The sequence below is a fragment of the Echeneis naucrates genome, chromosome 18, assembly GCF_900963305.1.
Source record: "Echeneis naucrates chromosome 18, fEcheNa1.1, whole genome shotgun sequence".
In the NCBI taxonomy this organism is placed as follows: domain Eukaryota; kingdom Metazoa; phylum Chordata; class Actinopteri; order Carangiformes; family Echeneidae; genus Echeneis; species Echeneis naucrates.
This window is the reverse complement of record NC_042528.1, coordinates 14,699,477-14,771,565: the sequence shown is the minus strand read 5'-3', so window position 1 is coordinate 14,771,565 and position 72,089 is coordinate 14,699,477. Positions and strand designations below refer to the sequence as shown.

General features: G+C 41.6%; 4 protein-coding genes across 4 annotated transcripts; 3 read left to right on the top strand and 1 right to left on the bottom strand.

Annotated features, from left to right (window-relative positions):
- Positions 1-16,382: 16,382 nt before the first annotated feature.
- Positions 16,383-19,584, bottom strand: LOC115059314 (uncharacterized protein K02A2.6-like). The gene is given in 3 exon segments (XM_029526969.1): positions 16,383-17,404; positions 17,407-18,995; positions 19,205-19,584. Coding segments are annotated over 3 exon segments (2,991 nt in total).
- A 16,168-nt stretch (positions 19,585-35,752) lies between these two features.
- Positions 35,753-51,133, top strand: ache (acetylcholinesterase (Yt blood group)). The gene is made up of 9 exons (XM_029526790.1): positions 35,753-35,897; positions 44,163-44,686; positions 45,072-45,295; positions 45,383-45,643; positions 46,105-46,327; positions 46,432-46,671; positions 47,033-47,225; positions 48,000-48,178; positions 48,793-51,133. The coding sequence occupies exons 2-9, from the start codon at positions 44,254-44,256 to the stop codon at positions 48,912-48,914; spliced, it is 1,875 nt and encodes a 624-aa protein (XP_029382650.1). The 5' UTR covers positions 35,753-35,897; positions 44,163-44,253; the 3' UTR covers positions 48,915-51,133.
- A 6,998-nt stretch (positions 51,134-58,131) lies between these two features.
- On the top strand, positions 58,132-64,252 carry LOC115058950 (schwannomin-interacting protein 1). Its single transcript, XM_029526519.1, has 7 exons — positions 58,132-58,409; positions 59,466-59,711; positions 59,973-60,097; positions 61,696-61,801; positions 61,965-62,099; positions 62,206-62,323; positions 62,421-64,252. The coding sequence occupies exons 2-7, from the start codon at positions 59,466-59,468 to the stop codon at positions 62,519-62,521; spliced, it is 831 nt and encodes a 276-aa protein (XP_029382379.1). The 5' UTR covers positions 58,132-58,409; the 3' UTR covers positions 62,522-64,252.
- Positions 64,253-64,992: 740 nt separating this feature from the next.
- Positions 64,993-69,719, top strand: LOC115059021 (P2Y purinoceptor 3). The gene is made up of 2 exons (XM_029526610.1): positions 64,993-65,149; positions 67,600-69,719. The coding sequence occupies exon 2, from the start codon at positions 67,742-67,744 to the stop codon at positions 69,197-69,199; it is 1,458 nt and encodes a 485-aa protein (XP_029382470.1). The 5' UTR covers positions 64,993-65,149; positions 67,600-67,741; the 3' UTR covers positions 69,200-69,719.
- The last annotated feature ends 2,370 nt before the right edge of the window (positions 69,720-72,089 follow it).

Here is a 72,089-nt window from a genome sequence, read left to right as displayed (position 1 = left end):
GTTTCAGTCAGGATTTAGAGCCCATCATAGCACAGAAACAGCGCTGGTTAAAGTCTCCAATGACATTCTAATGGTCTCAGACAATGGATCAGCCTCCATACTTCTCCTTCTAGATCTTAGTGCTCCATTCGACACCATAGATCATAATATTTTACTACAGAGACTGGAACATGAAATTGGAATTAAAGGAACTCTGCTTCCTCTTGGCAACATTATCAGGAAACACAGAGTCAATTTCCACTGCTACGCAGACGATACTCAGCTGTACCTATCAATGAAGCCAAATGAAGTCACTCAGATAGTCAGACTGCAGGCATGTCTTGAAGACATAAAAGTCTGAATGACTGGAAATTTTTTACTTCTCAACTCTGACAAAACAGAAGTTATTGTACTCGGTCCTAAGCACCTCAGAAAAATACTATCTAATCATCTCATCAGTCTGGACGGCATTACTTTGGCTTCCAGCTCCACTGTAAGAAACCTTGGAGTAATTTTTGACCAGGACATGTCCCTTGTCCCTCACATAAAACAAGTTAGTCGGGCAGCTTTCTTCCACCTGAGAAACATTAGGAAAATCAGAAACATCCTTTCTCAGGATGATGCAGAAAAACTAGTCCATGCATTTGTAACTTCTAGGCTGGACTACTGTAACTCATTACTATCTGGATGTCCAAACAAATCTCTAAAAGGCCTTCAGTTAATTCAGAACGCTGCTGCACGAATATTAACAGGAACTAGGAAAAGAGATCACATCTCTCCCGTGTTAGATGCTCTTCATTGGCTGCCAGTAAAATATAGAGTAGAATTCAAAATCCTTCTTTTAACGTATAAAGCTCTTAATGGCCAAGCTCCATCGTATCTCAGAGAGCTCATAGTTCCTTACTGTCCTAGCAGGCCACTCCGCTCTCTAGATGGAGGTTTATTTGTGGTTCCTAGAGTCTCCAAGAGTAAATCTGGAGGCAGATCGTTCAGTTATCAGGCTCCTCTTCTATGGAACCAACTCCCAGCCCCCCGGTCTGGGGGGTGGACTCTTTAGTAACTTTCAAGACCAGGCTTAAAACTTTCCTGTATGACAGAGCGTACAGTTAAAAAGTCCTCTACTCTTTAGGTATGCTGCTATAGGCCTAGGCTGCTGGGGGAAGGACTGAGCTTCTCTCTCTCTCTCTCTCTCTCTCTGTCTCTCCCTGTCACCCTCTCTCCCCCTCTCCCTCTTTCTCTCTCCCTCCCTCCTTGCATGCGCTGATAAAAACCATCCTTCTTAAAAAAAAAAACAAAAAAAAAAAAACAACAGTTTCACCCAGTTCTAAGCAATTATACTGCATTTACTAACCATGTTCTGCCAAAGTCTCTGTCTCTCCCAGTTCCTCTCCTCTCTCTCCCTGTCCAGGTGGTGACTCATCGCCATCCCATGTTCCTGCAACACCTGCTGGTCCCATATAGCATGAATTCTGTATTACAGCTCAACTCCATGAACTTCATGTAACAACATGTTCCTGCCTATACCCCCCCCCTCCAATGCCTGTGTCTCTCTCTCCCTCTCCACTCTCAACCCAACCGGTTGAGGCAGATGGCCGCCCCCCCTGAGCCCGGTTCTGCTCGAGGTTTCTGCCTCTTAAAGGAAGTTTTTCCTTGCCACTGTTGCCAAGTGCTTGCTCATCGGGGGCTCTGTTGGGTCTCTTTAAATAAATTTATAAAGAGTTTGGTCTAGACCTGCTCTATATGTAAAGTAACTTTGTTATGATTTGGCGGTATACAAATAAATCTGATTTGATTTGATGTTAAAGCAACAGGGTGCAGGTCATTAAGTTCCTTAGGTTTATTGTTTTTTGGAATTGGCATGAGCAAAGATTTTTTCCATATACAGGGAACTACACCAGTGTCAATGGATAGCTGGAACAACCTTTGAAAGGGCTGTACCAGCTGATCTGCACAAACGTTTAATGTCCTGCTGCTAATGTCATCAGGTCCACTAGCTTTACGGGGATTCACATGTCTGAGCTGAAGTTTTAACATCATCTATAGAAATGTTAATGTCCACACATTTCATTTTTTTTTATATTTCTTTATGCAACAAGACCTGTTCAGCTGAAAAATCGTGTGTATCAAATCTACAGTAAAAATCATTCAAGTCATTGGCAATTTCGAGTTTATTATCCACAGCCATAAGTCTGTCTGGGAGTGTTTTTCATGTTGATTACTGAGGGCTGGGGATTGACTGAGTTTTTTAGTGTTAACTTCTTGATTTCTTTTGTGTTTTCTTCACTGCCCCTGGTTTTCTTGGTGGCGTTAAGTGCACCAAAAAATGCAAAATTTAAGTGCCACATTTTAAACTTCTTGGTATGTGAGGGTAAACTGGCGATATGTCTGACTTGCAGAGACAGACTGCAGGCTGAGCCCATGTGTGATGTTGTGACCCTGTGGAATGTTAAAACCAGGTTGGAGTTCTGCTCCTACAGGGTCACAAAGAACATAGAAGCTTTTATTCAGCAGTGGGGATGTGATGAGTGTCTGTGTGCTGTCTGATCAGAGAGAGCTGAAGCTGGCAGATTGTCTAGGATAGGAACCTGTCTGTCTTTAATTAAGTCATGTGTTGTGCCAATGTTGTGAATAAAGTATTTTGTAAAAGTCAAAAAAATCTCCCTCCCTCTCCTTTTTATATTTTACATTATGTTTGTTTATTTTCTTTTCTTTTCTTTTTTTTTCTTTTTTTTTATTGCAGCCCAGCAGGGGGAGTTAGGCCATCATTCGCTGGTAGTAACACCCAGGCCTCATGTTCCCAGTCGTACTATAGAGTAGACCACATCAGCTCTGAGATGAGAGAGAAAAGATGAGGGGGAAACTCTTCTCTCCATTCTCCACACTTCTTACTTTTGTTTATTTGTTTCTGTTTCCACCTTACAATGCACCACTCACCACATTCACACTAATGCATACTGCTAACATTACTGACTTACTGATTGCCACACCTCATACTATTTTCTGGATGTGTTGGATTAGTTTAAATAAATTATGATTTCCTGTGTCACGTCCCATTATTTGTCATGGTTCGAGCCGACCGTGACAGAACCATCTCTGCTCCATGTTCCCATTCAGTACCTGCTGCTGCAAGAGTTACCTTTAGTTATTAGACACTACAACTCAATTCCTATTGTAATATAATTTCTTCCCTAGTAATATTTATTTGTCCACATTTAGAACTATCAGGTTGCAATCATTGTATGTTTTCTGTGTTTTGTTTGTATTTTCCTTGGCATTTTCTGTTCTTGTTCTCTCTCCATTCCTATACCGAGTCCGCCCCATCCTCTCCTTCACGCTTGCTTTTACTGTGTTATATGTCTGGCAGCCAGGCCATAGACGTTGCCTATCCACATGGCTGAAGAACTACAATGAAATGGTTTCACTACACTTTGAATGGAAGGCCACAAAAATGCATTAATCTCTGGTGATTTCATTGGCTGCTAAAAATGTCTGTGTGACTCAGAGGCAGGCAAATGAAGCTGGTCTTTTTAAACCATTGGTTATTTCGCTATTTTATTTTGGTTCCAAAGAATTATATTCATGTCAACACACCACTGAGATTTTAGCCTGATTTTACATATCAGTACATTTTGTCCTGTTAACATGAATCAAATTAACAAAACAGGGCAACAATACAACAGGAACATCATAAAAACACCAGTGAAAGATGAGTTTAAATTCAGCAGTTTGAAACACATTAAACATTAAATAACAATAGTAAACATTCTTTTGCCAGTCTTTCAACTTTTGCTTATTTATAAAAAATGAAAAAAAGATTGATATCATCCAAATTAACAAAGACGAGATGATTTTGCATATTATTGCACACTTGAAGAAAGCACAGCTCTCAACAGCATTCTGGGAAGGGTTTAACATTTATTCTGATAAGTTATTAAAGAAAATCCAAAATGGGGGGTTATCCCACACTTTCCCCTGCTTAACTAAATGTCGTCCCAACATTTTCGGTCTCAGTTCAGTCCGTTTTTAACAGTTTGATTACCTAGGTTAGAGTCCACTGTTCAAGACTATAATCTGATGACAGATTTCACATTACACATACATGTCTCTACGTTAGGCATTAACCTTCCGTTCATTTCTAAAATAAGAATAAGAATAATAAAATAAGAAGTTGCAAACCAATTATATTACAATCTACATAGGAGTGGCTTGTTGGAAGAGTTTCAGTCAGAATTTAGAGTTCATCACAGCACAGAAACAGAGCTGATAAAAGTTTCCAATGATATTTTAATGGCTTCAGACAATGGATCAGCCTCCATACTTCTCCTCTTAGTATCTTAGTGCTGCATGGCACCATTGACCATAATATTTTATTGCAGAGACTGGAACATGAAATTGGCATGAAAGGAACTGCACTAAGGTGGTTAAATCCTATTTATCAGATAGACATTAGTTTGCTCATGTAAGCAATAGATCCTCCTCATGTACTATAGCCAGTTTGCCAGCAACATTGTCAGGAAGTACAGCATCAATTTTCACTGTTATGTAGACAAAACTCAGTTGTATTTATCAATGAAGGCAAATTAAATTAGTCAGATCGTCAGTCTTGTATTGTACTATTGTACCCAAAGCGCCTCAAAGAAACTCTATCTGATCATCTAATCAGTCTGGACAGCATTACTTTGGCTTCCACTGTAAGAAATTTTGACACCACTTTTGACCAGGACATGTCCTTTGTCTCTCACATAAAACAAGTCTGTAATTTAAGCTTTCTTCCACCTGAGAAACATTAGGAAAATCAGAAACATGCTCTCTCAACAGAATGCAGAAAAATTAGTCCATGCATTTGTAACTTCTCAGCTGGACTACTGTAACTCATTACTAGCTGGATGTCCAAACAAATCTCTGAAAGGCCTTCAGTTGATTCAGAATAGCTGAATTTTCAGCTTAGCTTCTTTTCATTGGCTGCCGGTAAAATTCCAAATAGAATTTAAAATCCTTCTGTTAACGTATAAAGCTCTGAAAGTGGAGCGGAATCATTGGACAGTATGTATGTGGTTCTTTTGATTTGTATCTTGGGTAAGCCATGATCCTAGAATCAAATGTGAAATTCACCCTATTTTCCTGAAAACTCTAACTAAATTGCTCTGTTTGGCCATCGAGCGCTGCCATACTGTAACAAGCTAGGCAGTGACGTCACGTCAACTGTTGGGGAGGGGATGGTGGAGATTTCATATACAAGAAGTATATATATATATAATTTTTAAAGCTTCTTTAAAAGACACAAGTTTATACTTACATCTGATGTAGGCACTTGTGTCCTGGGGGTGACCCCAGGATGCCCTCAACCTCTGTTAGATGACAGAGGCCTGAAAAACAAGTGGAGCCACCACCACTGCCTCTTTCTGTTGGCGAAGCAGAATTTAAATGTTAATCTCTTTTTTTAAATTTGTAGATTTTATTTCGTTTGTGTACACATCGTCATTTTTTTAATTACTAATTTAAAAATGGGCTGTTAAATGAGATGATGTTAAAACATTTTGTTAGGGGTTTAAATTAAGACTTACTTTAAAAGCTTAAGTCAATAAAAAAAAAAAAATTAAAATCAAAGTGAGGTACAATCATAGCCCAGACAAATATCCGTGACCTTTTTGAATGATGTTTTCATATTTAATTTTTAACTGCTTCGAAGTACGCTTCTCTCCTGATGGACTGCACCTAAATGAAAATCTGATTTTATTCCCCTTTATATTTATTCCTGTAAACTATGATCTCTTACGGTTAAATATAAACTCAATCCAACAGTACATCCCAACTTATGTGTTGACTCTGGTAGTAGCGGTGTTACATTTACAGTGAAACATGTTCATCCTCTCCATAGGCCTGCATGAAGACCTCCAACTCCATTTGGTTGAAATATGTGGATCTTTTTTTTTTTCTTCTCCGTTGTCATGGTGACTCATGGTATCGGGGCTCCATTGATGATGGCTTTTTATAGAGATTGTGCACACGCGCAACTCAAGGTGAACATACTCAGAGTTGACTGAACCAACTCAGATCAGCTGTTCTGGAACTGGATACTCAGATTTTCCCATCTCAGAATAAGTCAACTTAGAGTTCAGGGACACTCAGAGTTTGTTGAACCTCCTACCTGGAATGCCCCTCCTGGTTACACAGCCTGTTACCATGGAGGATGTCGTCAGTGATAAAAAATTATGCACCAACTGAAAAACAAAACAGAGGAGGATCATTTTGTATCGCCAAGATACTTAAATAAATATTACAAAGTGAAAGACCATGGGAAGGTGGTCAAATGTCACCAACTTCCAATGAGTCTCTCAAGTTGCTACACTGCTGGCGAGCTGCACTCAAACACAAAGATCCACCTGTAGGACCTGGACAGTGAGTCTGCAGCGACAACTTCATTCCTTCAAATTGCTGAGGGAGCATTTGAAGAGGATGGGAGGTTTGTTGAGAGGACCACTATTGGCTGAAGCATGGCGCAGTCCCATCAGTTTTCAGTTTCAGTGTCTACAGTGCAGGGAAAGCAGATAGACCAGGAATTTAAGATTTCATTTATAGAGAAAATTAATACACATTTGATAATTCCACTGTTTTATGTATCCATGTTGCATTTGTGTTCATTGCAAGTCTTATAAATGCATGTGAAAGTAGTAAGGGCATGATTGAAGGGAACATATAAAACGATTTATTATTTTTTATCAGTAATTGCAATATTCAAATCCACAATATTGCTCAGATGGGAAGGCATTCTTGATGGCATTAACCAACCTCCAGGACATCTCTCTCTTGACACAGCCTTTTAAAGGTTTGGCATCTTGTTATACAGTTGTTCTTGTATGAGATGCTCCAGGTTAGCCATATGCTCATATTGGCAGCACAAGCTTTCCACCGAAGTCTCCATTGTGATAAAAAAAAAAACGCACTGGCACCAAGCAGTATTCCCAGCACAACCATCATTTTCAGCAAGTGCTCGCTGTCGTCCTCAACCAACTCGAAAGTAGTGTGTCTTACTGCTGTGGCTCGAACTGATTCAAACACATAGGCTAATGGGTTTCTGACATCGTCTGTGGGTCTGTCCACCTCATCTAAACTGTCAAAATCCTTTGTACAGCACACAACCTGTGATATTTTGTTTGCTTTCCAGCCAAAGACAGACATTACCGCTGACCATTCCTGTCTGTCATCGCCTAACATAGAGACATGGCGTTGCACCATTGACATATATACGTAGATGCCACATGGAGTGTGTTTGGCCGCTTCTGCGATATGTCAGTGTCAAGGTTGCGTTGTAAACTAATAGAAGTAAATGGATTTAATTTCATAAAGCGCCTTTCTACAAATAAATTTGCGTGAATGCCATTCACTTACTCATTCCCACATGCACTACTACATTTGACAGTTATGGACCAAAAACAATCTATTTAATATTTTCAGGTGACTAAAATAAGAACTTTATTGATACACAGGCTATTTACTATATAAACATATATTTTTTATTTTTTTGGAATCACACTAAAACCCTTTAAAAATAGTTTTTCTTATTTTTTCCTTGTGTTGCCACTCTGTAATTGAAGTGTGTTGAATTTAGTTATGTGGTGCAGACTTAATTTGTTGAACACAGAAACAATGATGGTTGTCGATTCCACATTGTGTTTCCTGAATGTGCACAACAACACCAAACACATCCTCAGCACCATTGTCAGCCATACAAACTGACTGATTAGCAACACCTTGACACCTTGCCCAGACACTGATTGGCGAATAATCCGGAGAGCTACTCTCCTACGTTTCCTCCTGTGGCTATCTTTAGGAAACCTATGTAGTATGACAATTCAATTGTCAGGAATTCCAAGTCTTAGCTTGTTTACATTTGGTTTTGTTTTCATGTCAATAACTCTCCTGTGATTTCAGATCCTGCCCCCTTCTCTACCCAGGCAATCTGCCCAATAACTGCACCTGGTTTTCCCAGCCCATCTCCACACCTGTGGCTCATCCTCCCATTTGCCCTTCAGTATATATACTAGTCCCTTTTCCCCAGCCCTCTGCCAGATTGTCTTGTGTTCCTGCCAAGCTATCCAGCGGGTTTTCCTCCTGTTCTGCCTGACTACCTGATTCTTGACCCTGTCTGCCTGTCTTGGATTCCGGATTCCCTGCCTGCCCTTTGTCAGATTTGTTTGCTGGTTTGCCTCATTGTCTGGTTGTCTACTAAGCCCGAACGCTTAAGTAAAGAGAACTTTTCCTGCTATCTGATTGTCTCAGTGTCGTGCGTTTGGGTTCAAATCTGTGCTGGTGATTCTCACAGTGCAATCTGGCCAACATGAACCCAGCCGACTCTGGTACACTCCAGGAGGAGTTGTTGGCCCAGGCCAATGCCCTTAAGCACCATGAGGAGCAACTTACCTCCATGTCAAGTGGTCTGCGGGAGCTGGCTACACGCCACGAGAGGAATATGGGCTTCATTCAGGAACATCTCGAGAGGGAGAAGCAATCCTCCATCTGCTCATCAGTCAAGTTGTTCTCTGATGAGCTACGAAAGATTTTTTTGACCATGTCCCCCCCAGCAGAGAGGTCGCTTGAGGTTTGTTCAACCTGAAGCAAGGAGGGAGGTCCGTGTCTGATTATTCTATCGGATTCCACACCAAGGCAGCTGAGAGTAATTGTAACGCTGCATCGCTCTTTGATGTCTTCTACAATGGACTCTCAGACAACATCAAAGATGAATTGGCAGCCCGAGATCTTCCTGCTGATCTTGATGCATTGGTCGCCCTCTCAATCCACATTGACAGCTGTCTGCGGGAACAGAGAAGACAGAGGGTTCTATCTGCCATACCACAGGTACCATCAACCTATCCACCAGGGCCCTCATCTGAACCAGTCTCTGGCATCCCGTGTGACACCTCCAAGTCTATGCAGCTAGGACAGACTCAACTTTCCACAGCTGAATGACAGCGGCATCTGCGGGAGAACAGATGTATGTATTGTGGCCAGGACAGCCATTTTGTCTCATCCTGTCATCTGTCCGGCTCACCAGTAATCCGGAGTGTGCTGGTGAGCCGGACTATGATCTTTGAAACGCCCTCTCGGCTTTTGACTCAAGCTCAGCTGTTTTTGTTCAGGGAGTAATCACACGGTCTCGGTCCTCATTGACTCTGGCGCTGACACCAACCTTTTGGACCTGACCCTTGCCTCTCAGCTGGGTATTGGTTGGGAGACTCTCTGGGAGCCTATCTCTGCTACTGCGCTAGATGGCAGCCTCCTCTGCAGGGTCACTCATCAGTCAGTGCCTCTTAAAATGAACATGTCAGGTAATCACAGCGAAAAACTCACATTTCACCTGTTTCATGCACCCCCAACAACCTGTCATTCTGGGTTATCCATGGCTAAGAAGACATAATCGACCGAGACCGTGTGATTAATCCACACATAGACTGGGTTTCGGGGAACCATACTTCAATGGCGTGGTCACTGTCATGCTGTGTGTTTGAGATCTGCAGTACCACCTGCTCCTGGTCTGCCTGTTATCCCTGAGTCTCCAGATCTTTCCAGAGTTCCTAAGGAGTATTTGGATCTGGATCTGGACCTGCTCAATGTTTGTGTTTTTGTTTATTTGGATGACATTCTCATCTTTTCCAAATCCAGACAGGAGCATGTAGTGCATGTACGTCAAGTCCTTCAGAGGCTGCTGGAGAATCAGCTCTTTGTGAAGGCCGAAAAATGTGAATTTTACGTCTCAGAGGTTTCCTTTCTGGGTTTTGTCATCAGCGCTGGTAAGATCCAAATGGATCCAGACAAGACCAAGGCAGTTACGGACTGGCTCCTTCTACACATAAGGAACTTCAATGCTTTCTGGGTTTTGCAAACTTCTAGAGAAGATTTATTAGAAACTACAGTTCAGTGGCAGCCCACCTCACCGTTGAAGTTGAAGTCACGTTTCATCTCTGCTCTCGTTCTCATATTCCCTGATCCTGCTTCCCAGTTTATTGTGGAGGTGGATGCGTCAGACACTGGTGTTGGGGCGGTCCTGTCTCAGCGGTCTGATAAAGATCAAAAGGTTCACCCATGTGCCTTTTCCCCCGAAAGCTGTCCCAGCAGAAAAGAATTATGACATTGGGAACCAGGAGCTGTTGGCTGTGAAGCTTGCTCTGGAAGAATGGAGACACTGGTTGGAGGGGGTGGAGCAGCCATTTGTGGTTTAGACAGATCACAAGAATCTGGAATACATTCACTCAGCCAAGCGGCTGAACTCTCGTCAAGCTAGGTGGGCCCTCTTCTCTAACGTTTTGATTTCTCCCTCTCATACAGACCAGGCTCTAAAAACCTCAATCCTGACGCTCTGTCTAGGCAATATCAGCCAGTGGACGCTCCATCTGACCCTGAAGGCATCCTCCCATCTACATGTGTCATTGCCACAGTAACCTGGGAGGTGGAAGAAAATGTAAAACGCTCCCATGCTGAACACCCTGCTCCCAGTGCTTGTCCAGATAATCGGTTATTTGCTATGGATGCAATGGATGTGTAAACTGAATTGTTCAATTATTAACTGTGTGTATATATACAGTACAGGCCAAATGTTTGGATACACTTTCCTATTCATTTGAATGAGAAGGTGTGTCCAAACTTTTGGTCTGTTCTGTTTTTTGATGAAAATATATACTACCATGAGCAGAATAAATCAAAATGAATGAATGAATGAATGAATGAATGAATGTGCAGGAATTCCATAGTGTTTTCCGCAACATCAGCAAATTATGGTGAAACTGTTAGAAAGGCCAAATAATGCAGTATATGGGCCATCACTATTAAAAGTAATTGTTAAGTCTTACCTGTGAAAGGTAATTCCCTCATATTTGATTTGGGGGTGTAGAACAGTTGCGACAACTCCACGCAGATATGAGGCATCTTTTCTGCTCCGATGCTTGACTCAATATGGTGGTATTGTTGACTTTCAGTTATCAGGCTCCTCTTCTATGAAACCAGCTTCCAGTATCAGTCTGGAGGGCAGACTCTTTAGCAGTTTTCAGGACGAGACTTAAAACTTTTTTGTATGACAGAGCTTATAGTTAAAAGTCTATGTGCTAAAGGCTTAGGCTCTGGGAGGAAACACTGAGCACATCTCTCTCTCTGAGTGTGCTGACGGTGGTCAGAGCAATATATTTGTTGGTTGTTTGGTGTTTTTGTGTGTTTTGGGGCCATTTGCCAGTCAGGCTTTGTCTGGCCGGTGGCGTCCCTGCAGCATGGTGGGGAACGCTGCTGACTTCTCCCGGCTGTTGTGGAAGCACAGCATTAAGGTGCCCAGCTGTGTCCACACAGCATGGAGGAGGTGGCCGTGGCTGTGGGCGAATGGAGCAGTGGCTGGAGACCTCCGCCAAGAAGGTAATCATTAGTAACATCCCCCTTCATTAAAAATGAGGGCAGATGGTCAGGCCTATAAGAATAGTGCCTTTGGGCAGTAAGTCCCTGAAGTTGCGGCACGTGATCTGCCACAGGAGACAGGTCCACATGATCCTGAGAGACACTGAGTCCCCCCTCAACCTGACCCCGACCTTCAAGGCAGCAGGTTTTAATTATATGATTTTTGTCCTTCTGAAACAATGAAGTGTTTTGGTTGTGAAGCTGAGGGACACTTGCTGCAGGTGTGAGAATCACCAGTACAGATTTGAACCCAAACGCACAACACTTAGACAATCAGGTAGCAGGAAAAGTTCTCTTTACTTAAGCGTTCAGGCTTAGTAGACAACCAGAAAATGAGGCAAACCAGCAAACAAATCTGACAAGGGGCAGGCAGGGAATCCGAAGTCCAAGACAGGCAGACAGGGTCAAGAATTAGGCAGTCAGGCAGAACAGGAGAAATAACGCTGGATAGCTTGGCAGGAACACAAGACAATCTGGCAGAGGGCTGGGGAAAAGGGACTAGTATATATACTGAAGGCCAAATGGGAGGATGAGCCACAGGTGTGGAGATGGGCTGGGAGAGAAGGGGGTGGGATCTGAAATCACAGGAGAGTTATTGACATGAAAACAAAACCAAATGTAAACAAACTAAGAGTTGGAATTCCTGACAGCGGGTTCGTCCTGAGGCCAGGAGAGTGACCGGGTGTCTGGGATTGGATCTGTCTAGTCCGCTTAATTTCTGTTGCCTCTTCCAGTCAACAGCAGCAGCATCATTCATATTTTCTATTAGCGACTAATCAATCACTTCTAGATCATCCAGGTGAGCTTTCAGCAGCATTTTAATATTGTCACTCAGTAGCCCTGTGCTGACTGATTTAAGAAAATTCTTCTGAATGGTATCTGGGCTATACTGTACATCTGTGCTGTCATCCTTTGCAGCTGCCATTAGCCTCTCTTTGAGTTCAATAGCATGAAAAAGAAAATTCTGAAGGGATTCTTTTGCATCTTGACTTATGTAAACAAGTCTGTGGAACATGTCTGTAATTCATTACATGATATTTTATTATTATTATATCATTACATTATTCATTACATTATAATATTAGTGTATTTGAAATGTAATGCATTACACTACTTTTGCATTACTTTTAAGTTACTCTCACCAAAATAACTGGAAATATGGATTTGGACCCTAAATGTAACTCATTATGCTCAATTAGCTCATCAAACAGCCAGTGGAAGGTGATGTGGTATCTCATTGGGCTAGACTTAAGGCCAAAAACTGTACAATATAATAACAATATAATAGCCACAGTAATTTAAAATTACTCGAGAAGTGGATAGATCTTTAGGTTTCACACACAAACCAACCTCCAACCAATCAAATAATTAATAATTAATAAGTCCTGTTCTGTTCAATGGTGGTGGTGTGTGAGTGCTGGTTCTGGTATTGGACGGGGGGGGGGGGGGGGGGGGCTGACAGGGAATTCAGCTGACATGGTTTCTGTAAGCAGAGGGGGAGGAGTTGCAGAGCAGCTTCCTGACAGCCTGGTAAATGAAGCTGTTCTTCAGTCTGCTGCTCAGTCTTGGTCCAGAGGCTCTGCAGTAGACTGAAGCAGACTGAAAAAGCTGTGGGATGGGTGGGTGAGGCAGGCGTGGTAGATGTCCTGGAGGGAGTGGAGAAAGACACCAATCAATAGAGGGATGTGCGGTGTTATCCTTCCCTCTACAAAAAAGTCAGCCCTACCAGGAGAAGATAAGGGTCTGCAGCTAGAGACTCACTGTCCACACAACATAACAGTGTCCACATAATTGTCCATAGCCCTCTATCAGGAAGGAAAAGTTAAAGAAATGACTTGAGGGTAGTGGACCAACAGGGAACAATTTAACGGCATTTGGATTTTGGACTCAGAAGCGTACACATAGCAGGTCGTGAATGTAAAAAGTTAGTTTTTTGTGCAAAAACATTTGTGAAATATGCTGGTGAGGCAGGCAGGTACATCAGCAGGGTGGGGATTTTTAGTTAAGAGGCTGGGTGGCAGAACATTACCACTGAATTGGTGGAATTATCTGGTAATGAGTAGGAGAAACGTTGCAGTTCTTGTACCGCAGTTGATCGTGATGATTCAAATCAAATCAAATCAAATCAGATTTATTTGTATAGCGCCAAATCATAACAAAGTTACATCAAGGCACTTTACATATAGAGCAGGTCTAGACCAAACTCTTTATAAATTTATTTAAAGAGACCCAACAGATCCCCCGATGAGCAAGCACTTGGCAACAGTGGCAAGGAAAAACTTCCTTTAAGAGGCAGAAACCTCGAGCAGAACCAGGCTCAGGGGGGGCGGCCATCTGCCTCGACTTGCAGGCAAGTGTGGACAATCAATCCCTATGTTCTTACACATGATCTAATACATCCCACATTGTATCACAATTGTATCACAATTCTATCCTGTCAAGATCAGTAACCTGATTGACTGAAAGACTGTAATTTCATGCCAACTCACCTGCTGATCAGCTTCCTTATTACAAGGAACCTACCCACTGACCCAACACAGCGCCTTACTCAACTACAGAGAGTAATATGAACACCTTCTCATCAAACTTGACAGGTCCTTTTGTCAGACTCTGTTTTCGTTGTCTTGTACACTTCCTGCTTTATTTTGAAAATCTTGTGTTCCATGTTGTTGTTTGCCGTTTACTTCCCCTCTTTGTTCTTTTTCCCGCCATGAGTTGATTCCTAATTTGTTTCACCTGTGTTGGTTCCTGTGTATTTAAACCCCGCCCCATTCCCCATGTCTCTGCCAGATTGTCTTTGTTACCTCCCGTGTGCTAAGCTCTCTCGCATACCCAGTTGTTTGCTCCCAGCGTATGACCGGACTGTTTTTTTATGTTTGATTTTCCTGCCTACTCCTTGCCTGTTTTGTCTGCCTGATCCTGCCAGCGTTTTTGTGTATGACCCCTGTGTATAACGACATTCACAGGAGATTTGAATAGCAGGCCAGGGGTCAGGTTCATCTTCGTTTTTTTCCACAAGTGGCTTACATCATGGGCATAAAGCCGGGAGAATGGATCAAGTTTGAGTTGAGGATGGCTCCTTATCCAGTGGATATAAAGTTGGGGATGTATCACCTCTACACAGACGTGGTACAACATCAGGTGGTGGGCAACACTTACGCACCTCTCTTGAGAATCGTCAATGGACAAGGAACATACGGGGACATGATCACACAATATTTCAACCTCGCTTACTATCTGTCCGTGGCCAAGAACCACATTGAAAACATTCGCACAGAGATTAAATCGGATCAAAACCTACCCGTTGATTTCATCTTTGGCCAGATGGTGTTGAAATTACATTTCAGACCCGTCAAAACTCTTTCTGCCATATAGACCCCCACCATTTTGTAAGTTATTATGAAAACCAATTAGGAGGAGCATTTCCCGGCTGTTACAGGTCCCCTATAATGTACAAGAGAGGTATAGGCTCTGTATTTAGCAAGTTATTTCGTTTTGTAGCACCTTTGGTGAGAAAGGGCTTTGCCGTCGCTAAACCTCATATCAAAAACGGCTGCCAAAAGCATAGCCTCCAAAGTGTTTACCCACACTGTGGGTAAATTAGCCGGCAGCAGCGGGCAAGAGAACCCAGGATCTCAAGAGTGGGCCGGAGGTATCATGGTTTTGGCCAGAAGACCTAGGAAGAGACCTCCCAGGGAGCGTGTTGTTTCGGAAGGAACCACAGTGAAAAATGCAGAGGAGGAGTCAAGAAGAAGAAGGCGTTAGTCGAAAGAAATCGTGCTAAAGGGAGGAACTCGTGCTCCGGAGGTATATTTCTTTAATAAATGGCCTTATGACATCACAAACCAAATGCAGTATGGTGGAGCTGGATTTATTTTCGGCACCCATGACCCAGCTGTCTATCAACGAAAAACTCTATACAGAGGTCTTGCCTTTATTCACGATTATGGATGGCGTAGAGTTTTTTATACCGGGAGACGGTGACAAATATCTAGATCTGAACGACACCTTGCTGTGTCCCCCTGCGGTGAAAATCACCAACGCAGATGGTTCGAACCTGGCCAACGACGCCCGTGTGAGCCTGATCAATTATCCTCTGAATACAATTTTCAGTCAACGTTATTCTGGGAGACAAATTGATATCGCAATCCAGCGCCACTCACCCGTACAGGGCCATGATAGAAACATTACTCAACTTTTCAGAAGATGCCTTAAAAAGTTAGTTCAGTGCCAGGCTATTCTACAAAGACACGGCGGGAGCTAAGGACTCTCTGGTCGTCACCAACGGACCCAACAAAGGCCTGTGCGAAAGAGCCACTTCCACCTCGAGTCCAAAGAGCTTCACCTGCTGGGACATCTTCTACATTTTTTTCAGTGAGAGGCTTCTTTTGAATGCAGTGGATTTGAGAGTCAAGCTGACCAGAGCCAGCGAGGCCCCCGCAATGCATTTAGGACATGCGGCAGCCTAACAAAGGGCAACGCTCTCTACCCTTTGGCCCGGATGAATGTGAAAACTTATTCCATCCCAGGTGTGGTGTATTCACGAGAGGGAGGCCGACATGCTGCTCATGGCTTGTTTATTCCGCCATCAGGCTTCACTGAACACTGCGCATGCGCGCTCACCTTGACCTGGTTACACACAGATCTGGCTAACGTAGATCGGGAACATAGTACCATACATTACCTAGCAGGTAAATTAACAGGTGGTGATTCAATACACCACATTATCTCTCCTTTTAGCTGAGAATAACCATGGGAATATTAACATCAATTTTTCTTTTCAGTTATTAAACACTTATTGTCAGGTGACAAGTAACATGAAATGGCTACAATAGAACTCCAATAATGCTTAATAACATTATGTAGCATTTTAGATATTATCATTTCTGATTCACATTATACAGTATAAGTACTGCAGGCAATTTGGCAACAACCAATCATGACCATTTAGACAGTGTAGACATACAGTCTCATTGCATAAATCTTTTGGGTGGTTTAGTAACTCGTGTGGAGCGCCTCAGAGCCACAGGTTCAGGCTCCAGGGGCTCCGGTGACTGCACAGTGGAGTCAGCAATGTCCTGTGAACTACTACAGTCCTTGCCAACTAGCTGTTCAACACGAGGGTCAGTTAACACTGGATCAGGTTTAGCCGTGGCCCGAGCTCTGAGCTGGTCACCATGGCGTCTGTGTACTGTGTTAGAATCTCGCTCTCTGACCTCATATGACACAGGGCCAGTCTGTCTCACCACCGACCCCGGAATCCACTTGGGGTCTCCTCCCATAGTGCTACGCAGGTACACAGCATCATCCATGCAAAATGATCGGTCTGCAGCACTGCGGTCATGGCGGTCTTTCTGTTGATACTGTTTTTTGCGCACTGTCTCTTTTGTGCAAGGCTTCAGGAAATCCAGCCTTGTACGGACATGTCTGTGTAAAAACAGATCAACTGGGGACTGCCCTGTTGTGCAGTTTGGCGTCGTCCGATATTGCAACAGAAACAGGGACAGTCTGTCATCAATGTTCATGGTTGTGTTGGCAAGTATTTTCATACCTGTTTTAAACGTCTGGACGTACCTCTCCGCCAGACCATTTGTAGCAGGATGTCCTGGGGCGCTTGTTGTGTGCAGAATCCCATTCTGCTTGACAAAGGTCTGAAACTCATCAGACGTGAAAGTGGTGGCTTTGTCTGTAGCAATTTGCTCCGGCAGTCCATAGGAGGCGAACAGTCTCCTCAGCCTCGTCACAGTAGCCTGCGAAGTGATTTGTGACATCCGAAACACTTCCAACCACTTAGTATAAGCATCCACAACAATCAAAAACATGCTGTTCAGAAAAGGTCCGGCAAAGTCTAAATGAAGTCTTTTCCAGGACTCACCTGGGAATTCCCACAGGTTTAGTGGGACGTTTTGAGGCCTCTTTTGCTCCAGTTGACATGTTTCACATTCTTTGCACATTTTCTCCACATCAGAGTCAAGGTTTGGCCACCATGCAAACGAGCAAGCGCTTTAGTCTTCACAATACCTTGATGCCCTGAGTGAATTTCCTGTAACACCGCTTTTCTCATTTTTGAGGGTACAATGACTCTGGTCCCCCAAAGTACACAACCTTGCCCTGTAGATAACTCATTTCTCTTGGTGAAAAACACTTTCAATGTGTCTCCTACTTTGTCCGGCCAGCCTTCCATGACATATTTGTAGACACGGGCTAGCTCACTGTCAGTGCGTGTCATCTGGGCTACTGAAGCGGCTTTGAGCGGTGCCGTTTGTAGATGTTCTGCAAGCAGTGAGTGGACAGTAGCCGATGCTACTGTGGTTCCTGTGTCGCTGGTCTCAGGTAAAGGGCAACGGGAGAGTCCATCAGCATTACTGTGCTCTTCCGACTTACGATAGACAATGTTATAGTCATAAGCTGACAGTATAATTGCCCACCGCTGAATGTGTGCAGCGGCCAATGTGGGCAGACTCTTGTGCTCGCCAAAAAGTGTCAACAGGGGGTGATGGTCTGTAACTAAAGTAAAATGTCTGCCCCACAAATACTGGTGGAATTTCTTTACACCATAAATCAGTCCAAGAGCTTCCTTGTCTATTTGAGAATACTTTTTCTCTGCCGGAGACAAGGTGCGGGAAGCATAAGCGATTGGTCGCTCCTCTCCATTTGCCATGGTGTGTTGGATCACAGCTCCGATGCCATATGCCGAGACATCGCATGCTAGAGTGAGAGGGAGACTGGGATCATAGTGTGCTAAAACCTGGTTGCTCGTCAACAAGTCTTTGCACTTCACAAAAGCAGACTGTTCTGCCTCAGTCCATTTCCAAACAACATTTCCTCTCAACAGTGTGTACAGAGGTGCCAACACTGTGCTCTGTTGGGGCAAAAATCTCCTGTAATAGTTAACCAGTCCCAAAAAGGCTTGTAGCTCCTTAACATTGGTAGGTGCAGGAGCCTCATGTATTGCTCTCACTTTTTCCTCTGAAGGGTGAATGCCACGCTCGTCCAGTACGTGGCCCAAATACTCGAGCTGAGTTTTCCCAAACTCACACTTTGAGCTCTTTACTCATAGTCCATTGTCCTGTAGGCGTTGCAGAACTCTTTGAAGGTTGTGGAGGTGATCTTCCTCTGAGCGTCCCATAATGAGAAGATCATCAAGGAAGACAACCACCGGTAAGTCTTTCATTATGTTTTCCATAATCTGCTGGAAGATTGAGGGAGCGGAACTGATTCCGAAAGGAAGCCTGTTGTACACAAACAGCCCCCTGTGGGTGTTGATGGTAGTGTATTTCTTTGAGTCGTCATCCAACAGAACTTGCTGATAAGCTGCTGCTAAGTCAATCTTAGAGAAAATCTTACCTCCACTAAGGGTAGCTAAAGGCTCTTCCAGCCTAGGTAAGGGGTAAGTGTCTGTTTCAAGTGCCTGATTAACTGACACCTTATAATCACCACACAGGCGAAGTGACTGATCCTTTTTAACCAGAAGAACTATCGGTGCTGCCCAATCACTATGCTTAACCGGAGAAATAATGTTAGCTTCCTCCAGCCTTTTGAGTTCACTCTCTACTCTTTCCTTCATTGCAAAAGGGAGGGGCCTGTGTTTGCAGAATTTAGGAGTCACATCTGGTTTGACATTGATTGTGGCTTTAATGTCTTTGAGAGTCCCTAACTCCTCATTAAACACTTGTCAGCTGTCTCCATGTTTAGGGCGATCTCAAACGCTCTGGCAAACGTGAGGTTATCCTTGGAGAGTAACCTCCGCTGGCAGGCGTCGTTCCTTATTCCACTGACGAACCAATCTCACAGTGATGCATCCAGGTTTGCGCCAAACTCACAGTTGGCGGCACATTGCTTCAGCTCCGCTACGTACTGCGCAACCAGCTGAGCAGCTTTCTGATTGCACCGGTTGAAGCGGAATCTCTCAGCCACCAAAAACGGCTTTAGCTCAAAATGTTCTTTTAAAACAGTCACAATCTCATCATATGTCTTCTCTTTGGGCTTGAGGGGCTGAACTAGATTTCTCAAAAGTCCGTATGTAGTTGCGCCCATTACACTCAATAGCATGGCAACATGCTTATCGGTCTCAATGTGGTTAGCTTCGAAAAACTGTTCCAGCCGTTCAATATAGGCCGACCACGGCTCGTTTTCCAGCCGAAACTCATCAATTCTTCCGAACAGGGCCATTGTACTCACTAGTACCGACACCGTGTGTCTTTCCTTCCCCGCGAAGAAAACAAACTTTTATCCTCGTCGCCAATGTGGTGTATTCACGAGAGGGAGGCCGACATGCTGCTCATGGCTTGTTTATTCCGCCATCAGGCTTCACTGAACACTGCGCATGCGCGCTCACCTTGACCTGGTTACACACAGATCTGGCTAACTTAGATCGGGAACATAGTACCATACATTAACTGGCAGGTAAATTAACAGGTGGTGATTCAATACACCACACCGGGGGATTCTCGAATATGTAACCAAGAGAATCTGTTTCTGGGGACCATGTCCAAATACATTGTTTTGGCTATGGTGCACCACAAAGCTTTCACGGGTAGAAGAGACTTGTCTCCTTTCAGTTTTATCAACAACGATGTGAGCTTTTCAACCTCAATTTAACTGAGGGGTGTCCGTCAGAGAGTTTTACAGCATGTTTACCGCCACTGGGAGACACTTGAAAGATTTACCTCTGAGCATCAACATTTGAGCAAGGCTACTCTCTGTTTGTCTTTAACCTCAACGCCGCTGAAGACGCTGATGCCTTGTCCCCCGTTTCCAACAGAAATTTAAGGCTGGAAATGAGATTCAGGGTACCTCATATCACCACCCTGATCGTTTGCACTTGCTACAAATCTATTTTGAAAATCAACTCCAAACGACAAGTACTGGAGGATTACAACTAAAGTCAAACACACACACACACAAAATGAAACCTGAAACCAGTTGCCTTTACTGACATCATCTTTCAGAATTCCGGCCTACAAGATTGTGAACACACATCTGGGACAGGAGCCCGGAGAACATTGGCTGGCTCTTAGTCTGGAAGAAGATGGAACGTGGATTTTTTTCGACTCTTGGATTCTCACCCAATTTTGTATACTCCCCTAAAGACATTTTAACTTTTTTAGAAAAACGTTGCAAAACCTTGTTATATCATGGCAGACAGCTGCAACACACCCTGTCTACGGCCTGCGGTACATACAAAAAATCTTCTCCTCTTTTTCAAAACCTCCTCATCCGACATTTTATCTACACTTGTTTTCCCTCCGCTGCAACGATTGTGAATCAACTGCACCAATAATTTAAGACCACCGTCCATCATAAGAGACATGTTGGACTGCACCAGTTCGTCTAGGAGATTCTGAAGGGTGGAGAGACCCCCGTCAGTGCTCTCTGCTCTTAACAGGACACGCTCTTAATCAGCCTGTCCTCTCTCAGCTCCATCTGTACAATGTCACGAGGCTGTGCTTGTGAGAAGACTCTTTCAGACAGCTCATGAGCGGCTCCCATCACACCCCCGTAAAATTCTCCATAATCGGCTATGACCGATGGAGTTGGGAAATGTAAAATTTGTCCTATTTCTATGTTGTTGAATGCATCTCAAATCACTTCCCTTGGAGATCCTACATCCCCATCCTCTCCCTCTCTCTCCCCCTCCCCCTCTACCTCTCGCCCTCTGTCCCCCCCCTCCCCCTCCCTCTCCTCCTCTGCCCCTGAAACTACACCAACATTTCCCCCATCCTGAGTATGAACATCCAACAGTTGTATGGCCCTGTCATGGCTCCTCTGTAGGGTGATTGGGTTCTGTAGGGCGATCTGCCTCTTTTGGATGTTGAGCTGCATCTTCTGGACGGTGATCTGGGTCTTTTGGACGTTGATCTGCGTCTTCTGGATGTTGATCTGGGTCTGTAGGATGATCTGGGTCTTTTGCTGATCTACCTCTTCTTTCGCACAAATTCCTCCTCTTCTCCTTCCTGTAGTCTGAAAAATATTACAAGACACATCCGTTTATGCCAATAATTTTTTACATTTTTTAATTTTTATTTTATTTCCCTCTGAGCCATACACGAGTGAAGCAACGATGGATATGACGTCAGCTTTGCTCTGTTTCGCCAGGGCGATTAATGCAGGTACACAGTTTGAAGTAATGGCGGATGTTTTTTAGAGTTGAAAACAACCAGAGTTAAAAAGATACTTACAACTAGGAAAACAAACACTGTTGCTGGTACTTCTGTTGGTGGAGGAAGAAGAAGAAGAAGAAGAACTGCCTGAAGATTTGTAGGATCTTTTCCTGGATTCTTCTCCAGTTTCTGATCAACGTTCCTCCAGGTCCTGAAATGATTTTTTACCCTTGTTCGGACCTGCTTCTTCAGCCATGGGTTTCTGGAAGCCTTCAACCTCTGGTATGGTCTCTGGTACAGCCTCTGGTATGGGCTCAGCTGCTGTGTAAGAACTTTCTCTGAAAACTCTCTCAATTTCATCCAGATTTCATCCAGCTCCCTTTCCGGCAGGGAAAAATATGGTAAGAAATAACATGAAAAAATATTGTCATGAATATAAATCTTGAGATAAAGACGCAACACTTTCCTTCAGGAAAATCATCAAACGTAAGAAACTTGAAGTCACCCTCTACAAGACCGTCTGTAAAAACAAGTCTTTTAAAAAAATATATACATCACAAAAACATTTCAGAAACATTCAATTAAGTGCGTTATCTTAGAATTACTTACTGTTCTTCTTTTTTCTTTTTTTTTTTTTTTTTCTTCCACCGGGTCCAAGAGTGGTCAGCTGATCACAACTTGTCAATTGTCCGCTGGGTCCGTGTCATCAACTGATCACAACTTGTCGTTCGAATGTTTTCTGGACACATTAGAGTCCAACATCTTGTCCCTCAAGACTCACCCTAACACTTTTTTTTTACCCTTCATAGATAAAAAAAACTTTTGACCAAGTGTAATAAAACATGTCAGAGTCAGGGTCTTGTCCTTTCTTGGAATGAGAAGACAGACTCACTGGTCATTTCATCCTGACTTGTTCTTTGTAAACTTCATGGAGAGAGAAACACAAGTTTCAGATTATGTAACACACTCTGTCTACCTTTTAATGTGAAGACAGACTCACCGGTCATTTGGTCCTGACTGGTACTTTGTAAACTTCATGGAGAGAGAAACACAAGTTTCAGATTAGTCTAAATGCTTATATTTAACACTCTCTGTCTACCTTGTAATGTGAATATCATTGGTTTAAAAACACTTTACTTTCATCTTGACTGGTTCTCTGTAAACTTCATAGAAAGAGAAACACAACTTTCAGATTATTTAACACTATCTGTCTACCTTGTAATGTGAATATCATGGGTTTTTAAAAACATACTCTATTTGCTTTCAACACTTTGTGGTTTCCTCTCCTTTCACTACAGCAGAGGATTATGTCCTACCTCTTCTCCAGTCAACCTGTAAATGACTTTGGCACTCTTCTTCTAATACCAGCCCTTGAACGATCTGATTGGTTGCGACCTCATCACTAGGGGAGTGGTTAAGGGGTGGGTAAATGCTGTCATTGGTCGACTAGGGCGGGGTCAAAAGGTCAACTAAGATCAAGAAGGTGTTCATATTACTCTCTATAACTACTGTCAGCCTCTCTCACCAGCCTGACAGCTCATGCTTCTCCATTACTCTGTCAATTCATCTTGATTTTCATTGTTCAAAATTGTATCATCTGGCAATAGCTTCAAACTCTTCAAACTCTTGCAAATTGTACAATGATAAGTTTTTTTTCTCTTTTTTTTGGGGGGGGGGTGTGTCATTTTCTATAGAAGATGGGACAGAAATATAATTAGATTTAGAAAAGAATAATGCTAAAGAAAAGAGATCAAATTGTTAGTTCACAGGAACAAGATGACCTGTGTAGTTATAGATGAAATGAGTCCAGTTTTAACAGAAAACCTAAGCTGTCTGTGCAAAGCTGTACCGAACTGTCACAGCAGTTGAATATGACAACAGTTCAAGGGAAGGTCTGTCCTTCAAAGATAAAATTAAACATGAAATATGTCCATCTGCCTATGATGAAAATATTGTATAAAAAGCATGGCTTCAAGAAGAAAAGATATGTCAACTTTGCAAAAAGAGTAGAGAGAGAGTATCTGAGTAGCAGTGAGTGATGGATGCAGGAAAAACAAATGACACTACAGTTTTGGGAATCAAGGAAAGGGAGAGGGAGAGGGTGGGGGGGTTGATTGATGTGTTATGCTCAGTCTGTTGTTGCTGCAGAAGCAATTAGATAATAGGGCTGGATCAGCAGCACACAGCTTGTTCCAACACCATTAGAGATTAGCTTGAGAGAGCTGTTTCACTGCCTGCTGGATGTAGACCTGTGCTGTCTTTATAGATTAGCCCCAAGAAGCACCCCTCAGTTCTTTTAGACACTTCGTAAGTACCCTGTATCCACATACCCATTAGTTCCTGCCCCCACCCTTTTCAACTTAGTCCTCCAATTCCTTTGTGACTGCACTGACCTCAACACATTTAAATCACTGCTCAAGGCTTATCTTTTAAAATCTGCTTTTAATATTTGATTGTCTTGATATTTTCTTTATAATGTTATGGTCATGGGCAGTGCTGTTGCCCCACAATAAGAAGGTTGCAGGTTCAGTTCCTGACCTGGGTCCTTTCTGTGCAGAGTTTGCATTTTCTCCGGGTTTCTCCAGGTACTCTTGTTTCCTCTCACTGTCCAAAGACATGCATATCTAGGTTAAATGGTGTGTGTTGGCCCTGTGATGGACTGGCGACCTGTCCAGGTTGTACCCCCCCACCACCTTTCCCAGAACGTTGCCTGGGATTGGCTTCAGAACTCTGCAACCCAGAAATGGAAAAGTGGTAGAAGATGGATGGTTATTATGGTTTTTTTCTCTTCTCTAAAATGTTTCTAATGTGGTTTAATTTATTGTATTGTATGATTTTACTGCTGTATTGACTGTTCCTGTAAACAGTCTTTGAGCATTGTTCAAAGCGCTCTATAAATAAAATGTATTGTTAATTACCCTTGGATCATCTGGTGTTTCACTCCCATCAGTAAAGCAATCATGCAAAGATGAGTCTCTCTATCCAATCTAGGCCATCTACTTCGGCTGCTTCTCATGTGAACCTGCCCCTGGAGGATATCCCTCAATGAAGTTTCTGCACCCGTGACCTGGAAATGAAAAAGCGGTCGAGGACGGATGGATGGAAGTTTCTGCATCATTGCATTCCAATGAAAGCCCCTCCTTTCACATATGATGATGAGTCTCACTTGTCTTTCATGGTTTAGATTTCTTGAAATCATATATTTATTTATTCTTTTAATACACCTGATGGCTACTCAAGGACATCATTCGTGATGTCACTTTGGGTCATCCAAGTCGTAACTCTTCTCTTGGTATAAGATGACTGTGAAATACTCAAAATAAATAATAATTTCACAATAAATAATTGTGAAAGTCCTTGTAAATAGGGTCACACCCCAGTTGGACAACTATTTGTTAGTATCATTTGTTGCTCCTAACTAGAGGGACAGAAAGGTGAACGGGCTAACACAGAGAAGGGCAGAAGTGAACCGGATCCTGAAAACAACAGCCTTAAGGAGTTTTGACCAGGTCTGGCCTGCTTTAAAAATAAATCCCATGTCCATACTATCCTTCTTCCCTAGGTATGGGCAGGGCTTACTGGAAAAATAAATATTGTATTGAATCCACATAATGAGTGTCACTTTTTGAACTGAATTACTGAAGTAAATAAAGGTTTTGACGATAGTCTTATGAAAATTGTTAAAATGCATCTTAAAATGCATTTTCTGCGAATATGTCTGACATATTTTGCATTTGATCTCTGCTAAACTGGCAAAAGACATGGTGAGGATAATTGACTAGAAATCACAATCAAGTTTGGAATCATATCCTTGCATTTTGCCCAATCACTATTGTTCTTGAACATGGAGGAACTTCAACAGTGGAAGAGGAGGCATAAATTTGCTTCGTGGTAGGAAGGAAGATGAAGAAGGCAAAGATTAAGTCCCTGATGTAATCAGAGCCACACTGGTGGATCATGTTATAAACAATGGAACTTCAATTGAAGCAAGTTAAAGAGTATTGTCGAATATAAGATTAAATATAAATTAATAATTGCAACTGGGAAAAGTCAATTATTTATGTAATATACAACAGTGGTGCTGCAGTGACTCCTTAATTCTTTTGGTGCTGTTCACCATTATGCTGAGACAGACACTGTAATGGAATGAAGGGAGAGTGGTGGTGGCAGTGAGGAGGGGCAGAGGGGAAGTTGGATAGAATGAAATTCATTAAAAAGAGGAGGGGTAACTGGTATGTTGTAAATTGACTGCAGGGCGCCAGGAGGACTGATGAAGGGGAAAAAGAATATTTTAAATCGCTGATGCATTTATCCAAAGACATAAGATATACACCGATTAGGTACAACATTATGATCACCTGCCTAATATTGTGTTGGTCCTCCTTTTGCTGCTAAAACAGCCCTGATCCGTTGAGTCCACTAGACCCAGGAAGGTGTGCTGTCATATCTGGTCCCAAGATGTTATCAGCAGGTCCTTTATCTGGTAAGTTGCAAAGTGGGGACCCCGTGGATCAGATTTGTTTGCCGTCAACATCTCAGAATCATTCACTGTTAAAAATTACCAGCATTTCACAATAATTAGCAGTATTATTTTACAGTAGCTTCTTGTAAGTTCCCCTGTAATATCCCAATGAATACTTGTAAAAACTACAGTATCCTTGGATTTTACAGCATTTAACAGTTATTTTCAGTGAAATATTGTATTTTCAATTATATCCAGGCACGTCACATGACGTATCCGAACTCAGCACTGAGCCATTTCCGATTTCTCCTCTGGGCTGAATGGAGAAGGTGAGTTACCTGCATGACGTCTGTTTGCAATACACCCATGTTAATTTAAATTGATATTAATATTTACTTTCAAATGAACGTTTATCACATGGCACAGTTCATATTTTGTTAGCAAGTGCCCGAAATTGTCACATGCTTTCTCACAGTATTTGCTAATAGTGATAGCTGTCCAACACCATTAGAGATTAGCTTGATTAGCTATCCAGTCAGCTAGTTTAGCTAGCTAGCTACTGGAGATGTGACACGGCCTCGAGTACTGCATCCTGCTGCTCCTAATGTCATACTTCAAAGAGCTGAAGGAGAGTTTGATTCTTTAAGTTGACGTATTATTAAAATATTTAAAATGCAAATTGAGTGATTACATTAGATGTTATTCATTACCTTGATACCTGATTTACCTCTCACCAATGAATGATATTTATCCTTTAACTGGTGAGAATGATATTTATCCTTTAACATTAAATCTACGCTATTGTGTGTTACTATGTTACAGCCATGTGCCACTGCCGTGGATGTTAATACTGCAGAACTCCTCAGCACCCCCACTTGATCATTCAAGGTAATTGCCAAGAAATGGCAATACAAGATGCAAGTAAAAAATTTAAATTGGAATAAAGTGGCTGCGCACGTTGATACAGCCCCTCATAGAAGAAAATCAATTAACGATGCCCAGACCACTTTGCCTAACGCAAACCTAACCTGAGGCACCCTGGCTATGAATGGCTAAAAATAATTTTATGGTGAGAGGAAGATCCAACAAGTTTGGATTATAAGTCTATTTCGGATGTGATATGGAAAAAGGCACAGGTGAACACCTTGATAAATGCTGCCTGCAATACATAAGTCTATTTAAAACTGGAACTATCTTTGCTTATTAATAGCTGCTTCTTGGCCATCAATCCCGACAGACGCTCAAAGTCCAAGAAGAGGACAACAACGAAGCCTCGTGTATGCACTCTTCTGAGGAAATTAATTGATTTTGAGTGGACATCAAAGTGGGCAGGTTCAGTTTTCTTTTTTTTTTACTTTTTTTTTTAAAAGACTACTTTGCACTACTAAATTTGCGTTTGGATTTTACAATGTTTGAGACTGAGAGCAGCGCCTGGCCCCTTCACGACATCCCTTTATTGCTCTCTCCCTTCCTCTCTTACTGTTATTATGACACAGCTGAGTAGTTTGCAAGTTTCTGCACAATTTTTTTGCATTTTAAGTTGTTTTTGAATTTTTTATGAGTAGGAAGTTGGATTCTAAAATTTCTTACAAATTTTATTTGTAAATAAATATGCCATTGGGCTAACATTGACTTATACTCCATGTTGTGTGTTGGTGTGGGAAGTGGGGGGGTTGATTTTAATTGTACAATGATAGTAAATTCACAGTAAAAGGAAAATCTGCATTACTTTCACAGTACACACTGTAAACTGCTGCTGTAAACTGCTGAAAGAGGCTGCCACCATCAAGTATCACCTCAAGTAAGCAACACAAATGCACCCAACCATGCATGATGTAAAGGACAACATAACTTTAATTGACTGCACAACATCGAGGAATAAATTCAGCTATAGAAGATGTTTATCTGAAGATGCTGCAGCTAAATTTGAAGAACCAATTACACAACCATCTGGATGGAGATTGTTTACTTGAAGAGTTTAAGTCAGGATTTAGAGCCCATCACAGCGCTGGTTAAAGTCTCCAATGATATTCTAAAGGTTTCAGACAATGGATCAGCCTCCATACTTCTCTTCTTAGATCTTAGTGCTGCATTCAACCCCATAGATCATAACATTTTACTTCAGGGACTGGAACATGAAATTGGCATTAAAGGAACTGCACTAAGGTTGTTCCAATCCTGTTTATCAGATAGACATCAGCTTGTTCATGTTAACAATAGCTCCTCCTCATGCACTAGCGAGTTATAAGCACCGTCAGTCCGGATGGCATTACTTTGCCTTCCAGGTGGGATGAAAGTCTGTGACAGGGACTGGTTGAAGATGCTGGTGAAAACTCCAGCCAGTTGGTTGGCACATTCTCTGAGTACTTACCAGGTGCGCCATTGAGGTCACCGTCCTGGGATTCACCAACTTCAGCACATGTTTCACTTCAAGCTCCTGAAGTCTTAGTGTGCTGGTGCTGGAGGGTGGTGGGTGAGGAGTGGCTGCTGGTCTGTCTGCCTCAAAGCGGGCAAAGAAGCAGTTCAGCTCGTCCAGGCATCAGTCCTGGCGTTGTCCAGGTTGCTGCTTCTGTAATTCCCTGCCACATCATTCTGGGATCATTCACAGCAAAGTGGTCCTCTATCTTTTTCTTGTAGGCCACCTTTGCCTGTCTGATGCCTCTTTTCAGGTCAGACCTGGCTACGCTGTACAAGACCCTGTCCCCTGACTTAAAGGCAGTGTTGCGGCTTTTTAACAGGGACTGGACTTCGCTATTCATCCAGGGTTTCTGGTTTGGAAAAACCCTGACCCTTTTGTTGACAGTGACAGTTCGGTGACAGTGACACAGTTCTTGATGTAAGAGAGTACGGTGTCGGTGTACTCCCGCAGGTTGTGGCTGGAGAGTAAGTCCCATATAGGTAAGGGACAGGCAGAGATGGTCAGATTCAGTAAGGAGGGGGAGGGGAATGACTCTGTATGCATGTTTTATGTTGGAATAAACATGGTCTAAAGTATTCTCTCTTCCGGTGGCACACTCCACATATTTAACAAACATTTGGAGCACAGTCCCTGGCAACAATACAGACACCATCTGGGTGGGCCAGCTGCTGTTTGTTTACACTGGCGAATAGGAGGTTAAGGGCCGTGATAACGTTATTATCGGGTGGGATGTAAACAGCAAACACAATGACTACAGTGAACCTTCTTCGGAGATAAAAAGGTCTGCACGATACTGCCATAACGTCTAAATCAGGAGAACAGTGGGAGTCAATGATCCTGCTGTTACAGCACCACTCGCAGTTCACGTAAACACAGAGCCCCCCCCATTGCCGCTCTTACCCGAGTCTCTGGTGCTTTTCTGCCAATGTAGCGTGCGGCCTGCTAGCTCAATTGCGGCTTCAGGGATCAGCAGGTGAAGCCACGTCTCTGTGATGAAAATAACACTGCAGTTCCGCACAATGCTGATTGTAGCCATCTGTAGCTCCAATTAATCCATTTTATGGGTGATGGATCAGGTGTTGGAGGTAATGAGGTTGTTTATGTAGCCTAGCGTCTGAGCCTGACCAGCATCCTCGCTTCTGCTTCTGGTCTCTACACCGCCTTCTCTGCTTGTTGGGCAGAGCTGGTGATCCACAGAGACCCTGACGATTTCACTATGTCCTCCAGGATGTTGTATCTATGGTGGAAATCACCAGTAATCGACAAATTGTGCCTCAGGCCGAGGTCAATGAGGTTCTGGTACCTGTATCTACGGTTGGCTTTACAAAGCTCAAAGAAAATACATGAGAAAAGTAAAAGAAACAAGCACCAGATTGGAGAGCTAATAGCCACTGCACCCGTGCGCGCTGCCATCTTGCCGCCATCTCAAGGTCAGTTGCCTCCTAGAACCACTTTTGATAGGTACCAACCACTGCAAACTGGGAACACCCCACAAGAGCTGCAGTTTTGGAGATGCTCTGACCCAGTCATGTAGCCATCACAATTTGGCCTATGTCAAACTCACTCAAATTCTTACTCTTGCCCATTTTTCACATCAACTTTGAGGACAAAATTTGCACTTAGTGCTTAACATATCCCATCCACGAAGGGGTGCACAGACAAAGAGATAATCGGTTTTATTCACAGTCCGTGGTCATAATGTTATGCCAGATTGTTGTAAAAGATGACTGTGGTCAATGGACGACACTCAACAACCTAACTTAGTTTACAGTTTGTTTGAAGAGTGATGTTTTCAGTTTTGTTACTTTTAAATATAAAAATATGGTTAATATAGTCAATAGCATGCTCCCTAATAAAGTACAATATGCATGATAAGCATGTTTGGAGCAGCTGAGGGTGTTGTGACACTGACATTAATTCTGTTTCATCCCTACAAAGGCATCTACTTTTCGAATGGAATGATGTTGGGGCCCTCTTGAGTTCTAGCTCACAACAACAATTATTTACAAGGGTATTACAGGTAATTATTCTCCACGGTTAAACACTGCCAGCTGGTTCAGCTGGTTCAGGCTCTAATCTAGGTATCTTCCTGATACTTAGATATGACAGCATGAGAGATTGTGTATATGTGTGTGTGTGGGTGTGTGGTTGGCTTAAAGTATCCTGAGAAAGGAAGAAAGGTGGGACAGTTCAGATTCAATGCACTTATGTTGATTAAAATCTCTGGACTGCAGTGTCTCCTCCCACTGTGCCTTCCATCTCATCGCTTCTTTCCTATACCATTCCTCTTCCTCCTTTTCAGAAAATGCTGCAATACAGTAACTGTATCAGGAAAGCTGTTACTCTGAGCACTCACAAGTAAGAAAAATTTATGAAGGTCTGTTGTAAAGTGTATTCAAATGGTCTCAATTATTAGCCAAACTGCCACAGCCCTTCCCCAGCCTCTCTGAGTCTGCTTTCCTTGTGTCTCCTTTCTTCTGTTTTAAGTGAGTGTGGTTCTTTAAATTATAAATTATAAAATAAATAGTTGAAGAAAAAAAAACTTTATTTAAAAATAAAAAACATTGCCGTGACCTCGCCTGTCCTCTTAGGGCCCAAAATAATGAACACCTACACTACCTACACTTACGATGGTTTGTGTGTCCCAAGGTAAATCATTTTAGTCTGTGAGATTTTGCTTGGATTTCCTCAATTGATACATCTGGGCCTGTATATATGTATGTATGTATGTATGTACTCATATACATAAAATTATTTAAAGAGACCCAACAGATTGCCTGACAGTGGCAAGGAAAAACTTCCTTTAAGAGGTAGAAACCTCAGGCAGAAGCAGGCTCAGGGGACACACACACACAGGGTTGGCGAAGTTGGGTAGAGTAGGGAGAGATGAGAGCAGGAGGAGGGGATATTCAATACAGGTGTAGGCAGGAACATGATGCTGCATGAAGTTCATAGCAATTATGCTGGATGGAGTTCATGAAGACTTGGGAGCAGCAGTCATTACCAGAACATGGGGTAGTGATAGAGTCACCTTCAGGATGAGGACAGGGAGAGAGAGGAGAGGAATTGGGAGAGACGGAGACTTTGGGAAACATGGTTAGTAAATGCAGTACACAGATGCATGGTTATTAATATGTCAGCACATGGAAGGGAGAGGGAGAGAGAGAGAGAGAGGTGCTCAGTCCTTCCCCCAACAGTCTAGGCCTATATCAGCATATTTAAAGCATTCTGAATCAACTGAAGTCCTTTCAGAGATTTGTTTGGACATCCATATAGTAATGAGTTATAGTAGTCCAGCCGAGAAGTTACAAATGCATAGACTAGTTTTTCTACATCCTCTTGAGAGTGGATGTTAAATGTTTCAGATCAGACAAACTTAAATACCAAGGTAACACAAAAAAACACAAAATACAGTTTTTAAATGAAGGCTTTTAGGTCTAGGTAGGTTGTAGGTATGGATTTTTTTCACATTAATAATAAAAACCTTTAAAAAAAAGAACGGAATTTCAGGTGTTGTCTTTCTCCACAGCCATTAACTCTATCTCTATGCTCTATCACTCCTTGGTGGGACTGTGCTAGGCTCCTATTACAACACTTTGATTCTGGCAGTGTCACACAACAGCGTCACGGCTACCAACAGAAACAAGCTCCAGCAGGTATTCTCATTAAAAAGAAAAAAAGTACTGGTGAGTCCTTGAATGCAGCACGATGAGCCATCCACTGCGGCTGCTGCTCTGCTCCACCAAGGTGTGGTGAAGGGGGTGGTTGGCATTGTCCATGATGTCAACAACCATGATCTCCAGTGAGTGCAGACACCTCCCCAGAACTGAAACCAACTTTCTTGATCATAGCCTTTAGGTGTCCCTCTCTGTCTGCCACCCCAGCATAAAAGATGGTACTCACCACCACTGACTGCTAAAACATGAGCAGCATCTCCCCACATAGAAGGACCTGAGCCTCCTCAAGAAAAAGAGCCTGCTCTGGCCCTTCCTGTAAAGCACATCCGTGTTTACAGACCAGTCAAGTTTACTATCCAGGTGCACACCCAAGTACTTGTAGGACTGTACCACCTCGATGTCCTTGCCCCTGATGTTGACAGGCTGCAGAGATGCCTTAGACCTTCGATAATTGACAACCATCTCTTTTTTGGTGTTCAGGAGAAGGCCATTCCTCTCACACAAACTGATGAAGGCTCCTGCAATGTCCCTGTACTCTGCCTCATGTCCCTTCATCCCCCATGCCACAATAGCCATATCATCAGAATATTTCTGCATGTGGCAGGCCCCGTTTTGAGCGCTGGCACAAGGCATGATGTCTTCCACAGGACCGGAACCCTCCCTGCCTGCAGGCTCAGGTTGAAGAGTTGCTGGAGAGGCTCAGCCAGTTGGTCCTTACAGACCTTCAGCAGCCTCAGACAAACATCATCTGGGCCAGCCGCCTTTCCTGGTTGCAGTCTCCTCAGTTCCATATTCACCTCATCTACAGAGAGGAGAGTTGCTGCTATGGTGTCGGGCTGCAGTAGTGGGGAGAGTAGGGGTGGGGGCTGGTGGTAAGGAAGAGCAAGCAGAGGCAGAGCAGAACCTGGCTGTGTCAAACCTGTTGTAGAAATGGCTGAACTCATTGGCCTTGTCCACATCACCTACCGGAGCCTGGTTTTTCTTTTGTTTGTACTTTAGCCGGTGATGTTACTTAATTGTTATTAAATTGCGTTTTTTTGTGACATTTACAGTTTATCATAAGTTCACAAGTTAATTTCCTTGAGCCATAGTTCATAGATCGATTTTTTTCTGGCTGGTCCTGCTTAATTATCCATTCAGTGGATTACTATAGTGGTACTTCAGATATGTTTATAATTACACCCAAGGGGGCATATATTAGTAGCTTTTCACAAGGTCTCATAGCTCACCTCTTTTTTATTGTTCCAAATAGTATGTAGTACTGGGATACAGTAATTTATGTTAAACAGTTAACATTCTCTGGAGCAGGTTATGTTGGAGATTGAGCCTGGGTGTAAAAGCCCCGCCCTCTGACCAATCAATTCTCTGAGAAAATGCCATCATCATTTGAGGATAACCCCATCTAGCTTGGGGTTTAGACCAGACATCAGTTTTCCTGGACCGCCAAAACCAGGGGAGTTTCTATATGAGAAATATAGATTCTGATCAGATGGACTGAGATTCAGATTTTAGAGCTGTATGTGTCCAGATAGATAAGAACCATGTGTTAACAGTCCCACTGTTTTGCATTATACTACTGTAGTTCAGGACTTGTATTCTTTGAGTGATGCAGAGATTTAAGGAAAAACACTACAGTGCCATTTGCATGTGCATGAGCTCTGACACATATAATGGAGTGGCTTGTTCTATTCTCACACTACTTACCATTGTTGGCCAAAGAGGGCTTATATGATATACAGTGGTGTGAAAAAGTGTTTGACCCCTTCCTGATTGCTTTTCTTTTTTTTTTTTTTTTTTTTTTACATGTTTGTCACACACACAATGTTTCAGATCAAACAAACAGATTAAACAAATGTAAATATTAGACAAAGATAACACAAGTAAACACAAAATGTAGGTTTGGGGTTTTTTTTAAGGTTTTTATTATTAACAGGGAAAAATTCAAACCTACATGGCCTGGTGTGAAAAAGTAATTGCCCCCAAGTTAAATATAAATTAACTGTGTTGTATCACATCTTTGGATAGCTGGGTTCAAATTCTCTAGCCACACCCACGCCTGATTACTGCCCCACCTGTTCTCAATCAAGAAATCACTTAAATAGGACCTGCCTGACAAAACGGAGTAGACCAAAACGTCATCAAAAGCCAGACAGTTTGCTGCAAGCCAGAAAAAATCAGGAACAAATGAAAAACAAAGTCATTGAGATCTATCAGGATAGAAAATGTTGTAAAGCCACTTCTAAAGCTTAGGGACTCCAGCGAACCACAGTGAGAGCCATTATCCAGTGGTTAACCAAAAAATTGACCAAAATTACCCCAAGAGCGCAGTAATGACTCATCCATGAGATCACAAAAGACCCCACAACAACATCCAAAGAACTGCAGGTCTCACTTCCCTCAGTAAATGTCAGTGTTCATGACTCCCCCATAAGAAAGAGACTGGGCAAAAATTACCTGTATTGAGTCCAAGATGAAAACCATTGTTGAGTAAAAAGAACATAAAGGTCTGTCTCAGTTTTACCAGAAAACATCTTGGTGAGCCCCAAGACTTTTAGGAAAATACTCTGTAGACTGATGAGACAAAAGTTTACCTTTTTGGATGGTATGTGTCCTGTTACATCTGGTGTAAAAGTAACAGCCTTAAAAAAAAGGAACATCATCCATCAATCTACCGCTTTTTCTGTTTCCAGGTCAGCCCTGCGACCTGGAGCCAATCCCAGGGGCAGGGTACACCCTGGACAGTTGCCATTCCATCACAGGGCCAGCACACAAAGACGAACCACTCATGCTCGCATTCACACCTATGGTCAATTTAGAGTCACCAGTTAACCTAGACATGCATGTCTTTGGATGGTGGGAGGAAACCCACACAGACACGGGGAGAACATGCAAATTACACACAGAAATGACATTCCACACAGAACTGAACCCACAACTTTCTTATTGTGGAATGACAGTGCTAACCACTACGCTGCCGTGCTGCCCAAGGAACATTGTACCAAAAGTAAAATATGCTGGTGGTAGTGTGATGGTCTGGGTCTGTTTTACTGCTTCAGGAACTGGAAGATTTGCTGTGGTAAATGGAACCATGTTCTCCTGTCACCCAAAAACTCCTGAAAGAGAATCTCTGGCCATCTGTTTGCCACCTCAAGCTGACAGGCACTTGGGTCCTGCAGCAGGAAAATGACTGAAAATACATCAGTATCACCACTGAATGGCTTAAGGAAAAGTGATGATTGACTCAGGTAGAGTAAAATTTGTTATTACTGGCTAATAAATAAATAAATACTTCCCCTGGCCTGGTGACTAGTTACTTTTACAATGCTGTAACCCAATTACAACCTCGTTTATTTCTGGTCTTAAAAGACATTTAGTGAGGTATTAATGTTTGTCCTTTATCTATAATTATATCTATCTCAGTCTGTCTGTCTGTCTGTCTCTAGTTGTGGCAGTATCTCCCACCTCTGTCTTGCTCGGTCCTTTTGTCCTGTAGTAGAAACATTTGTGTCACTGTGCAGTGGTTTCTCTTTTCTCTGAAATTTGGCACCATGAGTAAATTTTCATTCTGACAAGAACGTTACACCTGTTCTCGCGAGAGGAGTTGTGCTGTGCCATGTTTACAAGCAGTACTTATTGCAGCAGTCTCCCCCTACTGTCACTTCATGACTGTCGGCGGAGTGAATGTGCAGTGGACGCGTTGCCGGTTGAATGCAGATTTGACGTTTAGTCTCGGACAGCCGGCCGGGCGCCTCGTCTTTGGGAAAACGTTCACTGTCTCCTGCCAAGCCCCACCCTGGTGTCGTTGTTTGCCACAGCAAAGCTAGGTAAGGAGGGGATAAGTCCGGAGTGATCAGGTAGGACAGAAACACTGGCCAATTTTACTGTGTTTAACAAAGGCTCTGTGAATCTCTGCTCATTTTGTTCGCACAGGCGGCTGCAGATCTGTGAGCCTCGTGATGTAATCAACTCGTTTGCTGTTTATCTCGTGCTCGGCTGAAGTGATGCCTTTTAATCTTCCTTCGGTAGTCATGGTTACTGGTCATTTGTCTGGCCCCTCAGAACCGGTGCCAGGTCAGCTTGTCCGCTTGCTGTTCGTGCGGTTCTCAACCAGACCACATTCCGTTTCACAAACTAACAATATAAGGTTCCTATCTATATTTACCATCCTGAATACCTCGCGTAGCATGTCAAGACATCACGTCACGTTCTGTAGGAACAGGCTGTGTTTTCGGCTAAATGTCGACGCTAAGGATGATTTTTTTTTTATGTAATTGTATTAAAACCTGAAACTACTCTGTTTAGTGTGCAAAGCTTCTAAGAAGAGTAATAGCCCGGGTAAGTGTGTTTTTATTAATACATAATAGGGCATTAAAATGCGAAAATTGAGAAATTCATAGCAGAACAGGAAGATGGATGAGAAGGAGGAGGCAGGAGAGAACAATTATGGAGCTGGAACAAATATTGTGTGATGATGCTGTTGTGCTGTTGCATTCCTCATGTCGCACACCTTTACTTTTGCTCTTTCTCTTTCTTGCTGTCATACAAACACACTACCTAAGGTGGGACTTGTGATAAATCTGAGGCCTTCCCAACACATCTGTCTACTCTGTGCTGTAATTGGCTTACTCAGCATCATCATCCCATAGCTTTATGAATAACATTGTATTTGATCTAGAAAGTGTCATTATTTGATTAAACTGAGAAATGTGTATGTGTGTGTGTGTGTGTGTGGGGGGGGGGGGGGGGGGGGGGGGCGGGGGGGTATGTTGTATAACCATGGCTGCTGTCAAGGAGTATGTGTGTGTGTGTGTGTGTTAACCACAGAGACTCTTCTTCATCTCTCCTTGCAACTGCAGCTCTCTGGAGTCTGAATTTAATACCTTCTTAAGTAATAACAGTAAATGCACTTTGGCAGCAGATGTGCACATTCTTCATCCTCAGAAGAAGGACTTTCAGAGTGTAATCACATTACATTAATCAAATTTCCTGTGTGTGTGCGTGTGAGTGATATTCATTCATTCATCTTCTACCACTTTTCTGTTTCCGGGTCACGGGGGGTGCTTTAGCCAATCCCATCATACATTTGGCAAGGGAGGATTATATCCTGGACAGGTCGCCAGTCCATTGCAGGGCCAACACGCAAAGACAGACAGTCGAACAGCCACTCATACTCAGAGCTACAGACAATTTAGAGTCACCTATCAACCTAAACATACACATCTTTGGACAGTGGGTGGAAACTGGAACACTTAAAGGAAATCCAAGCAGGCATGCAAACTTTGCACAGAAAGGCCTTAGGCTGAACCCACAACCCACAACCTTCTTACCATTATGTTGCTGTGCTGCCACCTGTGATAACTTTTATTTATATTTTTTTTAAACCTAACCCTTAGTAATAAAGCTGAATTTTTACATTTTACCTGTGTGTTGTGATTCAGTTCAAGCTGCATGAAAAATAAATCATCAACATTAGATATGTTTACATAGAAGTAATCGGATTAAAAGCCTGATCGGAGTAGAAATGCCTCATGTAAACACGCCAATTGGAAGATTCTGACCTGATCAAAGTTTCCTTCCGATCAAGATGGGTGGGTTTTGCCAATTGTTGATCCGATTGGCGTGCATGTTAACAATTATTCCAAAGTTTGGGTAGAAATGATCTTAATTGCGCATGTTTATTACGTTATTATCATAACGAATTTCCACTTGTACATGAGATGCATGTAAACACACGTCATGACCCTATCAATTTTGTTAGGGTCTATGTAAACAGTAAAGCTCTAATCCGAATTGTAATCACATTGAAGAAATTTTACACATGTAAATATAACTATTGTTGCATCTCCAAACAAGTTGTTTACCATACATACACATACACACACGCACACTTTACTGTGTTATTGAGTTACTATTATTATAACAGTTGTTCACTTAATTTCTGCATTAATAACTGTTCTTTGAACTAATGAACTCGTGGGTGGATTACTTCAGGATTCTATTTTTGGTGCACTCATAATGTCAAATTTAAATGTCCTAATTTAAATTTGCAATTTACTAAACCAGAATATTCACATTTAAAATAGCTTTAATCCAAATAAGAATTTAAAATTATCCAGATTTTTTTCTGCTTCTTCCTACTCCACCTTGCAGATTCATATTCTGTCCTAATTTATACATTTTTTTTTCTTTTATTAATTCATACATCTTCAAATCCTCTTATCCGTTTCCAGGTTGCAGGGTCACGAAAGCCAATCCTAGCTCACACTGGGCTGGGGGGGTACACCCTGGAGAGGTCGCCAGTCAGACAGAGACAAACAACCACTCACACTTACAAAACAATTTAGTCACCAATTCACCACACATGCATGTCTTTGGATGACGTACCTGGCAAACTCCACACAGAATGGCCCCAGGCCTGGAACCGAACCCACAGCCTTCTTACTGTGGGGCAACAGCGCGAGCGACTATGCCAAAAACTTTTAAAAAGTAGTCATTCATTCCTGAGCCACAGGAAATAAAGATGTGTGGAAATTTAATTAGCTTTCCACCTCATGAGAAGTCCACCGAAACATCCATCCATTATTTACACTGCTTATCCTTGCAATTTCAGAGAAAGGTGACAGTAAAATAGAGAACAGAGTAGGTCAGATCTACCCCTCCTCCTTAGTTCCCCCTTCCTCTCCAAAAATGTTTAAAACAACTAACTAAACAAATCAAAACTTTAGTTCACAAACGAGTGGTGACATCCCAGGGAGTTAACACCTTTGCCCTTTCTGAATGAAGTCCCTGGGGATCATGAAGAAAGCTCTGGGGTTTAGGGCCTTGCCTCATGATGTCACATATGGCTGTTGCTGTGGTAACGGAAGGGGTTTAGAGTTGTATGAACTACCTGTCTCTGTATGAATATAGTCAAGTTTCTGGGATGCAGTAACCCTCTTCTACAGAAATTTGGGCAGACTGGACTAGACTCCCTCCTCTTTCTTCTCTACTCTTAGGCCTAATTCACTCCAACTGACCCACCTGAGAGATCAACACTCCTATCTGTGTAATGGTGTGTGTTTCACAGAGGCATGTATACAGGATATGAGACCCCTTAGATTCCTCAGGAGGGCCGTGAGCATGCAAGTGTCATGGCTCTGTGATTCCACTTTACTCATGATTAGCAAGAGTAAATGGGCTGATCTCCATCAGACTCTGTAATCTGGCACAATTTCTCTTTACATTCTCTTCCCAACCTCCTTGTTTCTCCGTATCTTCTGTCTGTCCTGTCCTGGATAAATTCTTGATGTATGTCTCAATGGTTCTCCACGTTAATGTACTACAGCACTCTGAAAAACCCAGAATCAAATCTGTGTTTATTGTCTGTTATCTATCCTGAGCTTCAGACACATGGTCTCATGTCAGACACCATTTAAAGCCTTGTTTTGTTTGCTCTCATATTCCAGTCTATTCTAGTCTGTCCCACTTTATGCCCTAGTCACTACCTTCACTACCTTTGAATCCTCCTCATGGTGTTTTCACATGTTAAAAAGGCTAGGTGTGTGTTTATGTCATTTAAGTGTATTTTGTGAAACATTAGATGACTAAAGTGCAAAACGAAAAAGTCCCAGTGGGCCCACTGCTGTAAGTCTGTCAGAGCAGATATGTTACACTGATCCTGGGCACTGTATGTGATACACTTAATTAGACTGTGTGCATGTGTTGCATGTTAATAAATAACAGGTATCTGCGACTATGATAATGGACTACTAAATGTTTCAGAACAGAGGTTTGATTAGAGGGTTTGTCCAGTTAAAAGTGTGGAACTCAAAGATGTTAAAAGTCCATTGTTGTTAACCTGCTCAATCCACAAAGAAATGCTCTCAGCATATTTTCATAAACTGAGCTTTAAGACAAGCTATTAGGATTTATGGAACTTTGTGACATCACAACAAATGAGACCCTGCCCACAGCCACACCCCAAACCAAGCCCACCATCCAACAGGATTTTAGCGTCTCTGACTGCTTAATTTCTCTCTATTTTTTAGGATCATTCAGAAACCATTGATTTTTGGTTTTTTGTTGAACAGAGCTGCAGCGAGAAGCCAGAGAGAGATTTAATCGATACTGAGATGAGTTTTGCTTCTTGACCCCACAAATATATCTTCTTATGAATATCACACTTTAAATAAAACATTGGAGGAAATATGGAATTTTCAAATGTGTGTTCAGCCCTTGAACAAATCCTGACATGTCAGAAGATGATCAAGATCATGAACATTTTTTGTTAGCCTGCACATTAAGTGTCAGCTATTTTGAACCTTTCAAGTTTAAGTAATCAGTTTGCTGCATCATTACCATAGTCAGACATGATATTACTGGAGCCTTTAAAATCCAAAATCCTGTTCTGATTTGTGACCTTGACTGGCTTTAGACTTGTTGATGTGATTAATCATTTCTATATTCTATCTATTATATGACCCCATACACTTCCTCAGCAAAACCTTATCAGAGAGTCACCAGAGAGGCTTATGTCCATTCGAAAATAATTGATTGTTTACTTATGAACACCGAACTGTATATTCCATTCCATTCCATACATTTTACTTCTATATTACTCTATATTACACCAGCTCTGTGTCCAGTGTTTTATCAGAAGAGACAGATGACATGACCCCACCCCCAATGAAACCAATCCTCCTGTGAACTTCATACACAAATTCCTCAGTCTAATTTGAGAAGTGACACACTTTCTCCCAACCAGTCACATCTCCTCCTCTTAATGTCTCACTCTACACTTCTCTTGAAATATAAATTTCTATAATATAATTTTTGTGTCACTTTTATGAAACTGTGTGTCATTTTGTTCACAATCAAACATACAAGCACAGCTAACTTTATTTTAGGGCAGTTACAAATATCAGTCAAGTAGTGAGTTTGTGCAGCTTCTTGCTGTCATTACTGTGAACTGAGGTCTGTACACAGACAAAAATAGAAACTATACTGTTCACATCTGGAGACCCACACAATACACTGGTCCAATTATGTACTGGGCCTAATTATATAGGCCCAGTATTGCTTGACTTGACTAAAATTCAATTGTGACATTGGTAACACATGAGCCAGCAACTTACTGTTAGTAGCAGACACAGAGCCACATGTCTGTCTGCTGCAGGTACGAAGAAAGTGTTCAGTGGGTGTGTTTCAACTGAAAACTTAGAGACCTCCAGATATTGGAGACAGAATGAAGTCATGATGAAGATTTGTAGCTTGTACCATTGTGAGGATTTTGTACCATCAATCTTGTTTCTGCTCAACCTGCAGTGGTGTCCTATTGTCTAACCATAGAGTAGGAGTGCATGAGGTACCAAGCCCAGTCCAGCAGTGCTTGTCATCGCCCAACTGTAACCCTGGGGGATGCAGTGTGCCATGTGGCTGTGGTGGCTCTCTCTCTCAAGCACGTGCCAGAGCAGGGCAGGAGGGTCCCATACCCTCCAACATTGCCAATCCACCACCCAGCCATCCACACCCGCCATCAACATCTCACCTGAACCCCATCTCCCATCCACCGGACGAGCTGGAGGCGCCCCACCAACTGAGCCACCGGGAGCCCAAGCAATGCCCCCACAGACGGACACCAGCAAAGTGCCTGAAGAGGGAAGGGCTGCAGGGGCAGGGGGTCGCAGTCCCAGACTTGTGCCCCTGATGCACACGGACCAAGGAGACCGCAGGAGTAGGAAACCTCTCAAGCACAGGGAGGAGCCCTTGACCCCCCACAGCAGGGAGAGAGGAAGTAGTGAGCCATCACACACCAGCCAGCATTGGACAGACAGAGGCTGTCCTCTGTCTGAGGCAGAGGCAGGGAGCTGCCATGGACCCATCACCACACAGTGGCAGGAGACAATGGCCAGGCACAAGGAGACAGAAGAGCCGTGGTACCCAACCAAACTGTCCGCCATAGGGTCCCAGGCTGCCGGCCCCATGTTCCACTCAACCACAGAGGACCAGGCTCCCCAAGCTATGCCATGACTAATGATAAGGAAAAATGTCCCTTTTTCTGTGCTTCTTAATCAGTCGTTTGGCCACCCACGTTCCTGCCCCTGGTTCAGTAAACTTACTTCCCCAGACTAGGTACAGCCCACACGTCTGCAGGGTTAAGATGTTCTGACCTTTGATCAGAATTACTCATTGCCTCACATTTGACCTTTTATCCTGCTTCAAAACTTCAACTTCATTACTAATACTTCACTTGCTACCTAATATATCCCTCCAAGTGACAGGTGTCACTGTAGCCAAGTAAAGAATGTTATACACTTCACCTGGTACTGATGATAATGTTATGGTTAATCAGGGCACTCACACAATGCAGTATATACAAGTTAAACAACATATACAAAATATATACAGTATATGAATTGCATGTGTGCAACTGTTTTTTGTAAACATGCAACAATGTGTGAAAACAGCTGTCTTCCACCTGTTAGGTTAGAGGTCACTGTTTATGTTTTGTAATGCAAGGTTGTCACAGTGACAGGATTATCTTAGTGTTAGTGTAAGGGATAAGTCTAAGCTGTTTGTGTGTGTATGTGAGAGAGAGTGAGTGTGTGTAGATACTATTTCTGAGTCCCTCAGTTGTACACAGAGAGTCTATTTTGGTGATGTCACCTCTCAGCCTCATGCAGGCAACACTCACACGAACAAAGAAAAAATGATGGTATCAGTATTGTCAATCTTTTTAATGGGTTGTGTTCTCCTTTGTTCCCATACACTTAATTTCTGAGACTTATTTTGTATGAGTAACACAGATCTCCAAAACATTTTGTGTCTATAAACATGACAGTAAACATGGCACAGTCTATTGAGCTATTGTTTTCTGATATTTTGCAGCTGGTTATCTTGATAGCTCAAATATTATCAACATTTAGGTTCTATTTAAGAGGATAAGGCTCTATCCAGACTCCTCAAGGCTGACGGTCTGACGTCTGACGTCTGACTTTTAATCTTTTAATCTTCTAAGTTTTTACATGTAATTAATGATGTAAATAGAATAATAATAGTGTTGCAGCTGCAGCCAATCCTCACAAGGACATGTTTGCAAATGGAAAAAACAGTTTCTGTAGTCAGAGGAAACAACTCAAATGATGTCATAGCACAGTTACCACAAATATATCACAGACAAGAGGATGTGGGGGATGGTCTGTTGTGGGAAATGTAGGTTCCAGTCCTTTCAGTATCCTGAATTGGAACTACAGTTCAAATAATACCTTTTGTTTATGTGCTTTTAAGAATGCTCAAATTTCTAAAATGTAACATTTGTCTTCAGGGTAGCTGTTCTGAGCCATGATAATTTAAGATGCTTAACACTAATTTACCAGATATAATACTGAATTATGAGTGTGTGTGTTTACCCCCATTTACCATCACATTTGGGCAGCAAAGCGGAATAGTGGTTAGCGCCATGTGCCACGGGTTTGGTTCTTCCCAGGCCTGTGGCTTTTCTGAGCAGAGTTTGCATGTTCTCCCCGTGCTTGCATGGCTTTCCTCTGGCTACTCCGGTTTCGTCCCACCATCCAAAGACATGCATGTATAGGTTATTTGGTGACTATAAGTTGTCCTTAAGTCTGAGTGTGAGTTTAGTTTTACATCTTTGTCTGTCTCTGTATGTTGTCCTTGCGGTGGACTGGCAACCTGTCCGGGATGTACCCTGCCCCTGCCCAATGTGAGCTGGGATTGGCTCCAGGATTCTTTGAACATATGACTATGACATGTTACTCCTACACTCCTACAAAATCCTTTCCTGTGACATTGTTTGTAAGAGTTTCTATCAACACATCAAGGTTGTAAAGGTAGAATGGTGGAGGTAATAAGTTTTCATTCCCATGGGGATTAACAAGATTTTGGTGATTAGAGGTAACTTGGGTTTGTGGCAGTTCAGAAGCAGAGTTAGTTTCATTTTTCAACCCTGAAGGTTAACAATTGTTCAAAATAATCTCTATCTTTTGTGAGAGCAAATTTCCTATTTCATCTGTTTTCCCACTCCCTTTACAGTCCATTGTTCATCACTCTGTATAATCACATCACTCTCTGTCTTCCTCTCTTTCTGTCTGTAGATCTGAGGGAAGCAGAGCAGAGCCAGCACTCCCTGACCAGAGAGGGAATCACCACCACTGCTCCAGCCATAACTTCCTCTTTGCCTCCATCATGCAGACCTCAGCTCTTCTTCTCCTCTCCCTATTTTTCATACTGTCACTCCTCTTCCCCACCTGCTCCACACAGAGTGATGCAGACCTTGTGGTCCAGACACGCACTGGTCGAGTCCGCGGTGTCCGCCTGCCGGTGCCAGACAGAAGTTATGTCACTGCTTTCCTGGGCATACCCTTCGCTGAGCCACCGGTGGGGAAGAGGCGTTTCCGCAATGCAGAGCCAAAGCGACCATGGACAGGGATTTACGATGCCAACTCCTACCCTAATGCCTGCTACCAGTTTGTAGACACATCATTCCCTGGCTTCCAGGGCAGTGAGATGTGGAATCCCAACAGGGAGATGAGTGAAGATTGCCTGTATCTCAATGTGTGGGTGCCCTCCACATCTAGACCACACAATATCACCGTTATGGTGTGGATTTATGGCGGAGGTACTTGGCCACAATTTCCAGATTCTTCTCAGACTCCAGGCTTGAGGTTGATAAAAAATAAACACAACTTTTTTAATTACAAGTAACACCTACATTCGATTACATTCAGATTGTATGTGTTTTTATGAAAGACCCAATCAGTTCACAACTACATTACATGACAGATTTGATAAAATTAATTAATGTTGAACTCAACAATGAGTGTATGAATCTGACACAGTTTAATCAGTTTCTTCTTTCAATGTCCATATAATTGAGTTTGAAAGACTAATTTGAAAACTATTGCTGAGTCATAATTACAGTGATGATAGTTGTTACACTACAATGTGTCTGTGTTTTGTAGACTTTGATGCACTTGTTTTTATTATGTTTTTAATCCCTGCAGGGTTCTACAGTGGCGCTTCCTCTCTGGATGTGTATGACGGTCGTTACCTCGCTCACAGTGAGACAGTCATTGTGGTTTCCATGAACTACCGAATTGGAGCCTTTGGCTTCCTTGCTCTTCATGGTTCCCCTGAGGCCCCTGGCAATGTAGGTCTCTTGGACCAGAGGATGGCTTTACAGTGGGTGCAAGACAACATCCATTTCTTTGGTGGAAACGCCAAACAGGTCAGTGAAGCACTACTTTATTGGCAGTATCTAAACACGGTTTCAAATGTGAGCTAATTCTACTTGCTCTTTCTACCTGTTCAACAGGTGACTATCTTTGGTGAAAGTGCTGGTGGTGCTTCAGTAGGATTCCACCTTTTGTCTCCAGACAGTCGGCCTACCTTTACCAGAGCTATCCTTCAGAGTGGGGTCCCCAACTGCCCCTGGGCTTCAGTCAGCCCTGCTGAGGCACGCAGACGGGCTACACTGCTAGGGAAGCTGGTTGGCTGTAATGGTGGTAATGACACTGAGCTGGTAGACTGTCTACGTGGCAAAACTCCACAGGAGCTCATTGACCAGGAATGGCAGGTAATACTGATTCAGCCAAGAGCTCAAATCTAATCAAATCAGATTTATTTATATAGCGCCAAATCATAACAAAACATCAAGGCACTTTATATATAGAGCAGGTCTAGACCAAACTCTTAACCCAAAGATAATATCAAATTGATCAGATGTAGAATGAACAGCTAAATAGAAAATCTCTTTAAAGAGGTTAGTTGGTACTGGGTCGAATAGACAGGTTGATGGTTTAGATGATGAAACTATAGAAGCTAGCTCTGAGAGATTCAGAGATGAGAAGAGATGAGCTGTTGGATATCAAATCAGGAAAACTACAGATAGCAGTATTACTCACATCGCTGTAGCTCCGTGCTTGGGAATCAAAATAGAATTTTTAGTCCATCTGAATGATAACATAATTTGTTTAAATGTCAGGTCTTTTTCAGTCACTCAAATCAGACCCACATTTGTCTTCCTACTCTGACCAGGTACTGCCATGGTCAGCCCTCTTCCGGTTCTCATTTGTACCTGTTGTTGATGGTGAGGTTCTACCTGACTCTCCTGAGGCCATGGTTAACTCAGGCAACTTCAAAGACACTCAGATCCTCCTTGGAGTCAACCAGGATGAGGGCTCCTACTTTCTGTTGTATGGAGCACCAGGCTTCAGCAAAGACAATGATAGCCTGATCTCCAGAGAGGACTTCCTGGAAGGTGAAGGGTTATTCTTTGTTCATAATCCTTGTGTGTTGAAGCAGATAGAAGATTTCTCCATTCAAAACTATGGGACAGTTTATCCTTTACTATTCACCTGCCAGGTGTCAAGCTCAGCGTCCCACATGCTAACGACATTGGTCTGGAGGCAGTAGTGTTGCAGTACACTGACTGGATGGACGAGAACAACGGTGTGAAGAACCGGGATGCCATGGATGACATTGTGGGTGACCACAACGTTATCTGCCCCCTGGCACACTTTGCCCGTGCCTATGCTCAGCATGCCACATTGAAGGCCAGCATAGGGGGAGCTGGGATAATGAACAGTGGAGGAAACTCACAAGGTGAAATTGTGTTAATGTTTTTTTAGAGGTTTTTCGGCCAAAAGGTTGACTTCGGAATTAGAAATACTTTATTAATCAACTTTAAGATGCACTGTAACATCGAGTTGTGGTCATTATTTGCTGTAGATCAGGAAGGAGAGACTTTGATCATTCTTTTTCTACCATGTCTAGATGGTGAAGGAAAAAACTAAGAGGATTTGGGATTGAAGTCCTCAAATAAATAATAAAAGCTCATCAACAATTTTAGCATTAGTGAGCTGCAAGTTTGCTTGGCAAGGTCATCAAATCAACATCTGAAAAGGGGGGTCACTTAAAATCATTTAGCAAAAATGCTGTAACTGCTGAAGCTCTCCTCCTCCAGGTGGGGTCTACCTGTACCTGTTCGACCACAGAGCCTCCAACCTGGCGTGGCCAGAGTGGATGGGTGTGATACATGGCTACGAAATCGAGTTTGTGTTTGGCCTGCCACTGGAGAAAAGACTCAATTATACCCAGGATGAGGAGAAACTCAGTCGACGTATGATGAGATACTGGGCCAACTTTGCGCGAACTGGGTGAGACAGAAATGACCCGATCTTTAATTTAAGCGTTATGTAACAGACAGGTTGGAGTCACTATGAATAAGTATCTTTGTCTGTTGGGCTGTTGATTCAGCTGCCTTTTATTTTGATAGTGTCTGGAATCAGATTTTATTCACTTTGATCCTTTTTTTTTTTATCTTTATTTTAATTGTTTTTCAGACAGAGGGAATAAGAGAGAAGGAAGAAGGTTGTTCTAGGGTTGTACATCAGTGCAATATTTTTCATCTACATAGGGTTAGGGTTAGTGATGTGATGGATTACGCTCTTTGGTATATGAGTTATCTGTATCCCAGTAATTTGTACATCATTCAGTATGTAGTCTCAAGGTCAGTTTTTCTATCTTATATATTTCACTAATTACTGCTGTCATGTCCTTCCTTTAATTGTGGATTTGCTTGTAGCCACTTCAGTGTGATAGTTTTGGCTTGACTGAAGCAAAGATTATTTTGTAAAAAAAAATTTGGCCTGATTCTTCAGTCCATTTGGCATTTTCCCCAGCTACAATGCCACAAAACAACAATTAATGACAATTTCAAAAATAGTGCTGGTATCTTTAGCCAGCTCCTGGCAAAATGGTTTAAATGGTGGACAGGGCATTTTCATTCATGAAAATGAGCTACCATGCATGTGCCATAGTTCCTCCAAAATTCATGCAGTTCCTGAGAAGGTTACCTTTTAAATATCAATTCAACAGCAAACACACTTTTACCTTTATATTTAATTTTGTCCTTTTTTGTTTGCTGTCAGAAATCCCAATGTGAACCATGACGGGCAAGTGGAGAACAGGAGGCGATGGCCTCTGTTCACCATCAGTGAGCAGAAACATGTTGGGCTTAACACTGAAGCTCTGAAGATCCACAAAGGTCTTAGGAATCAGATGTGTGCCTTCTGGAACCGCTTCTTACCACGTCTGCTCAACATCACTGGTAAACTTGTTATTGTATCATTCAAATAGGCTACACTCTCTAATATGTGTAACTTTGAGAAACGATAGAGACCAAGCTGACCAAAACAGGCTGTCAAAATGTCTGCTGTTGACTGTTGTGGTCATCAGAAGACCTCCAGGTTTCAGCAATTCATATTGACCAGCCTTTGAGCAAGATGTGCTGGAGTTGCTCAGACTGTTGTGATCATCCAAAAACCTCCAGGTTTCAGAAGTTCATATCAATAAGCCTTTGAGCAAGATATGCTAACGATGCTAACAGGAGTATTTGTTTGCAACACCAGCAGTGGCAGAGCGGGTCACATTGAGATTCAATCCCACGCTTCAGAAATTTGTGGGTGGCTTTACAGAGACTGTGTCTATTTGTAGTTCAACCAATCAATAACCTCTGTTGTGGTTTCACTTCATTAACAAATAGATCAGAAAACTAAAGCTGAATTTTTAAGCATGCAAGTCCTCATCACTCTCAGAGCAGGTGTTTCATAAAAATAGCCCTCTAGCCAACTCTACCACTTAAAATAGAGATATCACCAGCATTGGACTGAATTTGAGTAAGTTCCTCTTACATCTCTGTGCTCTGTGGCTGTTTATTCTCAGACAACATTGATGAGGCAGAGCGTCAGTGGAAAGTAGAGTTTCACCGCTGGTCTTCCTACATGATGCATTGGAAGAGCCAGTTCGACCACTACAGCAAGCAGGAGCGCTGCACTGACCTTTGAGCACCTTGCAAGGAGCTGAAAATGACAGGGAGAAGGAAGGAATCCCTCCACAGCCCCTGAATCACATCTGTGTTTATCCACCTAAATTTTTGACTTTGAATGTTTGTTTGTCCGCTAACATACAGGCTTTTTATGTTATTTATATCATTTATAGTATTTATTTATTTGTGTTTTGTGAGTTTGTGTCTCACTGGAAACAAGGGCTGTGGAGGAACTGGTCTCAGTGTGGAGGAATAATAGAAACCATGTGTCATTACATGCATGTCTGTCTCTCTGCATGTCTACATTTTAGTGTGCATGTGTGTGTGTGCGTGCTCAAGTGTGTGTGCGTGAAAGCCCATAACACTGCACCACTGTTTACATGAATCTCTGTTAGATGCCTGGGGAGTGTTTTCTGGTCCCTTCTTCATGACCTCCAAACAAATTTAATGACCTCTGTCCCAACACCATGGTTTCTGGAATGACAGCAGTTGCTGTAGAGGGGACATCAGCTCACTAACTTGTATCTCATTAAGCACCTCTGAAGCCACCATGTTATCTGATCTTATGTCACATTGATGAGAACACATGAAGGAGATGACTATGTTAAACTGACTATATAAGTGTTAGAATATCAGGTATAAAGTTATGATATTAGTTAGATATAGGACAGAAGCAAATGTGTATCAAACAGGAGAATCAATTCATTGATCAGTCAGTTGATTATTTTGTCTCAAAGTAAAGCATGATGACCGCAGTTCTCACTTCTTTCTCTCATTAGAGTGATTACAATGAAACCATGCATCTCAGTAAGGAGACCTCTGGTGGCAAAAACTGTGCAGGCAGCAATACTGTGACCCCAAAACAATGCATGATAATTATGATATTTTATATGTTCTAATAGTGTTTGGACCTAAATGACCAGGTTCATTTTATTTAAAAAAGAAATAAATAAATAAATAAATAAAAATTACAATTAGTTTTCTCAGATCTAAACTCATGACCTCAGTGTGTTTGTGTTTGTGTGTGGGTGGGTATGTGTGCGCATGTCATTGCTTTTTCTCTCCTCCTCTGTTCTCCTCTTCCTCCTCCATCTTTTCCTCTCCTTCCATCACCACTTTATCATCTGGCCTCTCATCCTGCTTTCTGCTTCTCCTTCCTCCATCTTTTTAATCTTCCTCTTTGCCTGTCATCTTCACCTTATCTCCACCCACCCTCCTGTCTTTCCTCGTTTCTTTCATCCTTCATTTCCTCCTCTAATTCTTTCCATGCTTGTTTCTCCCCTTTTCCATTCCTCCTCTATTCTTCTCCTCTTCTCTTCATCATCTCTCTCTTTCCTTATACATCTCTCAGTGGTATCGCTCTTCCCCCTCCCTCTCACCCTGTCCTCCTGCTGTCTCGTTGGTCTAATGGAGATAGAGTAATTCACTCAGCAGCAAGATAATGCAACAGAACACTGGCTCAGCCTCCAGCCTGACAAGGGTGGGGTGAAAGGACAGCCAGAGGAATGTCATTATCATATATACGTGCATCAATATCCATCATCAGCTCGTCATACAAGATAATAACAATACAACACATCTATCTGTGTGTGTGTGTGTGTGTGTGTGTGTGTGTGTGTCCCACCTGACTCTCAGCTCTGTTCATTTGAGTTGGCTCTTATTTCTGACTGGCTGATGGCTGCAGCATGTGATTCTCCTGTCTATTGACCTGGTCTCGTAGTGTGGCTTTGAAAAGGATTAACTATAAATAAAGGATTGTACCTGACATTTAAAGTAGCAGTGAAGAATGCATGTATGAGTGACACCTCCTCTGGCTCCCCTTATTTGATGGAGACCCCGCTTTAGTCCTGCCTCCCTTCCTCGTCCACCTGTCAGATCTCTGTGCATGCCTTGCAATGGATCCTGTCCCAGTATATCCTGCCAACCGTGGACTGTTATTTCTGTAAGATTTGTACTTTTGAACCGACTATTCTCTCTTTAATGTTGGATGTTAGCAATAACCTAAATACATCAGTAAATAAATATATTTGATATTTAAATGCAACAGTGAACCTGATAGAGGTTGTGTTTTAAAGCAATATATTTATTCCCAGTACAAACTAATTGAGTGCCATAAACCTGTGTTCAGTTTGTTCCAGTCTCTGTCTGTGTTGAATGCTTCTGTAGCTGAACTGTCTCTGTGTGTCATGAATGCTGTCTTTGTTGAACTATAGCAACAGAAATAAAGAGCCTGCTGCTTCTGACAACCTCCTGCTTTCATTGAGTCATATGTCATTCAGGCCAGGATCCATACTGGTTCCAAATGTAGGAAATGTAGAACCAGACCCAGATCCGTTACAGCTTTTAATTAAAAGCTTTTAGCTTTTGTCATTTTATGAAAATCTAATAGGAGAAACTGATATTAAAGCATTCAAAGCAAACAGCTAATCTCTGTTCCTGCAACCTTTGAAGTAACATCTACAGACCACAGGGTCAGAGTAATTCTTTGTCATTATATTTGACTGATCTCAGCTATCATCTCAGCTTTTGAGGTCAGCAAATTTTTGACAGTAAAAAGTTGAGAAATGGGAAAAAAAGCCATGTTATTCAAACTTATCATAGCGTTAAATAATAAGCAATGTTTTATTTCTGTCTTGAATAATGGGCCAGTTTGACCACATCACTAAAATATTTGCTGCCACCTAGTGTCTGTAAAGAAACCCCTGGTTATGTCATAACCAATTATCATATTGCATCTTCAGCTATCTTTAACTTCACCTGCAGGTCACACAGGACCACACATCATGTGTGCTTTTCTTCTGTGCAACGGGAAACACAAAATTAGATGTGCAAGAAGGTGAATATATCTCTAATTCCATTACAATTTGGAGTGGTGATATTACTGCCTTTAACACGAGGTGGCATATTTTTAAAAGGATAATTCGCAAGGTGAGTCCTCAGGTTCTCATAAGAACTCTAATAGAGTATCCACTCCTACTCTGTTTTATGATGTGCTCTGAGTTTTAGTGTGGGGTGTCGAAACAGTACAGATTATGTTTAACCTCTTGTGCAGTTACTGTACTCTGGTGGCTTTCAACTTTTTCCAATCTGAAAATCGGAAATGTGATTTTTTTTCCCTCACATACAGTACAGGCTCAACGTTTGGACACACTTTCCTATTCTTTTGAATGAGAAGGTGTGTCCACATTTTTGGCCTGTACTGTATGACTTTTATGTTATGTTGTATTTTATTGATATAATGTGCACTTATCATTGCCAACTTGACCTTTTTAGTTTTTTCAAAATGAAAAAGGATGTTGGTTCTCTGACTACCAACTTGAGACCGTGAAGAATGGATGAAAGTTGTGGATGACAGTTTGTTATTATGACTGCAATCCCCCCAGGCTGTCTGGTAAGAACAGTAGTAATGAAGGTAAGCGGTCCTATTGATGACACACACACACTCTGAATCAAGGTCCACTCGTTTATTGCTGGTTCACATATATTTGTAGTTTCTATATCAAGACATAAATGGAAGACACATAGTCAACATACAACATAATTCAAAGTGCAACAGTAATGCAGCATAATGAAATGGACAAGGTCAACATGAGCGGATGAAGAGAAACTATCTATCAGCAAAGTAAAAAACAATGAACAAAATTATTTAATATTGAATATTGAATTGAATATTGATATAATATTAAATGTTGGCATAAATAAATAAGCACTCCAGATTCCCCAGCTATACAGAAATTATTTAGTTCGAACATCTTCAGTGATGAAGTGAAGTTCAGTGGAATTACTATTAAAGGCAACAATAATTAAGAAAGAAAATATACATTTAACTGAGAGAATATAACACTGCAGCATATTTATTAGAGCAGAACAGCAACTTGAATAATAAACTAGATGACTTACTGTCTCATGGATGCACAGAAAGGAATGAATAAGCAAAAGGAAAAGGTCCAGAAGGTAAAGTCCAAATGCTGATCCACACTGGAGCTGTGGATGTGTTCTACCGTCCAAAGACTGAAGAGAAGTGAGCAATCCTCTCTTCATCCTTTCTCTGCACCCAGCGCATACAGCAAGGCAGGGCTCTGATTGGAGCAGAGAGTGTGCACCAGAGGGGAATCTTCAGGGCCTTCTAGGCCTTCAGAGAAGGCCCTTAAAAAATTCTGGACCAAAAAATATGACTAGCTATTAAAATTTATATATATGCCAATTTCTCTCATCTATGTTCTTAAGTTAAGTTTACTGTCAAGTTCACATCAGCAATGAAAGGGTTGCTGCCCTGAAACACGTTATCCAATCAGAATGGTCCGTTGTGGATAGCTGGCTCATTAATTGGTTAGGACTTCACAAATCCCGGGGAAGGCTAAGCTATGTGTTATGATTTGGAGAGTGGTGGGAAAATTAGCCAATTATGGCTTGATTTTAAGTGGGTGGGACAAAAACAAAAGAAAAACAAAAGAGCGCAGGATTCTGAACAGGGGGCAGAGTGGTAGCGATTGAGTTAAATGGCAGAATGGCTAGCTAGGGTTTATTTATTATTATTTAATGTAGCCTAACTGGTCTCCAGTTTTATGTAATTGTATTGATGTTATGGTCTGTTTGTTTACATCCTTGTAATCGTTAATTCAATGATTGCAGTTCTCAAACGCTTTCAATTCATTGTACTGTGCCTTTTTTTCCGCAATGATCTCTTTTCTCAGCAATATGAGGGCTGAGGTGAAGTCTCAGCTGTTGTGCTCACAGTTCACCACTGGTGTTAGTGCTCAGCACCTGGGATGGTTGCTTGCTGGAACTGTGATTAGTTGCTGTCTTTCTGAACATTCAAAGTAAGTGAAACCACACTATTAGTTTTAGCTTACAAAACCAGATCTCCGCAAGTAGCTTTGCAATTGATTTCTAAACAAAGACCTCTGGCCCTCTGTGGTACTGGTATGTACTTAAGTAGATTTTTCAGGTATCTGTACTTTGCTTGAGTATTTATTTTTCTGACGAATTTTTACTTTTCCTCCCTACATTTATACAAAAAAATATGTACTTTCTACTCCTTACATTGTAAAAACCAAACCATAAACATATATACATAGATACCGCGTTGGCTGCTGCTGCCAATTGGAGCGATGTGCCTACACGGTGGCCATCTTGGTACAGTGCCACTCGCTCTAACAGCACATCTTTAGAGGAATGACGTGTTGTTTTGTAGCTACACAGAAACCTTTTGAGAAACCTTTTGCAACAACACAACATGACATAATCAAATTTTCCTACCTGACGTGTAGGACCTGACACAACAATGTTCACGCAGGTTGTTTGTTACAAACGTCAGACATGGACAAACGGACAAAGACATAAATAGAACAAAAGGAGCCCAGAAAAGTTCAAAGTGTGTTGAAGTCTTTATTTAGAGAATTGCTTCATTTGATTACTATTACTTTATTATTTTTATCACTATCATTGTATTATCATCTTTATTATTGTTATTATTGTTGTTGTCATTATAATTAATAATTCTATGATCATTATAATTTTATTATCATTCTTATGGTCCTAGATGGTACTTGCTAAAATGTAAATATAACACAAGATTAAAAAAAAGAAAAAAAAAAAGGGTTTTAGCATCAGAAAGTGTACTGCACTTTTTTTTTTTTTTTTTTTTAGAAAAGTGTGGCATTAAGTTGTTATCAAATGCTTACAGACATATGAATCATGGACATGAATGAATGAATTCTTTAGCCAAATTGCACACTTACTTTTTGTAAATGAGATGGGAAGTTAAAAACAGACGGTTTGCCTCCATGTCTTAGCCGGACAATCTGCCCTGTCCTGTCAAAATTCTCTGCCTTAAAGTGCTCACTGCAGAGCAAGGACATCTCACTTGCCACAAAACCTTAATGTTTCACTGCCAGTTTCCATTGTCTCCTAAAAAATATTGTCTTTGGGAAACCTTAAAAATGTGAGAAAAGTAGCCAGAGATGTAAAGAATTTCCATCCTTCACATTAACTGTACATAATACATATACTGTACATATACATGCAATATCTATCATTGATCTTCTAACTGTTGAAAACATTAAGTAAAATTTTTGTTTGGGTAATAAAACCGACATTTAAAAGAAAATCCAAACATCCTGTGTCATAGCTACACGTGTGACGTTTTTAACAAATCAGACAGATTGGAAATCGGTCGAGATTTCAGTGAATATTTCTACTTGATTGTGGAGTACCTCTTACCTCCGTAGATTTACATGAACCTTTGCTAGCCCTGTACCAAGATAGCGGCGCTTTCGGCGCGTCTCCCCATAGTAAATGCGGCGTCTACGTATATATGTCTACGGTAAAAACCGGCTAGTTACTTATTTTAAACCTCCACAGATGACGACACGGCGTAAAAGCACATATACCGTATTTTCCAGAAAGCTATTTAGTCACTTTCTCAACAATATATTTTAGTTAATGGGAAAAGTATTTGGATAATAATGAAATTATGGCAAACTATTTGTTTCGCTATAAAATCAATGAGAGTTGCACTTTCTTCTCTCAATAAAATCTAACAACAAAGATACCTGGTCACACTTTCAAACAATACTATTTGGCCCTCATTTGTTTATAAAAGAATCACACAAAAGATTGTTCTAACTTGTGAAAATAATTTGTTTATTTTCACTGAACATGAAAATAACAGGGTGGGCAGTGACATGACATGGTGGCCTTGGGACGTGACAGGGTGAACACGTTGTGAAGTGTCATTGAATGGCCTCATACATGCAAGGAAATTATGTAAAAATTATGTCAGATGTCAGATCCACAGGATACTTTGCTCTCTTCTTAGAGTAGCCAAAAGCAGACTGGGTGTGCTTTTGGAGCTTCTACTTCAGAATGTTTCCACTGACCACAGCTGCTTCTCTCCATTTGTTTAGCATGTTCATATTTTCTTCTAATATCTTCAATCAGGGATCTATGGAAAAGAAGAGCTTTTTGATGGGTGAATTCACTCTTTGACATGCCAACAAAGCATGGACTTTTGTAGGTGGTGATTTGGATACACTTTTTTCTTGGCCCAATGGTACCTCTTCTTATACTTTTCAGTTTTAATTTTCTCTTTTGCAAGCTGTGCCTCCAATATTTCCATCTGGTTTTTCAGTTTTCTCTTTGAACTCCTTTGAATGCTTTCCCCTTGACACCATTGCCTGAAACACAAAATACTTGTAAGGATTTTTAGTAATATTTTAGCAAGTTAGTTATCAATATGTAATTTTATGGCTACATAAACAGTTGATAATTGTCCTTCAAATAAATCTAAACTTTCTAATAAGTCTCATCAGCTAAATTTCCAATGATCTAACCTGTAGGGCCCTGGCTCATGCTGATTTTCAGGAGTTTCAGCAGCTGCAGGGGAGTTGGGTGGTGTCTCTGACTGTAGCAAAGCACTGGCCCTGTTTGGCTTGACTTTTTGCCTCTCTCCATTTCTTTCTTTTTGCCCTCTTCTCTCTCTCACTGAGCTCATTGACACCCTTCTTTTTTCCAGTCACTATCTTTTTTCCATTTGTCCCTTTCTTTCTCAAGGTACTTTCTTCTTCTATCTGGGTCAGGATCAAGACGTTCCCAATATCTCCTTCTATCTCAGCTCCTTTTGATCTCATTCCTTGAAAAAGACAATTCAGAATGTTCCCTGATATACTTTAATCGGCAGTCCTGGTAAACTAGGCTTTCTGATACCAATATCGCCCAAAAGAAATTGTCCATATTGTCCATTCTTACTATGTATAACATGTACTGTTATAAAATGTGTGTAATTGCTGTTGTAATATGTTTAACATTATCAGTATGTGGCCTAAACTGTTCGCATGTCCTTCCTGTCATGAACCACATTCACTGTGTCATGGAAGGCTTGCTGACAGGGTGGACATTTTTGGCTAATGTTGGTATTTAATGAGCACATGGTGGACCTTCACTGAGGAACATGCTGTAGTTAGCAAGCTGACTGTGTACTGTTGTACAAATATATTTCAAAGTTCTGATAGGTTTTTCAATTGATATTTCACTATGACAGAGTTGACATGTTAAGCTTGACAACATCCAACTATACACATAATATGATGAAAATTACAAAATATAAGTGTAAATACTTACTCTGCAACTAGCCACTGCTTCGGCCTCCATTGAAGAAAGACAAAATGGTTGTAGTGATGTCACTGAAAACATCAGTGGGTTTCTTATAGGGTGGACAGCAGTTTCAGGGACACATGGAAAATGTTCAATATGATTATGAAAATACAATACATTATCAAAATGACTTGTTATAGAGCAGTGCGTGGGCCAAAATCACATACATCCAATGAAAAAAAAATGTATAAAATGAAGGAAACGCATTTTAAGAGACTCATTGTACTGATATGTGTGCAAATATGTGGCCACTTATAATAAGACGCCAGGCTTTCATTATTCTGCTACATTTTCATGATGGCTGAGTGAGTCTGATGAGGACACCAAAGGCACTTCATAGTGATAATGACTCATAAAGCCAAACAAAACAGTCAGACTAGTCTAACTTTATTCAGCTCATTCACAATAACTCATTTGTTCAGTTGTGGCAAAAACAGAAAAATACACTCACATTTTAAATAATTCCCCTTCCACAAATTCCATCAAGTTCCTGATATGGATTTGAAAATTGGGTTTACGTTAAAAACCTAACGTTGGCTTGACGTCAAATTATAGTAAGGTAACTTTAGTAAATTAACTAAACGTTGGATGAGGAAGAGTGGGCTGGGGAGGAGACAGGTAACCGCGGGAAGAAGTCGAGTGAGTGAGGGGACGGTAGAGAGAGAATCGAGAACTTGTACTGTAGCAGGAATTATATAACGACAAAAATTAATGTTTACTTTTACTTTGAAAGTACATTTCAGAGACTGTACTTTCTCTCTTTTACACAAATAAAAGAGTTGAATCAGTACTTCTACTTAAGTACTGAATATGAGTACTTTTGCCACCTCTGTACGTGTAGTTCAGATCAAGTCAGTCCCACTTCAACAACATGGTGGGTGAGATGTTCAGTGTATAAAAAAGTATTCTTTATCAGTTAAGTCTGTTTCTCTCTCCGGGAATGTGGCGTCAGCCTTATGCTGTGGGTCTCCTTGTATGCGTTTGTCTGTGTGGGTGGGGAGGTCATGCTCGATCAAGATGGATTTCCTGCAGGAAACCTTTATTTTGAAGCAGCAACAGGAAGTGCTAAAGTAGAGTCTTCAATCCAAATGTCCCCGTGGCGGAATTTCTGAAGTAGTTTTTGTTCGGGGTCTGGGTCTGGACTGAGCGGATTTCTTGACTGATGGGAGGCGTAGTAAGAAAAACCGCGCCTGTTCTTAGAGCGGAGTTAGCTGGACCAGGTCTTAGTGTCTGAAGAAGCTCCTTACTCCTCTTTTAGTGGAACAAGAAAGTCGAAGGAAGATTAGGAGGAGGAGCTGAGCAATGTGGCAGAGCTCAAGAGAGAACTACGTCAGTAGTCGAGTCCGTGTCGGAGAATAAGGTGAGACCAGTTTTGCTTTACTTTAAAACTTTGGTTGTTTTATTCTGTGCTCCTGGATCGGAGACAGGAATTTAGCCGAAGGACTAAATACAGTTCTTCCCTCTCACTGTAGACCCAATTTTGAGATCTGTATCATCATGGCCTGTACACGCCCTCAGTATTTATCCAATTCGTTGATGATCATTCTCAGGGCCTGATGACCAGTAGACCTCCTCAGATAGAGACCATCCCCAATTGAGTCCAGATTCAAGTCTGTTAACGATGTCGTTATTATGTGCTCAAAATGGGGTACGGGCACACTCGGGGTCAGATTGTCTGTTTCACTTGTGGTACTGGTAGTGAGGAAGTTAAAATCTACTTTTATATCATAAGATGGAACAAGGTTCTGAACAATCAACATCATAAACCTAGTGTTCCTACCAGATATGTTGCTCTGGAGCCTGTATTCATGTTGGTAAAAGTCACTGCACCCATCTACCACCACCGTCCCCTTAGTCAGGGTGTTTATTTCTCAAACAAACTGAGCTACATGGATGTGGCAGATTCTGTTTTTTCCTTTTTGTGTTGGCAGCATTAAAACTACAATTGAATCCTTTGCTGTGTTAAAGGTCCATACAATTAAGGGTAGATGACAAAGGCAGTCCAATGGTCTTTACAAAGCAGGTCTGTATAAGTACAGTAAAAGTATAAGTGCTCAGTTCAGAAAGAAATATGCTCATACTGTATTCAGAACCTATGTCTTCAAACCAGCCATCAGGGCTTATGAACTTTTGATTTCACAACAAGGTAGTCACCACCCTCAACCACACTCAAGTGTTTAATGTATTGGATGCACTTACACGCAATATTGTTAAGGGCAGCCTATTATAATGATCACACTGGTAGGACTGGTCTAAAGTACATCTAACGTGTAAAAAGTATTGGCTACGCTGGTGTCATAATTGGTTACACTGGTTTAAAGTATTAGCTACAGTAGTTTCATGGGCCTGAAGTATTGGTAGCATAATTGTGAAGTACCAATGACATCGGTGTCCCATTGCTTCCACCTCTGCATAGATGGAAGGAGCGAAGGAGCAGCAGCAGGAGGAGAAGGAGAGTAATGAGGCAGAGGAAGACAGGAGGAGTGATGATGACACAGACAACAAAGAGGAGGAAGAGGATGAAGACTCAGAAGGGGCAGCACTGATCTGGCAGGAAGGTTACAGCCATGACAATCTGGGACTTCCCATCATGCACTGGGAGGCACTCAGCCTGCGGATTGCTGAGCTGGAGAAGCAGGAGGAGGAGAAGAAGGAAAAAAAGGTGAGAGGTTATAGTCTGGGAGATAGGAGTCTGATGTAAAGACCTGAGTTTGCTAATGTCAGTCAACAAAACACCACGGTCATCCTAAAGGACACAAGCGGGGGCATTACTGAAGCTTCATTAAAATGCCACTCGGGACTCCTGTTGCTCTGTTGTGGTAATTCCAGGACATGTTTTTAAATGGGAATTAGTTCTCAAACATTTTGCCTTTTAAACAAAGATCAATAAATAATTTCCTGTTTTGTCTCACTGTGTTCTCAGGGTGGAGCTCTTCTGGAGAGAGGCCGAACTCCAGTGTACTGGACAGAGGAGAGAGGGAGGAGAGCAGAGAGCTGGGAGGACGGAGACGAAGCCTGTAACAGCCATGTGCTGGCCCTCACCTCTCGGTACACTACCCCAAAGCTTAATTTACTTTAAACTAACACATACCTCAAACCGTCCCAAACTACCCTACAGCTCAAATTATCCCAAAATAACCCACAGTCAAACTAGCCCATACCTCAAAGTACCTCACAACCAAAACTACTCGATACCTTGAACTACCCTAAACAACTTCACATAAAAACCACCCTAAAGCTCTCAATGCTTTGAAACACCCTTTACGTCAAACTGCCCCACATGTAAAACTACCTCTAAGTGGTGCACATCAATTGATATCATCAAACTAACTTTACTGACCACTTTTGACTTTCAAACCATGCCACTACAGTTAATGGATGAATATGTTTTGAGATGTGAAAGAATAACTGAAGCGTCCCCTACACTCACTCAGTTCAATGATTATAATTATTATATTTATTCACTAAAGTTTTGTTCAGTTCTACAGTTGTTCAAGAAAGCAAGGTGGCCAACATCCACTTTCCATCAGGTCAAACATAAGGATGCATAAGGATGACAAATAAGGATTCAAAATAACAAAGCACACAGTAAAAACTTCACCACGTCAAATGCCACGGTCTAATACTGTTTGCTATGCAAAACCTGAGTGAGCTGGGTTACCTGATTATATTCACCTCTAATCCACTGACAGTTCACAGCATAACTTCCCCAAGTGGTCAAAGGTTTACAGCAAAATGAATAAATGGAAAAATAAAAATAAAAAATTTTAACAGAAATGGTGCTTCCCTAACAAACCATCTTAATCTATCCCGCATCTCAAACTGACCTAAACCTTCAACTACCCCATAACTCAAACTACAAAAAACTGCCACACATCAATGGACCTACTACCCAAAACATCACTGACCCTCATCAATCTAACCTACACTGAATTTACCTCAAACAGCCCCATAATTAGCCCACACGTCAAAATACCCCAAACGTCAAACTGCCCCAAACTCCCATTCATCAATCTTAATCAATCAATCAATCAATCACTCATCTAAACTAACCCTAACCCAAACTACCCCCAACTTCAACAACCCAAATCAGCTCCACCACTGCCAAACTACTGACTGAACACCCAGATGCATTCATGTTATATATTTTATTCCCTATGTGTAATGCTGCTGTTACACTGCAATTTCCCAGTCTGGGATAGATAAAGTGTCTGTCTGTCTGTCTGTCTGTCTGTCTGTCTGTCTGTCTGTCTATCTGTCTATCTATCTATCTATCTATCTATCTATCTATCTATCTATCTATCTATCTATCTATCTATCTATCTATCTATCTATCTATCTATCTATCTATCTATCTATCTATCTATCTATCTATCTATCTATCTATCTATCTATCTATCTATCTATCTATCTATCTATCTATCTATCTATCTATCTATCTATCTATCTGACTGACTGACTGACTGACTGACTGACTGACTGACTGACTGTCACACAACAATGTATCTCAAACACCTGCCCAACACCTTAAACTACCCCAGACCACTTCACCTCAAAATGTATCACCCACCAAGTTATCCAAATATGTCAACTATCCTTTCCTACATCACACGTCAATATACGCCTCTATGCCATGTGTCCTCAAGCCTGCAGACACAGATGAACCTTCAGCTCTGCTTCATCAACAACAGTGAGAGTGAAGAGGAGGAGGAAAAGGAGGGAGATGTCAGCAAGAAGAGCTCAAGCTCCTGGGTAACTAAAACAATTTCAATAAGATCCAATATTTTGGATCAGATGGTGTGATAGATTGGCTGGTAGATAGACAGATAGATCGATACTTTGTTAATTCCAATGAAATTACCTGTGCAGAGCAGGTCCTAAACAAGAATGTAACTCCCCATTATTGGCCCTGCAGTTACAAAGTGGCATTGACCAAGCTCAGAAAAATCCTCCACCTGCATCCAAGTCAGAGAAACCAAAGTCTAGAGGCTTCAGGAGCACATTGCGGAGTCTCCGAGAACGGTTGAGGACCACAGACCACAAGACACTGGTGAAAGTCACTGCTGAAAGTCAAAGTCTGTCAGACACTGATGTAGTTATGTTTCAACTGATAACACCTATCCCTCTTCCTTCTTCTCTGTTCTCTGCTTCCTCAGACTGCAACTCAAACTTACCCTGTGATCCAGTGGAGACATGTGGAACTCAGTGACTTACAGAAGTTTAGTGTAAAGGAGCTCAGTTCTCTCTCTGCATCTCTGAGTCAGACCATCCAAGGTACAGCTGCTCACACCTACTTTCAGTCGTATTCAGCAACAGTTCGTCGTCCACCTCAGCCTATTAAACACAATTCTTTCTGATTTGTCCTTGTCAGACCTGAGCTCAGAGCTTGTGGGTCGCCTCCAGGTTCGGGACCAGCTAAGGACAGAGCAGGACGCCATGCTGTTGGAGGTCCAGGATCTGACCTCACTGTGAACCAACTGACATTATGCCTCACAAACATTTTAACGATGTTGTGCTTGAGACAGTTCCACAGTGAGCTCGCAGGCATTTGAATATGACCAAAGTCTGAGCAGCCAATCCCAGAGGACTAAGAGTTCAGTGTTTCATTTTGTTGTCTGTGTTTATATGTTAAAACATGATCTTATCATGTCAGAGACATAGTGATCATGATGATGGAGCTTGATGCAATAGTAAACTGAAATGGTTCACCAGACTTGATTATTCCTTCAGACCTAAATCAGGCCAGAGGACCAGGACCACAACACACTGAGGTCTGGATCATGTTCAACTACATCAAGACTAGAAGAAAAATGTGAAAAACGCAGTCCAAGTTGAATAAAAATGAGGGATCTGATCATGAGTGTTTTTTCTGTTGACAACATCAGAGTGAGGTTCAGCTCAGTCTGACGTTAACAGGGACACTCAGTGGAGACCAATTAGTCCGTCAGTCAGTGAGTACAGCTCATCTCTGACTGTCAGTACAGATGTAATGCAGATCTAACTTACTATTTATCCTCTCGCAGACACATCATAGTGACACTCTCCTGAAATTGCTAAGCTGATCTGGTCCTTAATTTGGACCAAGGATAGAAATGAAGATCATATCACTGCTCTGTCCAGGACACTGACTGAAACGAACAGTAGTAATGAAATTCACTGATGAAGCATCTATCTGAACATTAGTCTGTACAGGTGGCACGTGAGGCCTCTGAACGCTGGCTTTGTGCATTGACTTATGTTCCTGTTCAGCTTAAATCTGACAAAAAAAGGGAAGGAGGTCCCCATTCTCAGTCTTTGGGTTTTCATCCACAGAATGTTAGCTTTTCTGCACAGGCATGTCTGTAAGTTAATTTGTCCTTAAAGGTATAATTTGTCTTTATGATCAGTACATGATCTTCACTTAATTCCTAATGATTTTCAAGTGCTGCTTTGCAATACGCAAGGGTTGATAGTCTTGGTCTTTTTCATATAAATGTCTTATTCAATCTGAACTCTGAATACTGTTTTTCCTTAAAATGTTTCTCTCACATTTGTAAACTTTAAACATTGCATGATTAGAAAGATATAATTTAGCTGAATTTACCAATGAATATTTTCATACTTACATGAGACTTAAAAACTACTTTTGTGACATAATACAGTGGCTCCAGTATTTAGGACCTTTTGATATGTACACATCAAAGTCTGTCCCTGAACTCATTTCAGCTGCTATACCCTTCCTGTGACCAGTTCTCAGCCTATGAGCACTATATGTAGATTGTTGTTTACACTCATGTAGTTGTGGTGCCTTTAGATTCATGTATGTATGTTGGTTTTGTTTTGTTTTTTTATAAAACATGCTGAACTGGAGCTATATATTTACTTACACTAAATAAACCATTGTGCAATTTATGTGTATCTGATAGGAAAGTGGAACAATTTCAACATTAGATTTCCATTATGTATGTAAACTGGTGGAATGCAGTTAAGGTGTATTGTGATACAGTTGTCAGTATATGTTATCTTCATGCTATTTGAGATTGAATAGCTATATGGTATCTGATAACCATGCCATCTTAGTGGTAATGCCCACAAACCAGAACCAGGAGCTAAAAATAAAATTAGAGGAGGAAAGACAACAGTACAGTGATGACAGAGCTTAGACCTTGACCAAGGATAAACATTATATACATTAAAGATGTGGAGAAAGAAATCCTTGACTCTGCTGTTTTGACCAGATCTGCAGATCCTTCCTGAGCGGAGGTCATTAGCTGGATCAGTCCCTCTCTGATTAGCAAAATCTCTGGTAATTTCTACTCATCCATGCTCTTACACACTACTTACTTTCTGCATCAGCATATCTTGTTTAGTTCTGTGAATAAGTTACTTTAAGTATGCATGGCCTCATGTCATGTTGTTGTGACTGCTGTTAATTGTATCTCAGCTAGGGCACAGTTAATATTTTTATGAGGTTTTCATTCATAGGCCTCTCTGATGTGTCCTTGTATGAACCCAAAACATGACACTAACCTAAATGAAAAGATAAGACTGATCACACTTTAAAGTAGAACAGAATGGATATGATGTACATTTTATAATATAGTTGAGAATCTGAGTCACTATTCAACATGCTGGAATTGTAGTGAGTATCACTGTGAGGCTGATTCTTAGTCACTAGCATTGACAGAGATTGAATATAGACTGTGTATATCAAAGTAAATGAGTTGGTGGAGTCACTTTATCTCTTTTTGTGTCCTCAGCCTCCATTGAAAACATCCAGCTCAATTCAGCACCTGAGGACACACACACACACACAGACACACATACAGAAAGGTGAACCAGGGAAGAAGACTTGATGACACGCACACAGGGACAGGGGGAGGGGCTTGATTACCATAGAAACAGTTCAGACTGTTCAGAGGAGCAGCAATAGAGGGTAAAAACAGAAGCGGTCCAACTGTCAAGGTCATTTAACCAGCACCTAGATCACCGACCACAACGGATGTCTGTTGATGGTTTAACAGGGTAAGGACCAGATTCTGTAGACAAAGTCCTTTGGAGGTTTATTCAGATAAGAGGCAGAATACGAGCCATATGGAGAAGAAGTCATCGCTGGCACAGGTAAGCTTCCTGTGTGACAGCAAATTGCAGTGATGCAGGTATTTATGAGTTCATGCAGTTCTCTGAACACAAACATTGAATCCTGATGCAACCAAACAGACCTCAACAGGTATTCTTAGTCCAGAGCGTTTTCCATAACAGGTAAAATATCAACTGCAAAAAATTGTTTTTTACTTTTTTAAAGACTGAATGAGACTGAATATGAATTCAGAGGCAGTTGATCCACCAGGCCAGATTTTGTGCGGGCTGTAATTTCACAGAAGCTGCTAGCTGCTCTTGGAAATGGCTTCAGTCCAGAAACAAAAAGCTGGGCTCTGTCACAAGAGTAACTTTTTACAAGTACAGTCAGTTAGAAATCAAGTTCTTCATTCATTCAATTCATCAGGATTCATTAAACATGTTACTTTTATACCATGTGATTAAATGCATGCAGCTGTATAAATGCTTTACATTTCTATTGTGTAAAATGTCTTATTGTAATTAAACAATTCCTTGAATGTCAATCATAATGTCAGCACAAGGATGTTTTTGAGTTTGCCAGCAGAGTCCTTTTTAGATTACATATAGAGCTGCATGTTCTTCAGACTGTTTTTCAGCTGATATTGTGTTTGCGTTTAAAATCTTTTTTTTTTTCTTTTCTTTTTTTTTTGTTAAAAGTAGCTGCATGACAGTTTTGTGTCTCTAACTTTGAGTCAGAATCTAACCATCATTTCAGTGCTGACTGACCATTGCCTTTGGGGTAGTTTTAACAAGCCATAAACATCCCAACCATGTGTTGCTGGCCTAAATACTTACTAAGTAATGTTTGTCATTATGTCAGTAATGACCTAAATGTCAATATGTTGATGGGTGCAGGAGACGCCGTGATCTCATGAAGCATGATCTAATGTTGGCCTCTTATGATCTTCTGTGTTACTGTTGGAGTTTAGATGGGCATCCACTTGAAGGAAGAGTACTCACAAAAATGAATCTGCTCCAGCTTGTCTGACTGTAGATTGATTAATATTTATAGCCCATTCAGCTTCCTGCTCATCATCTATTCTTCATCCTCAATCTTAAGATCTTTGTCATGAGGCCTGGATCATATCATCCTATGCTTCCCTTTCTGAGTTTCGAAACATGTTTCAAAACATGTCCAATCATATCTTGTGGGCTCCAGATTTCTCTAGTTGTTAACAAGCGTTTGTAATAGGCTTATCATTTAGAAATTCAAGTCAGTCACATTTTTTTTCCTGTCCAAATTTCAAATGTTTGAATGAATTCATATCAATGCATACATTTATACACTTTTATAAGTTAACATATTTAAAGCTCCATTCACTGTTTCTTGCATTATTGTGATTGCACTTTTCTGTTAATATGCTACATTAATGGTTCACACATTAATACTTTGTACTTGAACATTGTCATTAAGTGCTAGTATAACCTGTGGATGGCTCACAAACATCCGCATCTTCTCTTGTGCTGACAATGATCTTCTCTGCAGAGAGCTGGAGTCTGACTCTATTGTGTTTAGTTGGGAAATGTTCACGCATGGTCCCATAACCCCTCTCCATGCAACGTGAAACGAGAGATTTTTTTTGTAGAGACAGTCTCCATCAGTACAGTGAAAGCAAGAGCTGGTGTAAGAGGTAGGGAGACACCTGAGGCAAGTGTGGTTACTTATTGCTGAACTAATGGGGTGAGACTGACTGAATCAGCAGCATACCCTTGTGCACAGGAAGGCAAACAAGCACTAAGACTCAGTAGCATACATCAGGAGGTCAAACAGATTGTGTCACCAGTCAACAGTCAGAGTCAGTGGGAGTCTGTGTAGGGAAGCCCCACCTCTTTGAAGTCCGCTCCTTCAATATGTGCCAATTATACAACTGTAAATGGATTTTTTTCACTTTAATTGGTGAAACTAGAATCTAATAACAGCATCTTCATATACTCATAATGTAAACATGATAAGGTTTATCTGGCAATATTTTATCATGTTTTTTGGCTTAGCATTGTGTAGAACTCTGATGATAAAAGTTCATTATCCTTGACAATGGCAGTGATTCATTGTCAACTGGCCACTCTGCTGTTGTCCTGATGTAAGTAGTGTTGTAGAAATGGAATTTATGCTAAATGTATCAACAGAATAGGAATTAGGAATGATAAAGTTTGGATCAGGATGAGATCATTCTCTAATTAGGTTGGGAGTTAATTTCTACTGTGCAAACCAGTCTCTCAACAAACAGGGAATGTGTAGGCTTTGCAGATAAAGAAAGAGCTGGACAACACAATTTACAAGACCACGACTAACCTTATATGAATTATAGAATCAAGGCCAGACTGTACAGTATTTTTTTGTACTGGATTCACATTTGAATTTTAAATGTGGTTTTCAAGAAAGATGCCAGTGTGCTTTTTGTGATGTCCTACATCCTGCAGGTGGATAACTGATGTGTCTCTATCTTTAGGTAAATATGGACCTGAAATCATCTGAAAATCTACCGCTCAGGAACAACATCAACGTTGAACACTACAGAGTTTAATGATGACAGAGATGAAGCTTGAAAGGATCCTGGATGTACAAACCACAACCTTTTTGAAAACCTTCACATGAAAATTATATCATTCCTCACAATGTCATCCAGAGGGGGGGCTCATCCCAATATCAGTATCTCAGTACTCCACGAAGTCCTCAGTCCTTCCTTACCCTCCTCTTCTCCCCCTACTACACCTCCATCTTGCAGCATTGATGAGTCTTACAAGTATATCTTCCTCCCCATCTGTTACTCCTTCACCTTCATCTTCAGCATCTTCCTTAACTCTGTCGTTCTCTTCCGCTCCTTCCGCCAGACAAAACGCTGGAATGCCTCTCTGATCTACATGGTCAACCTGGCTTCAACTGATTTCATGTATGGCTTGTCATTGCCATTCCTTGTGGCCAGTTACATCATGCGTGACCGCTGGATCTTTGGGGACTTTATGTGCCGCCTGGTCCGTTTTCTCTTCTATTTTAACCTCTACTGCTCCATCTTCTTTCTCACTTGCATCTCTGTCCACAGGTACCTAGGTATCTGCCACCCAATGAAAATCATTACATTGGAGACCAAGAAGGCTGTGAAGTGCACTTGTGTCCTGGTTTGGATAGTGGTATTTGCTTTGACTTGTCCTATCTTTCGATTTGCACAGACTGGTCATGTCACAAGAGCTGAGGGGGCTGGCACCAATACAAGCAGTATTGGCAATCTAAGCCAAGAGATATCAGTAAATGAGAATCCAAGTCATGGTAACTTAGGAGGGGTTACTGAGGAATACCAAAACTGTTGGGACGATGCCATTGATAAGGAGTTTCCTGATTATGTACCTTATGGCATCATACTTCACTTGCTGGGCTTTTTTGTGCCTTTTTCCATAATTGCTTGGTGTTACTCTCATGTTGTTCTAACAATATTTAGGACTCTGCATTCACAGCCCTCATCCCACAGAGCTCAGACAGAAGGAGAACATGAAGGAATGGGGAGAAAAGAGAGAAGAAGCCCTACAATGGTTGGGAGAGAAAGAAGAAGAAGCAATGGACTGTCAAAGGCAGCACGAAGAAATGAAGGGATTTCCATTTTTCTTGGCACCCGATCCCCATATGCAAGTCACAGACGTAAATCTATCAAGACCATTATCACAATTACTCTCCTCTTTGCTCTGTGTTTCTTCCCATTTCATGTTACAAGAACCATCTTCCTCCTGTTGAAAGTCACCAAGAAAGTCCCCTGTCACACCATGACCATGGTCTCTATGTGCTATAAGATTACAAGGCCATTGGCATCATTCAATGCGTGGCTCAATGCCCTGCTTTATTTTTTGACGAAAGACAAGGGTGGAGCTCACTGCTGCCAGATGCTCAACAGCAATTCTCAACAACAGGGTGGACTTCTGTTTCCACTGAGGATGATGGGAAAAGAAGAGGGTGTAGGGGAGGGTGGCATGGAGGACGGTATTGACAATAAGGAGAATAAACCATTTCACAACAGTTTGTCATACATGAACAGAGCCAAAGTCAGATATATAGTTGAATGAATGTTTTCATGGGAAATGGAAGAAGAGAGTTTAGATGCACTATAGGTTATCTTTTCCGAAAAAAATATTGCAATATATACTATGAGCATGATAGCAAAAGCTGTGACTAAAGATGACCCAAGAAAAATGCAGATTTTTCCTTTTATTTCAAATGTTTTAAATTGTTATTAAAACTTATCTTGTGGGTAAATACAGTACAAATGCAAATGTAACACCTAATCCTAGTAATTTTGTTTTGTGTTGCACATTGTTTATATTGGTAACGTGTTTCACTTCTCTGCTCTGTTTAAGTGCCATCCACCTAGACCTTTATACTTGGAAGAACTCAAAAATCCTTGGCAGGATGCAATCTCTGTATTTTGTGGTTAGATGAGTATTGTGAATGAGTTTCAGACTATGTTAGACAATAAGACAATCAGTGTTAAGCAAGTTACAGCATCTTTTATTAATTATTCATTTGAAAAATAATTACAGTAATTGCAATGTTTAATGTGTAAATTTTTGTAAACATTTCTCTTTAAAATGTCCAAAGAAATTTACAAATCTGTTTGTGGCATGCTAACCAGCTTACCTTTGCCTGTCTTGTAACACAACTTTGTGACACTAAGTCAGTTTAGTGGCTAGTCTTCTGCCCAGTCCAACATGAAATTACAAGAGAAGAGTTTTGTCCAGATTTATAATATTATGCTACATTTCAAGATTTTCATCAAGGAAACACAGAGAAGTGCTCCAAGAACATAATCTCACTTTCTCCTTCGCAAAAGACCACTCCCAACAAAAAAACAACATTCAGAGACAAAAAAAGCCACTAACCACTGGAAGCCCACCACTGGAAACAACCTTTGGCAAGTAAAGAGACGTAGTTTGATGCTAAGCTCTCTAGCTGTAGCCTATGCCTGTCCAACCATTGTCCAGCTTGTTAATCATCATTAATTTCAGGCTTGTTTTCTATATAATTCATCATTGAGATTGTACATACCCAGTAGACTAAGTGAATACACATTGATTGTTTCATTATATTATAATAATTTGACGTTTCTACTACTACTTTAGGCAGCATTGCATTGCTAGAAACTTTGCTTTCACAGCTATGTTATTAAGATAACTTTGAACAGCTCTGTCCAGAGAAAGAGACACCGTGGTCTAACAAGTACGAAGAAGACTTTTTGATTAATCAGCAGCTGGCTTCAGTACAGAGGCATATCCTCCACCTTGAATGAAACTGCTGACTGTAGATATACTCCCAGCTTACGTTGAAAATAACTTTCTGAATCTAATGCAGAATTTTAGTTTTTTTTTACTCTTAGTGATTACTTTAGTGAATTTTGTCTTCAATAAGTTGATCTGAAATGTGTGCTTGTTCTTGCAATTCATTATGCCATGTAGCATTGAGGACAGCTTTTCACAATTTAATTGTGAACTACTTTGAACACTTAACACTTCTCCTCACCTTTATAACACAAACAAAATTAATTGAAATTTCACCCATGCCTGTCATTCCAGAATTCAGTGGTGTCTTGTCCGACCTTTCCTAACCATTCTGTTAAATGTCTGCCACTTGTTCTGCTGCTACAGTTCAAACGCTACACCGCCTATTTGATCACCTCTTGCCAACGGTGATCCCTCCACCAGGCTGTCTCTGACATCTCATCAACACCATATACAAACATGTTAATTAATTCATTTTCAAATTGCTTCTCCGTTTCTGGGTTGCTGGGATGCTGGAGCCAATCCCAGCTCACATTCAGAGGTACACCCTGGACAGATCGCCAGTCCATTGAAGGGTCATACATACATATATTTGTGTGTATGTGTGCGTGTGTGTGTGTGTGTGTGTGTGTATATGTGTACTATTCATCCATTAGTCTTCCTGCACTGCCCATGACCTTACGTCTTACATCTTTCCCTAAATACATCAGGCATTACATTATGACCACTGACAGGTGAAGGGAATAACACTGAATATCTCTTCATCATAGCACATGTTATTGGGTGGGATATATTGGACAGCAAGTAAACATTTTGCCCTCAAAGTTGATGTGTTACAAGCAAGAAAAATGGGTAAGCAAGTTTGACAAGGGTCAAATTGTGACGGCTAGACAACTCGGTCACAGCAAGTGAACTGCAGCTCTTGTTCACAGTCTGCAATGGTCAGTATCTATCACAAGTGGTCCAAGGAAGGAACATTAGTGAACTGGGTCACAGGCGGCCAAGACTTACAGATGCAGTTCAACAGAGAAGCTAATGTTGCTCAAATTGCTGAAGAAATAATGCTAGCTCTGATAGAAAGGTGTCAGAATACACAGTGTACTGCAGTTTGTTGGGACTGCATAGCTGCTAACCCCTGAGCACCACTGAAATCACCATGGACATGTTAGCAGAACTAGACAACGAAGCATCTGATGTTAGCATCAGAGCTGGTCCCAGAAACAATAGTAGATGGTGGCCTGGTCTGATGACTCACATTTTCTTTTACATCACGTGGATAGCTAGGTGCATGTGCATTGCTTACCTGGGGAATACATGGCACCAGGATGTAGTATTTGAAGAAGGCAAGCTGGCGGACATATTGTATTGCTTTGGTCAATGTTCTGCTGGGAAACCTTGGATCCTCCCATCCATGCACATGTTAATTTGACACGTACCACCTACCTAAGCATTTTTATAGATCATGTAAACCCTTTCATGGAAACAGTTTTTCCTGATGGCTGTGGTCTCTGTCAGGAGGATAATGCGCCATGCCACAAAGCAAAGAGCAGGAATGGTTTGAGGAGCACAACAATGAGTTTGACATGTTGACTTTGTCAGATCTCAATGCAATCAATCATCTGTGAGATATGCTGAAACAAGTCCAAACCATGGCCCCACCTCACAAGTTGCAGGACATAAA

Bases quoted from the DNA above. Each gene is read 5' to 3' on its own strand.
- ache (XM_029526790.1), top strand. From the start codon at position 44,254: ATGCAGACCTCAGCTCTTCTTCTCCTCTCCCTATTTTTCATACTGTCA. The intron at 46,328-46,431 runs GTGAAGGGTTAT...TTCACCTGCCAG, and splicing joins CAGAGAGGACTTCCTGGAAG to GTGTCAAGCTCAGCGTCCCA. The intron at 47,226-47,999 runs GTGAGACAGAAA...GTTTGCTGTCAG, and splicing joins GCCAACTTTGCGCGAACTGG to AAATCCCAATGTGAACCATG.
- LOC115058950 (XM_029526519.1), top strand. From the start codon at position 59,466: ATGGAAGGAGCGAAGGAGCAGCAGCAGGAGGAGAAGGAGAGTAATGAG. The intron at 59,712-59,972 runs GTGAGAGGTTAT...CTGTGTTCTCAG, and splicing joins AGGAGAAGAAGGAAAAAAAG to GGTGGAGCTCTTCTGGAGAG. The intron at 61,802-61,964 runs GTAACTAAAACA...TTGGCCCTGCAG, and splicing joins AGAAGAGCTCAAGCTCCTGG to TTACAAAGTGGCATTGACCA.
- LOC115059021 (XM_029526610.1), top strand. From the start codon at position 67,742: ATGAAAATTATATCATTCCTCACAATGTCATCCAGAGGGGGGGCTCAT.